The sequence below is a fragment of the Fusarium phalaenopsidis genome (assembly GCF_050370095.1).
Source record: "Fusarium phalaenopsidis strain FUZ10S chromosome Unknown contig_32300, whole genome shotgun sequence".
Classification (NCBI taxonomy): domain Eukaryota; kingdom Fungi; phylum Ascomycota; class Sordariomycetes; order Hypocreales; family Nectriaceae; genus Fusarium; species Fusarium phalaenopsidis.
The window spans coordinates 21,961-86,360 of NW_028145406.1; the positions used below are offsets into that span (position 1 = coordinate 21,961).

At 53.8% G+C, this 64,400-nt stretch overlaps 12 protein-coding genes across 12 annotated transcripts in view; 7 read left to right on the forward strand and 5 right to left on the reverse strand.

Annotated features, from left to right (window-relative positions):
* LRP88_07355 (uncharacterized protein) overlaps positions 1 to 2,733 on the forward strand; it is a gene marked incomplete at both ends in the record, with an annotated part of 5,721 nt that extends 2,988 nt beyond the window's left edge. The window contains 4 exons of the mRNA XM_083243885.1: positions 1 to 436; positions 1,355 to 1,730; positions 1,832 to 2,562; positions 2,705 to 2,733. The exon at positions 1 to 436 is cut by the window's left edge and continues 302 nt beyond it. Coding sequence (XP_083100320.1) covers positions 1 to 436; positions 1,355 to 1,730; positions 1,832 to 2,562; positions 2,705 to 2,733 — 1,572 coding nt within the window. The remainder of the gene's footprint in view (positions 437 to 1,354; positions 1,731 to 1,831; positions 2,563 to 2,704) is intronic.
* A 2,933-nt stretch (positions 2,734 to 5,666) lies between these two features.
* Positions 5,667 to 6,690, forward strand: LRP88_07356 (uncharacterized protein; the record flags this gene model as incomplete). Its single annotated transcript, XM_083243886.1, has 3 exons — positions 5,667 to 6,088; positions 6,206 to 6,283; positions 6,342 to 6,690. 3 exons carry the CDS (start codon positions 5,667 to 5,669, stop codon positions 6,688 to 6,690), a joined length of 849 nt encoding a protein of 282 aa, XP_083100321.1.
* A 263-nt stretch (positions 6,691 to 6,953) lies between these two features.
* Positions 6,954 to 7,571, forward strand: LRP88_07357 (uncharacterized protein; the record flags this gene model as incomplete). The annotated part of the gene is made up of 1 exon (XM_083243887.1): positions 6,954 to 7,571. One exon carries the CDS (start codon positions 6,954 to 6,956, stop codon positions 7,569 to 7,571), a length of 618 nt encoding a protein of 205 aa, XP_083100322.1.
* Positions 7,572 to 10,515: 2,944 nt separating this feature from the next.
* On the reverse strand, positions 10,516 to 11,352 carry LRP88_07358 (uncharacterized protein; the record flags this gene model as incomplete). The annotated part of the gene is made up of 2 exons (XM_083243888.1): positions 10,516 to 11,046; positions 11,200 to 11,352. 2 exons carry the CDS (start codon positions 11,350 to 11,352, stop codon positions 10,516 to 10,518), a joined length of 684 nt encoding a protein of 227 aa, XP_083100323.1.
* A 250-nt stretch (positions 11,353 to 11,602) lies between these two features.
* LRP88_07359 (uncharacterized protein) lies at positions 11,603 to 12,373 on the forward strand (the record flags this gene model as incomplete). The annotated part of the gene is made up of 1 exon (XM_083243889.1): positions 11,603 to 12,373. One exon carries the CDS (start codon positions 11,603 to 11,605, stop codon positions 12,371 to 12,373), a length of 771 nt encoding a protein of 256 aa, XP_083100324.1.
* A 5,089-nt stretch (positions 12,374 to 17,462) lies between these two features.
* Positions 17,463 to 18,467, reverse strand: LRP88_07360 (uncharacterized protein; the record flags this gene model as incomplete). Its single annotated transcript, XM_083243890.1, has 1 exon — positions 17,463 to 18,467. One exon carries the CDS (start codon positions 18,465 to 18,467, stop codon positions 17,463 to 17,465), a length of 1,005 nt encoding a protein of 334 aa, XP_083100325.1.
* Positions 18,468 to 24,147: 5,680 nt separating this feature from the next.
* Positions 24,148 to 25,976, forward strand: LRP88_07361 (uncharacterized protein; the record flags this gene model as incomplete). The annotated part of the gene is made up of 2 exons (XM_083243891.1): positions 24,148 to 25,235; positions 25,292 to 25,976. 2 exons carry the CDS (start codon positions 24,148 to 24,150, stop codon positions 25,974 to 25,976), a joined length of 1,773 nt encoding a protein of 590 aa, XP_083100326.1.
* Positions 25,977 to 31,723: 5,747 nt separating this feature from the next.
* Positions 31,724 to 32,245, reverse strand: LRP88_07362 (RlpA-like double-psi beta-barrel domain-containing protein; the record flags this gene model as incomplete). The annotated part of the gene is made up of 1 exon (XM_083243892.1): positions 31,724 to 32,245. One exon carries the CDS (start codon positions 32,243 to 32,245, stop codon positions 31,724 to 31,726), a length of 522 nt encoding a protein of 173 aa, XP_083100327.1.
* Positions 32,246 to 39,136: 6,891 nt separating this feature from the next.
* On the forward strand, positions 39,137 to 39,823 carry LRP88_07363 (bZIP transcription factor; the record flags this gene model as incomplete). Its single annotated transcript, XM_083243893.1, has 1 exon — positions 39,137 to 39,823. The coding sequence occupies one exon, from the start codon at positions 39,137 to 39,139 to the stop codon at positions 39,821 to 39,823; it is 687 nt and encodes a 228-aa protein (XP_083100328.1).
* Positions 39,824 to 44,102: 4,279 nt separating this feature from the next.
* On the reverse strand, positions 44,103 to 46,435 carry LRP88_07364 (uncharacterized protein; the record flags this gene model as incomplete). Its single annotated transcript, XM_083243894.1, has 4 exons — positions 44,103 to 44,123; positions 44,534 to 45,072; positions 45,303 to 46,259; positions 46,315 to 46,435. 4 exons carry the CDS (start codon positions 46,433 to 46,435, stop codon positions 44,103 to 44,105), a joined length of 1,638 nt encoding a protein of 545 aa, XP_083100329.1.
* Positions 46,436 to 49,762: 3,327 nt separating this feature from the next.
* Positions 49,763 to 51,225, forward strand: LRP88_07365 (uncharacterized protein; the record flags this gene model as incomplete). Its single annotated transcript, XM_083243895.1, has 3 exons — positions 49,763 to 49,792; positions 49,924 to 50,447; positions 50,559 to 51,225. The coding sequence occupies 3 exons, from the start codon at positions 49,763 to 49,765 to the stop codon at positions 51,223 to 51,225; spliced, it is 1,221 nt and encodes a 406-aa protein (XP_083100330.1).
* Positions 51,226 to 60,236: 9,011 nt separating this feature from the next.
* LRP88_07366 (uncharacterized protein) lies at positions 60,237 to 61,012 on the reverse strand (the record flags this gene model as incomplete). The annotated part of the gene is made up of 2 exons (XM_083243896.1): positions 60,237 to 60,607; positions 60,658 to 61,012. The coding sequence occupies 2 exons, from the start codon at positions 61,010 to 61,012 to the stop codon at positions 60,237 to 60,239; spliced, it is 726 nt and encodes a 241-aa protein (XP_083100331.1).
* Positions 61,013 to 64,400: the final 3,388 nt, after the last annotated feature.

Below are 64,400 nucleotides of genomic sequence, written 5' to 3' on the forward strand. Positions count from 1 at the left end.
AATAGCAAAGGTGCTTTGAACATCATGCCACGCCTAGTGGTTGTGGTGGAGGAAACCACGGGATCCGGTGCTCCGGGCAGCGGTCACAAAACCACCATCGACCCGACCAAGCTCAAAGAACTGCTCCAGGAGCAGACTCTGCGCAAGGCGGGGGTTCCCGTCGATGAGGCGTTCTGTGCTCTTCATGTAAGATTACTCTCCGCCGACACTTGCGTTCTGCGAGGCCGTCAATACATGAAACTTTTGAATTTTCTTCTTGATCAAGGCTCGTCTGCGCGACGAGATAAGAGGCGGCAGCGAACCGACTTCGACGCCCGTAATCTGGTGGACTTGTTCGGCCAGGCGTATCGCTGTTTGCTCGCAAACAGTACTTTTGACCCTTTAGCTGCATCGCGGAGACGCGAGCCCATCCCCCCACAGTCCGATGAGCGAATCGGTATGTTCTTGTCGGCGTTGGGGGCTGACAAGGCGCTGCCCTTTCTGGCGTCCGCTATGCACCTGCATGCATATCCGGAAGGCTCACACAGTAAGGGGGCCTGCAATCTCTGAGCATGCGGGAATCGCACAAGACGATGAGCCCCGGCCACCGCCTTGGCCTAGCCTTCTACAAGTCCCAGGCCCGAGCCATCATCTCTGCGGTTCAGGTGTATCATTGCTCCAACCTAGGGTACCCAGGCTAACTCTTGAATACCTGCAGGGTTTTCGTTTCTCCAACTATTCAACGTCCTGTACAGGTCGATATGGAGGCGCGCGGCTCAGGCAGCCGGGCTCGGTGCCCGCTCCCAGGGGTTTCTAGAGCATCAATTGGTGCCTGCGGAATCGAGTCTACCGGATGGTCCAGTGCAGCTTGCCCGCCGGCATCTACGTTTGACTAAACAGCTTCACACCGACTTGAAAAATCTCAAGAATAATGCATACTGCCCCCTCTGCATTCTCCGCAGGCCTGAATACCCGCTCCCATGTGGCCATATGTACTGCGAGCCAGATCTCCGCCTCATCGGCCAACCGGTTGCTAAAGACACTATCGCCGTAACACAGTGCGTTCTCTGCCGTCAGACAATGACGGCGGTCGTGTTTCGGTTTCGAAACAAGTCAAGAGGTATCAGAGTGCTTGCCCTTGATGGGGGCGGGGTCAGGGGCATCATGCTGTTGGAATGCCTGAGGGTGCTTGAATCAATGGTCCAGTTTTACCTCCCAGGCATGCCCATAATCGAACTCTTTGACGTTTGTGCGGGTACGAGTTCAGGTAAAGCATGCTGGCTTGCTAGATCCCGGTGCGCACGCGGCAGTAGTCAAGTCGAGCGATGCACACGCGGTTGGCTCACTGTAGGGGCTTAGCTAACTCTGGCTCAAGGAGGCATCTGCGTCTTGACGCTGGCCCATAAGGGCACCCCCGTTAGAGAAGCCATCCGGTCGTTCGAGAGGCTCAGCCGGCGCGTTTTCGCCAAGCAATCGATTTGGAGGCGAGCACTCAACGTGCTGTTTCATGGGTCCCTGTACTGCAACAAGGCGATCAACGAAGCGCTCACGCTCCACTACGGTGATGGCACCCTGTCAGATTACTCGCCCGCTACGGCTCGCGGCGCCAAGCTGGTTATAACTGCGAAGGGCACGCCGTGCAAGGACTATGTTTTAAGTAATTTCAACGGCGTCGGTGACGACCATGCGCGTGATGATTACGAGCATGCTTTGCCAGCGCCCCGATCGCGGGGCGTAGCAACTTGGGAGGCGTACGTCTTAGAAGGACATTTCATCCCCTCGTTTTATCGCACCCGTGAACCTTCTTCCTGCAATATTCTTCCCCTGGCTAATCTTGTCGCCATTTTTCTAGTGCCCGAGCTACGAGCGCCGCTCCCGGATTCTTCACGCCTCACACTATTGACGGTGTGGGCACATTCCAGGACGGTGGTCTATGGCAGAACAACCCACTAGCTGTGGCCCTATCGGAAGCTCGTGCCATCTGGCAGTCAATGACCTGGCCAGATGTCTGCCTGTCCATCGGCACCGGCTCTCAAAGAAATCCCAAAACTCAGTCCCCAGGGCTCGACATGTCGCGCCAGGCCTCCACCAGCCCCGCGGCGGATTGCTCCAGGGAGGAACAAGCCGCTCAACCTGGCTGGCGCTGGAAAGTCAGCCTTGTTGCCGTTTTCCTCAGAGTGATCTACGCGTTGATGGACACCCCGACCATGGATGGTGATAAGTGTCACCATTACGTCTCCCGCGGAGCCCCCGCCAGTGACTCGACCAACGCACGGATAGTTAGACTCAACGCTGACCTTGGCGTAGCAGCTCCGAGGCTTGATGATCTCTCCTGCATGGATGATCTAAGGCAGGAGGCGATAAGGCAGTACCAACATAACCCACAACTTCAACAAACCGCAGACCTGCTCATCTCAAGCCTGTTTTATCTGGAGATCATTGACCGGCCAGCACGTCACGGCGATCATGTGACCTTTCAGGGTCGGATTCTGTGCGATATCGCGCCGGGGGAGCAACTACAGCGACTCATCCAGGTCCTGCAAGAGTACGAGTCCAAGTTTGAGGTCAACAGTCGCGCCATAAGTATACATGAGGTGAAGACGCAGAGGCTGATGCACAGCGGCTTTGAATTACCCGTGAATGGAACTGTGGCCGGGCTCGGGGTAAAGTTCGAAGTCTGTTTGGTCCAGAATCGAGATGGAGTAAAGACCAGGCAGCGAATCAGCCGGTCGCCTTTCAGCCTTGAAGACGTGATGGAGTTCCAAGGCTGGGACTGCCCATTGGTGCGGAGGCCCACGAAAGGCGGGAAAAGAAAACGAGGTCACAATATCTGCCGGACAGGCCGCGCCAAGCGCGCCAAGCGCGCGAGGGCGTAGGAGATTATTACGGGCAACTACAAGGCCTGCCTCGTAGCTCAGCCGTGTATAAAAAGTATTTTCGTCTCTAGTCTTGTAATAATCCATCCAGCCAAGCACAACATTTACAACTCCAGAGGTGCACTAATGGATAGGCATACCTTTGGCTCTGACAGGCACGCCCTTTACGGCCTGGCGGGAGAGCCAAAGATCTCTAGCCCTCTCCTCTCCCAAAAGGCATGCGCACCCTTGTCAGGCTGGTTATCGGCCAGTCATCGGCACTCCGCAGGCAGGCGAGGGACGAGGAATCAACCTATATGCATCTCCTCTCCAAGCCGGTTTCTTGGGCTCGCATATCCACCGTGAATGCCCTCACCTGCTTGTGTTGATAGACATTGTGTTGAGACACTGCAGTCTTTAGAAGATGGAAAATTCTCTCTTGTTTGTCGTACGGAGGTTAGAGCAGTTAAATAACCAATGAGAGGTTTAACCTTTCATGGTGCTGCAGCCAGGTATGAGTCTTCTACTGCAGGCAGCAGAAGGTTATAAAAAAAAATAAAAAAATAAAAAAATAAAAAGGCCACTGTGTTAGGATTGCGATATGATGCTATGATGTGTTGACGATGTGTTCTTTGTTATAGTTGAAGCCCGGCCCTTGATGGGTTAACTGAGCTAGAAGATCGTAAGCCGTCGACGGGCTTTGTCCGACGCCCTGGTTCGACTGGCCATCGCCGTCGGCCCAGAATCCAATGAGAGCGATGGCAGTGACGGCACAAACGTTGGCTTCAATCTCTTCCGGAGGATATCATATGACTCCTGCGGCACTGTCGCAATTTTGAACCGAAGCCTTCACTTGACGCTAATCACAATATCATCAGCTATTTACGGAACCCTCCCCCGAGGTGACTCTAGAGATAGTTCTGTTTCTAAAACTCACCCCGTTTTAGACCACGTCCGTATTGACGCCCTCTGAATATAGATAGGTGGAAGGAATCTTTAAAGCACTCTCTGTCATACAACCACCCACCTCTGCCCCCCGCCCCTTGCCGTATATTTAATGTCCCCTTCCTGGTCGCCACGACCGTCGTCTTTGGTGGCAGGAACTGCGAGCGAGACATGAAGATCCCACTCTCAATCATTCTCGCCATTCTCCCCTCGGTATGCGTCGCACAATCGGTCGATGCCGACAGCTGTCCACCCGCACTCTACATTCAGGCTGGTGGCCAGGATGAGTTCCCCAGCCCTAACGCGAATACCACCTGCACCAAGGCCCACCTTCTCTTTCTGGAGTCGGGGGCCTATGAGACAATCCCAATCCAGCATGGAGACGTCATGTGCACCAACTACCCGTTAATCCACATTTCAATTCCGCCTGATACGCCGACGGGGACGGGCAAGATAACCTGGCTGTGTGAAGATGACGAGCCCAATCCTTGTCAGCTCATATTCATTGAGCCTGCATCAGCTTCCAAGTCTGCCACCGCAACAGCACTCGCCTTCAGCCAGGAATGTCCCCAAGGACAAACCGGGGCGGCTTCGCAGAGTGGCACGTGGATCTCGTCCCACTCCACGTCCCCGGTCGAGGAAGTGGAAAGTCAACCGACGGCTGGCACTAAGGGAAGCTCTCGGCCTCCAGCCGCGTCCACCGATGGAGCGGCTACGAGCCCAGCTGGGCCGTATACAGACGAAACTTCACAAGGTCCTCCTGACCCATCGATGACGGCTACTCTGGGTAGCGATCCGTCGTCTCCTACGAGTAGCCCGACCGAGCCCCAAGCAACCCATGATTCAGCCGGTGCTGCCCCGCCGACATCCGCCACTGCTGGTGTCATTTCGCCATCTTCTGCAGCGGAGCATAACCAGCCAGCGTCTGCTAACGCGTGTACGTGTCCGCCTAGTTAGGTATGACTCTTGATGACAGTAGCATGGGATCCAATAGAGAGAGATAGGATGTTGTTATATATCATAGCTAATAATAGAAAGACGCTCGTTTCACTCTAGCAGTTATGATAGCCTGTGACAAACTGGACAGTTTATGCAGATTAACTCTTATATATGCGATATTTAGCCATCAGGCTTCCTACAAGGCCACTCCAGTACCTCTGCTGCTCTCCTAGCGGCTTCCCTGTTACAGTTAGAGATGATGCACCCCTCTTGGCCACATCTTAGCGTAGCCACACTCATCACAAGGGACCTCGGGCGGGACAGGTCGCCGAGGCCCAGAACAATCAAGCATCATCCTGACCACCACAAACCCACTCTCTTACCTCGGACATGTATTCCTCGCAGCCTGCTTCGCACTGCTATGCTGCCTAGCTATCTATATATCGCGCTAGATCTCCTACACCTTTGTTGGATACCCATCTCGCGCTGCTTTGTGCTGCCGTCCCTCGACCATCGACTCACACCCCTTGACAGTGACGAGTCGATGCATCGAAGTCGTCTCGCCGCGCCATAATCCACCATCTTATACACCTCTGACCATATAACATGAGTCGCGTCTGTCCCTGATGCCGATCTACGTCTCTCTCTGTTTCACCGTGCCCTGCATTGATCGACGACCCCACGATGGCTTTCCGTACCAGCGAGAAAGGAGCCATCCTTTTGGCAATCCAGGTGGTCTGTTTGATATTTGTCTGGGTTGCTGCAGCTCTCCGACTCTGGGTGAAGATGGTCATCATCAAGAAGCCGACTTGGGACGATATATGGATGTATCTCTCTGTGGTAAGTCACACATGATCAGCCAGCTTGCTCCTCTGGTCGACCTGCGTCGTACTCAAGCGATGGGGTGAGATAAGGAATGGCTAATCGCTAAAGCTTCTCTATACGGCCATGGCCATTCTCGTCTTGCGCGGCATCGTTCGCGGCGGTGTCGGACAGGACGCCGACGGCCTCAACTTGCGCAAGATTGCCGTCGGATTCCAGGCATGGTACTTTGGGGAGCTGATCTACGGTCTATTAACAGTCTTTGTTAGACTTTCTGTTGCCCTCTTTTTGTTTCAACTTTGCACCAATCCAATCCACAAATGGGTCCTCACTGGTTGCCTATCCGCCGTCATGATCACATCGCTAGTCTATCTTGCTGCGGCCTTTTTTCAATGTCTTCCCATCGCCTATTACTGGGAAAGGTTCAGCGGGACGGAGAGGAAGGGCCACTGCTCGACGTCTCGCCTGGTGCCGAACGCAGCCATCATCCTCAGCATCGTCGGTGCCCTCAGCGACTGGCTCATCGCACTGATCCCCGTAGCTATTCTGTGGGGGACGTGGATTGCACGCCCGTCCAAAATAGTGGCCGGGGTCTTAATGAGCCTCGGCGTCTTGTGCGTGAACCGGACTCTACGCCCTGCGAGACACAGCTGACAGCACGGCAGTGCAGGCGTCGCGATGATCGCTCGAATACCCTACATCAAGAGTGCCGCGCTCACGGCAGACTTTTTGCACGCTAGTGTGTAAGCAACAACGTGCCCTATTGCCGCCGGGCATACTCGCTGACGTTCTTCATGATAGTGACCTGGCCGTTTGGACAGTCATCGAGCCCTGTCTTGGGATAGTTGGCGGGTCGGCCGCGACATTTGGTCCCATCTTTCGGCTCCGTGCCGCCAGACTCGCTACGCGGCCATCCAGGTCGCCTCCCCACACAGACTTTTGGACAGGGACAACCGTGACGGTCAATGGAGGCAGGGGTAATTCTACCGATACTGCTCCCCCTCCACACGGTGTTAGAGTCGTCCGCAAAGTCGCCTGTACTCGCGATAGGGGGGCTCAGGAAGGAGAGCTGGACTACAACAGGTTCCTCAAGGCTGTCAACTCGCAGCCGGCCCACGACGATGTGGAGAGGCCGCGGCGTGTCCTGTGATGTGTTAGGGGCATAGCATACCAAGGGGCTACTTGGGGCCGGATATAGAGGAACAGTGGTCGCGCCTGGTAATGGCGTGCTAAGAATACATACGAACCTGGAAAGAAAATGGGAGAAGGATGGACGGCGAGCGGGGCCACTCTTAGAGTTATTCTGCGATGTGGCGTCTAAGCTGGCGATATAGTTAAAGGTCTGCCTGCGCCTCGACCTGAAGCCCTCTCCCCGCCACCCTCGGTTCTGTTGGACCTCGTTCGTCCTCGCCCATGATTCCGCGCGCTGCTGTTGTTCACCTCGCCTATCTCGTCGAATGCCTCGGCCCCTACCTGTCTTGCACCTATCACGTGCCCCCCGTGGAAGGACTCATACCAGAGATCGTCCGGTATCTGGCAATCAATTATATTGACGCCCTATTTGCCGCAATCTATCTTCAGAGGCTCTTGTCTGCACTGCAGCAGACCCCTACTTCCCTGTGGGGATGCACAAAGCATCTCGTCTTCCTAGCGGCACTGCGAATGGCAGACAAGTTCGTCAACGATGGCGCCTATGCCAGGGCGATGCCATTCAACATGGTCGTGGGAACCTTCCACCTCCTGCCTGCGCATCTTCATCAATGCGAGCTGGCTTTTCTCATGACGATGCGGTGGAGCTTGAATGTGTCTATGGATCAGCTACGAGCGCTCGATGCCCGCTTTCAGGTTACCCCGAAGCCATGGGTTCAAGTGTGGTGCCAGGCCCAAGCTGGCTTTCATCCCCCGATATTGCAACGAGAAGATGCGGGCTTGGGAGAAGACCGTGTCGACAAGCTCACGATCTCGAGTCAGTGTAAGGAGCAAAGCATGGCCGGGAGAGACCGCATGGGCAACCTCATAGGCAACTCATGAGTTGTGCCAGGAGGTGAAAGTTTGCTTCCTCGGCTGGGTGGCAAGGGGTGATCTGTTGTTGTTTATAGTCTAGCCTCTCAAGGCCCACGCCATTATGTTGCGGCCATCAATACAACTCGCTATTTGCTCTCTTCAATCTCTCTTTGCCTTCTTTTGGGTCTGATTCCCCTGTCATGGTATCTCCTCTCGACGCGGAAACTGCCGAGGCCCACGCTCTGCCACCGCTGACAGTTTCTCATCAGGGCCACCGTATTGCCGACCCCTCTCTTGCATAATGGGCATGTCCTTGATCTGCGAATCCACTGCCGGAGGCAGCTGGCCCCAAATACGTGCGTACAACGAGGCAGCAGCACGGGCTCTTCTTGCACCTGACCTGTGCTGTCAAACCCTAGAACGCCGTAACAGATGCTGCACTCTGGATCGGGTGTCAGGATCCATCGGTCGACCACTTAAATGACTTAAACTCGCCCACCTGTGGGGAGATCTCCCATTTCTGGAATTCCGTTCATCGAGTGCAAGAGGGGTTTCAGATGAGCGAGATCACGGACAAGCAGTAGGCCGCGTTCATGCGCTATGTACTGGTGTGATATGAGAGCAGAATGGCCGTGTGGTAGCCTCACCCCCCTACGGCGAGATTGGGTGGCGGCTTTCAAATCGCTAGAACGTCTAACACCTATATGGCCGCATTGACTCATACGCACGTCGGGTGTAGTGCATATGTCGATCCTTCTCCACGTCAAGCCGTCCTCGGTTTGAGCCTCTATGCGTGTGGTGCGAGGGGCTACCACGCATAACGGGCAATGATAATATCACGTACTTTGCTAGTACAGTATGGGCTACAGTGGAGGGCAGCGTACCCCCCTTGTCTCACCGCATGTAGATGGGTGAGCGTGCCCTCGAGGCGGCAGCTCAGTAGGCTACAAGTGAGCATCAGTCTTCAGCAATCAAGTGGATTTGACCAGGAGCTTCGCTTTCCCGGTCTAGTAGGAAGGGAACACGGCCACGATCCACGCAATTTAAAACCATGATCAGAACACGCTCCCAGCGAGATCATTAAGCGCCCGTGGCATCTCAGCCGCCGATAGGGTCCGGCCATGACACCTCAGAGTTCACGTGGCTTGGCCCGGAGAAATAAAGCAAGTCTATGATTCCAAAACGGCGAACATCAGATTCTCACACACAGTAAGTTCAACCCGAGTATAAGGGCAACTTGGCCAGCTAACGCTCCAGATGCTGCACTTTTATGAACGCTGCATCCGTCCTGTCCCAGAGGATCCCTCTAAGATTCCTGAAGGGGGATAGTAGGACGGTGGCTGCCATAGTGACATTGCCCGCCCGAGCAGAGATGGTTTAAGTAGAAGGCGATGAACCTAAGGCATTGTGGTCATGTGCCACCTGGACTGACAATGGCACACTGGAGCGCTGCCGTGCTTGGTATCTATTTCCTATATAAGACACATCCTTGTGTGTTCAAAGGAAATTAAAATTCAGGACCATAGATCCCTCCCCCCAGGAGCCATACTATATTTACCTAGTGCTATATTTATAAGCGAGGTACTCCATTCTGATAGCATTCACCTTTCACCACCAGCATATAAAGTCGTCTATCCTTGTTGGATAAAGCTCGCAAGCAGTCCGGCTTACCTCGCACAATGGACCGACAGGTTTCGATTTACGTCGCCGTCTTGATTCTGCTTTCATGCTTTCTCTATCTCGTTAAAATTATTTTCCAGGAGCTTCTAGCATTGGCTCGCTTGCTTATCCTAGTCGCCTCATTTTCGGTTGCTGCGCGCCACTCGCCCCGCGCCAGAGAATTAGCTCAGGCAGTCAAGAGATGGCGCATGCAAGCACTGCGGAATGGCCCGTCGCTTGAAGATCTTTCGCTAGCGATCCGTGAGTTATTCTTCTCGACGGTCGAGATTATGGCCCGGCTCGCCTCTGTCAAGTCAAACATCAGAAGTTTACAGCAGCTGAGCCCGGCAGGGAAAGACGACAGCATCGGTGGCAAGGCGATGCTCAATTCAGAGTCTAGATGCTGAAGTCTATACAGCCACATACATCTGTCCTGTGTGCATGATAGACTACTGGACTTAGATGGGTCGGAGTGCCAAACTCGCGTACGCTGCGCTAGACCACCTTGGCCTTGGCCTCTATGGTCTCCTCCTCCGTCAAGAAAACAGTCCATCAACCCTGGATCACCAAATTTGCCTCATCGATGCCTGAGATAAATGCAGCCCTGCAGGCGTCACCACCGCATCTCCACCCCGTAATCAGGGATCCATCATTGATGCCCAATGCTCTGTAACATCCAGATCCTTGGAGGAGTCACGGCTTGATCGACTGTTGCATCGAGAGCAGAGCTCGCTGCCATTCAGTGGTCTTTGGCCGCCCGCCCCGGAAAGCCTGCCAAGCTGATCGACCAATCGAGAGTTGACCATTTCCAAGTGATCTATCCGAAGTTGAAGCTCGCGAGTTTTTCGTTTTAGGCCAGACTTGAGGATATAGGCGCGGTGATGCGTCATGGCGAATTGAATGAGAAACCGGCGTAGTATGGGGGGGAGATTGAAACCACGATCAGGGATTGAGCTTCTTTAAATAATCCAAACCATTCAAGAAACTGCTGCAAGACGAGCCCAGTTTCACAAGATTAAGTAGTAACCAGGGTAGTAACCTACCGCTCCTGTATCATCTCTTAAAATTGGTGTGATGATTTCTTATGACTTTATGCTACTTGCTTCGATACATTATTCATGCGTTCAAAACGCGGCTATATGGCCATCTTAAACGAGTGCTCTTTATAAGCCTGACCTATCAGCTATTCCACATCTATGTAAAGTGTCTATTATTCTTGTTTCCTCGACAGCCCTCCTCTGCGCTTTGGGCAGGCCATGTGCTATATCACATGCTCATCCCGGCCTGTAACAGCCTTTGCCCGCCTCAATGCTTACTCGGTGGCTCGTGTTTCGGCTGCGCGTGTTTCGGCTGCGCGTAACCTGTAGATCGGAAACGACTTGAAACGAAGTTTGATGGCCTCGGGGTCGTCGGGATAGAAGGCGTGAAAAGCAGAGCCCAGAAAGAGCGATATCATAATAAGTGAGGCAAAGAAGAATGTACCGTACGATATCGAGGTCTCCGGTCCAACGCTCGCAAAGTCATTGACCGTGGTCCGCGTGGCGACTATCAGGGTGACAATCACCAGAGCTTCCACAGTCGACACAGCCCAGAGGATCCAGCCAGCAAGAGCATAGGATGACGCCCACCAAACGTGCCACCAAAGGCTTGTTGTGGTGAGCAAGGCCACGAACAACCATTTCGAGACCTGTGCCCTCGTGGCAATCCGCCCAAAGTCCACTGGCTGGGCCCCCGACAGCGTGTAATTGGCTAACGGAGTCCGGGTCGTTGAGTTCTGATCGATGTAAGTGCCGGTGCCGTCGGTGTGGATACACAGGATTGACGGTCCGTCAAGACGTAGCAGCTGGTTGGCAGTTAGGTTGTTAGTGGCTGGGTATGACGGTGCCTTGATGGTTGTGATCTAGCCGTGTCCCGCGGCAATGGGTTAGCTTGCGGCGCCGAGTCGGGCTCTGGCAGCGTCGCCAATTCTCATGTGCTGGGGCCAAGGTCAACTTACATTCAGAAACGAACAGTGCTGGGCATCTAGCTGGCCCGGTGGGATGAGCAGGATGCCAAGGACAAGTCCGATCAGCCATGTCAAGATGCTGCCTTGCGACCGGAGCCAATAGGTTCGAAGGGCACTGGGCGCCCTCTGGTCTTGAAACTCCATCGTTCAGTCCACCGAGAGGCGGTCGTCTGGGCAGCGCTGAGGGTATTCAGTGAGATGAGCCCCGACACAGATAAGCAGCGATAGGAATAGGTGGGCATGCTAATATACAGCTGGCGTCTCACCCATGACGCCGAAATAGTCTCCTCAGTAAAGGGCCAAAATAGCCCCGCCTCTGTTGTCCTATGTATGTATGCGGCGTATTTATCCCACGAAACCGCACCTCTGCATCTGTCCCTGCCCTCAGGGCACCATGGAGCTCCGGGCTTGGTATCATCAGGTTAAGCTCATCCTCGCAGCCATCATCCTCTGGATCCCCGCGGTATCCCTGGCGATGTATGCTGCCACCAACACGATACCGAAAACCGAGGGCATCAGCGAGATCGTGTTTAGGGTAGCCCAGCTGCAGGCTCGGTTCGACCCTTCCGACGTCAAGGATGGAGTCCGCAAAGCAGCCACGCAGGCAAAAGGCGTGGCCACGAAGGTCGTCTCCGAGGCCGCCTCCAAGGCGACGGCGGCCATGGGCCTCATAGACGCCCTTCCCAAGGGAATCACGGTGGGGAGCGACCAGGTGTGCTGGCAGTACAGAGAGAAGAAATGCCAAACCGTCTCTTCCGACATCGACTCTTGGTTTCCAAAACCAGCAAGAGAACTACTTTCTCAAACGTCAGATACGCCTGATATCCCTGGGTTCTGGACGCGGATCAACATTCAAACCTGCATCGCCGTGTCGGCCGTGGGCCTGTGGCTCTATTTCGTCCTCTTGTGCGTGGCAGCGTTCCAGGTGAAAATACCAGCCTCTGCTGGCCTATACCGTTTCTTGTCGGAGTGCTTGGTAGCTTTGTTCGTATTCACCCCCCTGGCCCTTGCCGTGGCCGCCATAGCCTTCATCAGCGACGGCCTAAAGCGGCTCTCGTTCTTGGATGTAACCGACGGTGATTTATCTCAATGGCTCCTGATCTCTTTCGCTTTTGCCAGTATTTCAGCTCTAGCCTATGCTTGGCATAGGAAGCGAGCACGCTGATGACAAGCGTGCGAGTTGTTGAGATGACGCGGGGAGGGAGAGGGACCGTGTAGCGATGGGGGCACACAGCCGGGTTCAGATCGCATGCGTTGAGCCTCGAGTAGGCTCACCGAGCCGCATCATCAGAGCATAGGCGGTATGTGATGAGCGGCAGCAGAGGGAGACGACAAATCCTCCCAATGCCTTTGCGTTTCTTCGGCTATCAGGCGGGGTGGTTTCGGACAGATGGCAGAGGTCTCGAAGAATCCAAAAGGATCAGATCCGAGGGCTCTGGGCCGCGGCAAATGTAGCATATTCTACATAACACGAGCTGAAAGAAGGAAGACAGATGAATATTTTTTGTGAGCTACCAGTAAGATGCTATACTATCTATAAAGCTAGGCACGAGTGGAAGGAAAGCCACAGACATTAGGGAGTTCCAAGCTGTCCTCGTGCCATTCATTGTCTTTCCGCCGCCTGCGACACATAAGATAGAGCGATGATTCATCCAAGTATCAGATCCACCGGAACCTCCGTGTGGACGTAGACGTTGCTGGCGTGGTCTGCGCCGCCGGCGTAGGCGTATTGATCACTGTCGGGAGCAGCGTGGCAGCCAATGAGGGTAGAAACGGCGCCGTGGTGCCGGTGGGCTCATTTGCGGCCGTGAATCCATTCAGGTGGAGGAAGAAAGTCGAAGTTGACGAAACGCTCCACGTGGCTGGTTTTGAGGGGGAGGGTCGACAGGGCAGCGTGTATGTATGGCCTTCAAAGACGAGATCAGGATTCCCAAAGTTTTTGTTCTGCTGCTGGATGTCGAGGATGTCAACACCGATCGCCCCAGCAGCATCACGCGATCTCTCTCCCGAGGCAGGAACCCACATGCAGCGCTGATCGGTGGATTCAGCGGCTCCGACGCGAATCAAGAGCGGCGCAAAGACTGCAAAGAGATATAGAAGGATGCTGTCCATGGCTAAGATCATACACAGAGGAGTTAGGTAGCCGGGGACAGCTGAGGGCTTAAGTATGTAACAAATTGACCGAGATTGCCAATTCCAGGAATAGATTGTCGGTTATATCAAGGTCGTTGCGCTATCTGCGGACCGGCACCTGAGCTCAAGATAGTGGTAGAGCAGAGCAGCTGCGCTTCACAAGCCCATGACTCAGCCTTAGCAGCTTGGTCCGGGGTCTTCTTCCTGCTATACACGCAGGTTCGCCTGCGTCGGGACAATGGCAACGCCGCGTTAGGCATGAGAGGACGGGATGCCTCGCGTGTACTCAGCTGTTCGCCACGGTTTCGAGGAATTAGAGCCGTTATATACCTAACGAGCAGATCAGGGAAGGCATCAGCAGACGTGGTTACGCCAAAAGCGAGTGATCGTGTTCCGTCTAAAGCAGAAGAGAGCTGGGCGGGGTATTTAAAACCACGCCTGGCCTTGACGTGTGCGAGGGTATGGAAAATCTGCCCCTAGAGGTTCTATGGAATGTTCTTGCCTTTCTACCATCACAAGATATTGCCAGAGTTTCAGTCTGCAATAGGGCGTTGAACAGTAAGGCTACTCCTGTGTTATATCGAGAGCTGGGGATCAGATTCCGCCATGGGCTTGCATCAAGAAGGTCTCTGTCAGCCCTGAACGTGCTATGCCACCAGCCGAGGCTGGCTTCATATATCAGAGAGGTCGATGTCGTCAACCTGGACCATGGTCTATGGTCTCCGGGACACTCGGAGCTTCTTGCGGCTGTCCTTTCCGCCATCATCCGTCACCCAGAAAAGATTATTTCCTTCTCGACAACGGTCCAATGGCAGCCCTTTTGCAGAGTATTCCCCAACCTGAAGAGCCTAACATGTCTTGATATCCACGCGGAGGCCGAGGTCGAGTGGATCCGCTGGCATCTGCTCAGTTGCACTCGCCTCACACAGCTCCGTCTGAGCCTGCCTGCCTATGGAACCAGACTAGGCCACGGGATTCTACAGGGCGTAGATCTAAGCCCCATCACCAGGCTATCGCTCGATGGCATCTGTCTAGCCAGGCTGAGCCCTCCCCCCTGGAACCTTCATACACTCGACCTGAGGCTTTGCCCAGGAGCAGAGCCTTTCCTGGAGCAGATGATACTAGGAAATCAAATTCAAAGCCTGAAGGTCTTCCGCCTCGCAGGCCACCTGACGCACGGGTGTATCGATCGCTTGCTTCATCAGCTCTCGCGAAGTCGTTCGCTGGAGGAATTATCGCTGCGGGTTGGCAACGTCCTGCGGCCGATACCTGTACACAAGTATCTAGGGCAGCTACAACGTCTGCGGTCACTTATCGTTGACCTGAGACGCGACATCACGATCCCTGAAACATCTTTGAAGGTGGGAATCAACGAGATGCAGCGGCTGATCGAGGCATGTCCCAATTTGGAGTTCCTGGGGCTCACGGTAGATCTTCGTAACCCTCGGTGTCAGAGGTATCGAAGGCTCAAGTATTCGGTAAGCGAATCCGCATTTATCCCACCCCAGCTTCCCCTCTCGTGGCCCCGGACTCTGCACGTCCCTCGCGTCAAGGTTTATCGGCTGAACGTCAGAAGGAAAGTCACAAGCTGCATGCGAGTAGGCTTCAAGCCCTCCATTTAAGGGGGGACTGCGCACCAATGAGGCGAGCGATGATTGACGCGAAGCACCTATCGAAGCCGTTCCGAGCCGGTTCTGATTTCAAGGTGTATCTATGCCACGCACGAAAGCTTCGCAAAATCGCCTTCAACACCTCTGGCGTAGGTCGCTTCCTTAGAACATCGGAGGAAGAGCGGTCTCGACTATGTCTTGATCTTTGAGAGAAATCCGCTACCCTGCGCAGGAACAGCCCCCTTGAGCCTGGACGTCCTCCCGATGGACGATCGTACTGGTATTGCTCCTCTCCCTAAGAAGAGAGCAAGAGCTATACAGGGTGGTGGGCTGCCGGCTCGGCTGTGTCATGTTGAGATTCGCGAGAGCGGACAGGAACCCGATAATTAGAATGATCAACCCCGAGAGCTTCCACCAGTATCATGCCCATTGCTCCTTAGACTTTACTGAGGAGATCACCCATCCTCAGCGCCAAGCCACACAAAAGGCCCTGGGGTTTGAACTACAAGCTCACAGTGACATCTCTTCCAAGAGCCAGACACCCTTGGGCAGAAACTAGGGCAGGGGCCTGCCTGCCCTGCCCCTTGCCGTAATCACGACGACACACTCCACGTCAATGATATCGAGGATCAGATTTCTGTTACGCCGGCCACCTTCGTCTCATCAAACTGGCTTGGCCCCCAGACGCTAAACATTTCTTTCTTGTCGAGCCTCACCTCCTAGCAGGTGATCAGATCGGGCTATTTCCGGAGCAGTTGAGATGACTCGTGTGCATGATGAAACGGCGATACCGCAAAGCAAATGCTCTCTCCAGCACGGAGTGGACCCAGGGTACTTCTCCTGCAACCACTGACCCCCTCTAGCTCTAACAAGCGACCTGTGTAACGTGGGCAAAGCTGTCGAATACGAGACATGTTGACAGGCGGGGCGACGCGGTCGGTGACAATCTCATTCTCATCCATCGGCGGCTCGCACCTACTCTATGGATATACAGGCAGGTACCGGCACCCACCCTGCGGTCTCGCGTAGATTATGTCAGGGAGACGCAATTCACTCTGCGCTTCCGATCACGGGTGTACGGAGTAGACTGCTGCAGATCGTAACAGAGTGGAACACCTGTTTGAACTCAATCTTCTCAGTCGTTGAGATGTCTCGTCACGGATCTCGACCTTTCCGAGAGCGGTCTTAGTGCGTGCAAGCTTTTGACATCCAGAACCTCCTTACAACGCGCCGAGAGCATAGCGAAAGGTTAACTGGCCCGGCATCGAACCTCACCTTACCCACGGAATGGGGTCGCGATTACACTGCACGGTCGCTGTGACCCGGTATGGTAGAGTTAGAAAACCCTCAAACAGGGGAACTTCTTGTAACCTCGTGGTCACTATGAGAGATAAATGAGGCATAATCTCCAGCTGCGGTTGATAAAATAGTGAGGACAGCTACAGATACTCACCTCTCCGTTACGTCCCCCATCTGTTCCCACTCGTTCAACAGAGACCAAGCTCCTATGGATTTCTCTACTGCCGGGCCATATTACCCCAGCCCGTGGTACTCGGACAATCGCCTGGACGAATGGGGCTTGGGCGCGGTGACGACAAACCTGCACTGCCCGTTCTGCGGTGCTTGGACGATGCCACGGGTACCATGGGGCTCCTCGAGCCACCCGTTAGATGGTCTCTGGCCGCAGGGGCTTTCCTCGCCCCTGGTTCCGTTGTCCGCGGGTTCATCTCCTTCTCTGCCCAGCAGCCTCGTGGAGCTCCTTGCCCCCCCGGCAGATCTTTTCCAGACAACCCCGGGCGGCGGCGCAGGCTCTGCCAATACCATCGTCCCCTTCGGCTCTTCGTTTCAATCTCCGGGCGACCCCCCCACAGCTTCGGTTTTGGGGTCCTTGACAGAGGACCTGTTTTTCCCTCCTCAAGCCGGCAACAGCACTCGGCCATCCACCTCCGCTTGCCCCGTCACGAGAGAGGGCCGGTCAACGTCGACTGGCCGGCGAACTCCAACGCCGGCAGCATCTCCGGGGTCGAGTTCCACCAGAAGCGACTCGCAGCAATTGGTAGATGAGGAGTCTGTCTTGAATTCTTTGTCGGAAGAGAATTTGTTTGTCGTCGTTCGCAAGAAGAGGAAGGAATCGTGGAAAGATATAGTTAGGGAGTATGAAAAACGATGGGGCCCAACCACGCCATCCACCCTAGGCATGAGGCTGAGCAGACTAAAGAACAAGAATCCCGACATCCGTAGGATGTTTCCTGAAAGAAAGAGGAGAAAGCGAAGCCAGACGGGAGGCAGCAGGAGAAAGAATGATTAGCGGCCACAAGACAGACGCTAGACTCACGAGGGGCGCGGATGCGATGGGGCCGATTTGCGCCTCTGTCTGACCACGCGTGGCGTAGCTTCACGACGCGACGAGACTACGCAAGGGGATCATTGATGGCTGCAGCAGCCGACGGAATATAGTATTACTCGAGAACAGAATCCACCAGCTCATGCGAGGCTGCGGCAGCCTCGCCCTCAGCCAAGCGAAGCATACACTTCGCCATAGGGACTCAAGGAAGTATCCGATGACATGAGGCTCCCAACCGACACCATGAAGTAGAAGTAAGCAGAAAGATAGTCGAGGTTTTCCAGCTTTGGCAACGCGTCACGCAGAAAAGCCTCGATCTCCTCCGAGGATCCGGGCACGGCAAACTCTGTCAACCACACGGGCCGCCAGCCACAGGCTTCATGAGCCTTGCTGAGATGCTGCAAAAGGTCAGCCGTCCAAAAGGCTCCACCGTTGTTGGCTCCAGAGTACCAGTGTACTGGGCAGAAATCAACCGCGCAGTCCTGTTCTTGCTGCGCGCAAGCGTCGAAAAATGCCGAGAGCCAGTCGAGCCCCTGGCCATATTCCCGACTATTCGTCACGCTAGGAGCCCCGATCATGACCTTGCCACGGTAAGGGTTTAGGTGCTGGATGTGGCTCAGGGCAGCCTCTTCGGGCGACATGTTGGCTTGGTCGGCCCTGTCAGGCTCGTTAAAGCTGAGGATGGCGCTGGAGCCCCTGGCGATAGCCCTGGCCATGTTGGCCTCCCAGGCTCCTGTATGCTCTGCAGAGCCGCTCCAAAGCATAGGAACAAAGCTCAGGTCTAGGGATAGCTCGCCCGCTCCCGAGGCCCAGTTGTACGCCCTGGAGCACCTGGGACAGCGGGTACGGAAGGTATTCGTCAAGCCAACATCGTTGTAGGCGAGACCTCGCTTGCTGAGGGGTTCCCGCCCTGCATGGCTGTTGCTATTCACGCCTGCGGCTGTGAGGGTGATGATGTCAGGGTCTTGAACATCGGTGGCTCCTCCGGGGCCAGAGAAGGAAGATACGTCGGCGGTACCGAAGAGCAAGGTCGAATCAAGAGCGGCAATGGACTCTACACGGGGCCCAGTGGAGGAGCCGTCCGCGGGGACCAACGTCGGCTGGCTGGGCACACATGATCCAGGGTTGTTTGGCTCGGCGCTGGCGGCGCCAGATGCGTATCGGCGCAGCATTAACAGAGCTACTACAGAAAAGACCGTCATTTCGTACGAAGCCTTACAGGCTGTTGTAATGTTGCCGGATGCCGCCGGTAGTTGCTGAGTCTTCGCTTCCGGCGGCCACCCCCGTCTTTTATGCCAATTTTTCCTAGCATGGAGCTCTCAATAGCAGGTTGAGGCTCAACACTGGGTGAGATTATCCAACCTAGCATATAACACCTCGCACCCCCTGTCGATCCAATGCAGCCAGCTACATCTTGCCTGGGCTGCTACGAATGCAAGGGGAACGAAGGGACGTGTTATTTCATCACTTACTCAGGCTCTCCATTGCGGTGTTTCGATCTCTATCGTATTAACCAGTTATTAGTACTCAGGGGGCTATACATTGATGGCAGCGGTGACATGTTACAACTATCATCCTGCAGCAAGAAGCTGCCGCCCGATGGTATACAGCCCATGTCGAACAGATATGGGGAACAGGTTGGTGGCAAAGTGAAGGAGAGATCCTCCATTGGATCGGTGGCTTGAGTGCATTCCCCGACCGCGCCGAAGAATCCGGGACCACCCAATACACCAGAGCCCTCCATGCACTCTTTAATGGCGTCTGGCGCAAAACAGCTTGCGAAGAGGCTGGGGTCCCCCAGGGAGTTCGCAACCTGTATACAATCTTTGACAACGTCCATTGTGAATCCGTCAGGTGTGAATCGATCCAGCGAACTCTGGGCTTCGGCCTTTTCGGGCTGCGGAAACACCAAAGAGGTGGAAGAGCTGTCTGGTGGTGACGCCATGGTCGCCGTGTCAAGCGAAGGTGAGAAATCTTCTGGGCCGACTCGGTTCGCCGGTTGAATGCTCTCATAGCTTAGGTGCAGGTCCTCCTTATCGGTCGTGAAGGAATGCTTGGACCTTCGCTCGTCCTCGATGACAAGATGCACTTTGCTTCCGGTCAAGACGCCGAACTCCCATGCCTTCTTGAACAAGCCTGCCTTTCTTTTGCCAAATGTCGCCCTTCGAGCTCTCTGATCACGGATCCTCTTAATCTCTATCCGTCTCCTGCCCATGGATGGTAGAGGTGGAACCTGCGGCTGATACCTGCTGCCCAGCCGAGGCCGTACAGTTCCGCTTTAATAGGAACATGCCGGTGGCAGAGGCCGGAGGCTTGCTGGCCGCAGGGACCTAATTTGGGCTGCTGGAGCGGCTATAGGCACGCCGAAATTAGAGCAAAAGGCGCCCGAGTTATCAAGCGGTGTGGGCACATGTGATGTTTGTCCCGGTGTGAACGGATGGGATGACTCCTGAGCTTGTGCCACGACGCTCCTTCGACCTCGAGCCACGCCAAGGCAGAGTCTAGTATCTCATATCTTTCAACCCCCTTCTGCGATTCCTCGCCTTCGAGGCTACACTCATTAGGTCGACATCGACATGGCATGAATTTTACTCATCGAATTAATCAAAGGCCAATCACTGACAGGACGTGAACATCATGCATCACGTCTAATAGTCTATTTGTTCCACAGCTCCGCATTGCCTTGCCATGCCTTCACCACCATCATGATCTCAAAGAGGAGACAGCTAGTCCTGCGCGGCGCCTGGCGCCCTTGAACAGCCACACCTCGCCACGTCCTTCATCCTGCCCCCGAGTCTTCGCTCAATGAAGGTTTATTTCATAAAGTTCTTCCGCCTTAGTATCACTGTACCGAAATCTACCAGACCCACTGGTAACCACATTGACCAGCCAGTTCTCACGGCCGGAAGCACTGAGGCTTGGGTCCAACAGGAGGCGGCTCATCACACAGAGAAGATGGAGACCCTGGAAGCTCTTGTGCAACTTCATTGATTGCCGGGACATCGTGACTCTCCCCGACAAGGGGGGGCAGCCCTGCAGCGGATTGCTCATTGCGCAATGACCAATCACCCGCTCGAGCCGAAGGATAGACGTAGTAGATGTGGAAGATTTCGACAGGGCGTGGTGACCTGCAACGACGGCAGATACCTAGGATGGGTGGACGGCCAGGTCCGGCAGGATGGCGACGGTGAAACTCTCTTGAGCGCCTGCGTTGGCACATCACGCACCTGTGCTGATAGTCGTGCGGAGGCATGCTAGGCGGCCAAGTGCATTGATCGAGGGGCATCTGGGGACGACCCTCTGGTTCAGGGCCCGTCTTTTTAAGCACAGGTGTTCGAATCTTGCGACGCTGCAGCTGGATACACGCCATGGCCTCCACTACCGCCCCGGTCGAGCAATCGTCAAGGAACTGCCGGGATGTGCCTAGGTCTAGCGCTGAGGGGAATGGTGGCACTGGACTAAGCCACGGTGACAAGTTCGCCTCGCTCGTCTAGCGTTAGAAGAACACATGATGATGGTTGATGGCTGTGATAGCTATCTGTTTCTCGACCTCGGCTTCTCCACGCAATGCGAAGTGTATAACGAAAGGGACCACGGGGCAAATAGCAGGGCGCGAAATGCGGTCCTGGGCCATGGGGTAAACCTATGCCTGACGTCTGTTGTGGGTGCGTTGCGGCCCGCTTACTCTTGGCTCGCGACAGTTCTACTCGACGTCGCCTCGCGGTGGAAGGCTTGATAATCGCCGCCAGTTAGTAGGAGTCCCTGCCATCAATGTCTCGGCCATATGACACTGCAACCAAATCCTGTTCCTTGCTGATGCCAATGTCGTCTCGAACACAGGCTAGGTGCTTTCACCACCGAGATGGCCCCTGAAAACGCGAGGCTGCTCGTCACCATTGTCCCAGAGCCCGCTTCACTAACACGTCCAAGTCTTAACCGTCCCGCGCGCTGTTTTCCACGCGAGTCGGATGGCTGGCCTGAGCTTCCGTAGGGACTCTTTGGGCCGCCTTGTGCCCAATGGGGTGGGTTTTGGCGAGGAGGGCTTCGAGAGGCGAGGCCGATACGTTCCCCTCCCCGGCCACGAAGAGAGCTTGAAATGGACACACATGCTCGACGGTGCAGGGGCCAAGGAAAGCCCATTTATAGGAGCTCGTGCGGATTATCCGAGGAACGGAAGTGATTCTGGAGGATGAAAGACTTGGAAACCTGCGAAGTAGACTGTTCATAGGGCTCGCCTCTTGAAATATTAACTATACGGTGTTCTCTTCCCCTCTTGTCTCTTGTTACGGCGGCACACACGCACTCGCTTTAACTTCATATCATCATATGGCTGTTGCTGGAAAATATGACGTAGGACAGCGGGCTTCTCGTGCCACTCCGGAGGCTAAATTATGCGGGATTCGCGGCGGAAAAACGGGTAAACGTAGAGATGCAGCTGTGGACGAGGGAAATTATGATCTTAAACACACCCAGTACGAACTGGGGCATTACGAACGGCCAATGATATGTTTACCGTTTACTTCCTAGCCACCAACGTTATTGGCTGGCCAATCAAACAATTGCAAGAAATTTTGAAAATGACGTATATTGTAGAGCAGAAACTAAGTAAAGGACCGTCATCTACTGCCGGGCGACGGCACACGATAGTAGCACCCATATGTCTGAGTGAATCGCCCCCTCTCACAACTCATGACCCACCCACCACAATGCCAGACAAAGGAGGTTGGATATTTTCCCAACTAGCCCGGCGATAATCCTTATTCACCTTGCCCCCCCCTTGTGTCATGTTGAAGCCATCGACACTCTGGTCTGCCGCTTGTGGCCGGGTCGTGGTTCTCCTCTGGCGGCGCCTTCTGTTGTGAACCGAGTAAGGGCCGTGGCTCAGGCAACAGAGGGTTCCCAGGATACTGCATGCAGGACAGCCAGTAACTGAAGGAACAGTCCATGTTTGTCGGCAAGGACCCTGAAGGAAGGGCGTGTATCCTGAGCAATGTACCTTGAGGGATGCCATGGCATAACAATGACTCCACGATGGGAGAGAGAACCCGCAACTCTGGTTCCCAGTCTGCAAAGCGATGCTTGATATAGTCGACAAAGTCGCTAGTCCGTTCGGGTCTAATCCTCGCGAGGCTACACGACCGCCAGTCAGATAACGTTGGGGACTCAAAGTCGTCTGGCGGATAGAGAGGAGGAACGCTTACTCATCTTCACTCAACAGTATGCCGGGAATCAGCATGGCTACCCAACCGATCTCCGTGATCATGGCGAGCAACACTTGACCGATTCGAAGCCATCGTTTGGCCTTTTTCCTCTCCGAGTCCTTTATGAGGAACGCATAGTCGGGCTTGAGCCCGAATAGTTCGCGGGTGATCTTGTCTAGGATTCGGTCCGTTTGCCGGCGACTTATTTGATGAGTTGCATGTTCCTGAAGGGAATAATTCCATGACTCTTCGTAAGCTTGAAGTGGGGGCCTACTTTCACTGGCGACAAGCTTTCTGTGGTTATCTGCCAGCAGGATCAGGCGACAACGACTTCGGAGCATGTGCGCATCGGCTAGGCTCTTGATATCTTGGCTGGCGCTCTCTTCATCCTGCAGCTCGCATCCCAGTTGTGTCATGGGAGAACTCTCGGTATTGATAGCATGTCTGGCTCGTTGCATCCCTGCAATTGACAGTGCCCAGCCCCATACCCGTTCGAATATAGCTGCTCGATCGGGCTCTAGTTTTTTTCGAGTCTTTGCGTCGGGAAATTGCCTGACTTTCGGACACTTGCCATCAGAATCTGATGGTTCCGGCTCCTTGCCCGCCTCATCGTCGGACTCTTCCGAGATTGACCGGCTTGGACCATGTTCTGAAGCCGATGGGCCAGCTCCCAACGAGGGGGAACTGCCGCCATCAACTCTCTCAGGCCCGGGCTCTCGGCTGGCTAGATGGTCAGGACTCATACCCGTAGGTAGAGGCGTTGAGCTTCTAGTCAGCACCTGGAAGAGGGTTAGCCGTCGTGCAGCGATAAAGATGCTGTCATTTGGGGGGAGAACAGGAAATGCAAAGCAAAAGACAGCATTACCTCGGGCGAATTGCACGGGTCATGTAGGTATACCAAATGGAAATCTCGGTGCCCCATAGCTCAGGTAACGGCTTGACCTGCCTGACCTCGCCAGCTGATCTGTGAATGCCGCCTGCGCGCGATCTGTTCTTTGCTTCTCAGCAGTGGTATAGCAGGACCATAAATACTCCAATGAACAGGTTTAGTATCTTCTACACATCCGCAACACATCTAGCCGTTTCGCCAGTAGTCATAATGAGGTAACACGGGGACGCTCACGAGCGGTGGATGAATGCGAATCAAGCTGTCACGCTGTTAGATCTACGATGTCACAGTCGAGAGTGCTTGCCAAGCCCGGGGCCTATCGCGAGTATCCGGAGCCCCATCACCAGGCGGTTCCTATTGGCAGGGGGGGTCTCGAGACATCCCTGCTTGTTGAGTCATGTCGCCATCATCCTCGCATTGGTGACCATTTGTTTATTCCGAGAAACGTCATACGTCGCGTGCCGCATGCCGGATCCTGCGATCTGCACCGTAGTCATGACCTCGTCTGCTTAGAAGGGAAGAGAATAAAAAGAAAGAAAGAAAGAAAGAAAGGAAAGGAAAGGAAAGGAAAGAAATCTCGGCGCGGAATGCCTCGTCTTCTGGCAGCCGGCTGCTCCTTACATCGTCTTGTCCTCCCCCTTCGTCTCCCAGCCGCTGTGTTGAGAAGAACAGTGGGAAAAGCCAATCTCATTTCTTTCTCTGGGAGACAGTGGCATGATCCTGCCCCATCTGCATTCTCTCTATTCCTCCAGAGCATACGAGATGGAGAAGGGCGGCTCGGGACTCAGCGGCGTCGCTGGTGACAGTGTTGCCTCACGCGAAGACCAATCTCATACAGCTTCTCAGACTATTAGAATCAGGGGTGTCTCAGCGGTGCCATTTCTGACTCCAAGACTGCCCGAAATAAGCGAGTCTTCACTCATACAGTCGGAAACCGCGTCCTCTCGGTTTGACGACGTCGGTGTACCCTTGAATCGCCAACCGGAACAGCTGCCGGTGGCCCAAGAGCAACTGTTGGTGAACGCCAAAGACATCTACGCCGGCTTGGTCGCGCTGGAGTCCAAGTGTATCATCACTCGCCATGATGCCGTGTTAGCACCCAGCGCTGGTTCCAAAGTTCAGGCCAAGCAATGGCAGGCCCTCATCTCTTTGCATGAAACCCTCCTTGGCGAGTACCTCGACTTCTTTCTCGCCATACACGACCCTTTAGTCGGCAGGGCAATGCGCCAATTGGTATCAAAGTATGCCATGCCGGCCAGAGTGTGGAGACACGGCATCCACTCTCTCCTCGAGCTGATGAGGCAACATCTATCGGACTCCCTCGAGTATCTCCTGGGCTATCTCAACTTCGCTTTCGGCATGGTAGCCCTGTTCTACGAGACCATTCCCGCACTGAAAGACACCTGGGCCGAGTGCCTCGGGGACCTCGCGCGGTATCGTATGGCCCTAAGAGTCCGGGAGGATGTATACTCAGGCATTTGGCGCGGCATCGCCAGGTACTGGTACCGTAGGGCCCTGAGCAAGTCTCCCAAGACCGGCAGACTCTACCACCATTTAGCCATCGTTAGTTCGCGAAACTCGGTCCAGCAGCTCTTTTACTTCATCAAGTCGCTGCGCGTGCCCAACCCGTTCCCAGGCGCCACGCAAGGCACAACCCGCCCGTTTGCCTTTCCCTCCGGCGCTGGACAGGCAGTTTCTAGGGCGGCATCTATCGAGGACTGCTTTGTCACGATTCAGGGCATCATCTGGTTCGGCGGTCCCAGGCAGAGGCTGCAAGACTACATGGAGTGTTTTCTTGCCTCCCTCAGCGACTACATAAACCTACGCCCTGACTGCTGGCTCGCCACTGGGTAAGCCCTGTCACCTTTCTACCTTGGACAGCATTGGCTGACCACATGCTCAACAGTCACTTCATCGGGGCAGCTCTAACATGTGCTCTCCTCCAGCCCAAGGCCAGAGAGGACCTCCAAGCCGGAGCCGGTTCATGTCCCGGCATTGCCCAGACTACAGTCAACTCTGCTGATAGCCCGTACACGATGCCAGAGGAAATGGTCAGCCAGTCTCTCAACTTCACGATGCGAGTCTTCCAGGCAGTTTTATACCAGTGCGCCAACTTCGACACCCTATCGTTTCTCCACACCATTCTGGCCTTCCTGGCTTACGCCGCGCAAAGTCCGGCCGCCATGTCCTACATTGGAGGCGCTACGCCTTGGCATCTGGTTGTTACCATGATGAACCATCTCATCATCTGCATCGAGGTTGTCGAGGGTGATTACGAGGTCACCCATCAATTCCCAGCCCACCCCCCGGCGCGGCCTTTACCAGAAGACTTCGTCATGCGAGGTCTCCCGTATGCAGAAGGCTATTTCCCGAGCGGCTGGTTTGAGAGTATGGCTGTAGATGAGGAAGAGAAGAGCCTGGAGCTTCCGTGGATGGTCATGATCAGGGCGAAGCGCATCCTATGGGTTGGATGCAAGATCGCCGTATCTGGCGACTGGATTCTTTGGAACGATATAACTCGACGCTTCTCGGTGTCTAGGAACTACCAGAAGGATTCGTCGGTTCCCAGAAGGTTCAGCAGCTATGAATAATCGGTCCTCTGCAACAGGGGCCAAGCAGTCCCAATTGCCCGCTGAGTTGGGCGAAACGTGTGCTCGGCCATCTTGGGCCACTGGGCAATTTCTTTGCACGTAGAAAAGGCCAGACGCGGCCACGCGCCAAGCCCTCATCATCATCTTCATTGCGGCCAACATGAAAAGGACCAGCTTTTGGGCTCTTTCCTCAGCCAAATCTTCATTACTATCAATCGATCAATTGCCCTTGCTATCTTGTATTGTATTTGCCTCGCCGAGAAGTATACAGGACCCTTCTTCTGAAAGTCACGCAAAAGATCAAGAGGCCCTTCCTTCTGGCTGTGGTTGGGTGTGTTCTGTTTCTCCAACAAACCACTAGCTGCCACTGTGCCATGGCCATCCTCCAAGCAATTGCCCCAGCCCTACGTCCTCCCCCATCGATTCCTCACGATACACAACGCCGCATACTGTTCCAACTCCGATGCCTCATACGCCCAAGGTGATCTGGTGTTATGCGGCAGCAAATTTATGCACCGTCTTGGTCCCTTGCTCTTGGGCAGTTGCTGGGATCACCAATGTTATAACAACCACGTCCCCGCAAGCGTCAAGTCGACAGTACTTGGTTTAGACGAGGAGGGAATGGCATATATCTTAAGGCATGTAAGGGATAGGCGACCTTGAAAAGTCAGCAGGAATCCACCGGGCCTTCTCTCGGGCTCCTACACCGTCGCGTTGTACGACAGCCATGTCAAGGATTCTAACCTTCATCAGAACGGTCCGTCTCGGCATCCTTCCCGAGAGATCGGCGCACCTGACCATAAAGTCACACAGGCATTGCCAGGATACAGCCATCCGACTCTGTATCAGCCAGTAGTTCAACACGATGAGCTTGATTCGAGATTTGAAGACATGCTGGAGCTGTGGTCTGTGATCGCGCCGCCCCCTCACACGCTCGACTACGCTCAACAAGAGAAGGAGGACGGATGGGCTGGCGCTCAAATGGTTGCGGTATGTGCCGACTAGGAGGGGGCAAGTCAGATCCCCGGGTAGCCTGTTGAGAGCTGTGAAACCTGATTCGCTGACATTCGGAAGAACAACACGCCGGGCAGGGCGGCATCTCCGACTCACGGCCCCCTTACCGATAGCGTGCCCGTTGAAACACGCAACTGGATGATACCTGCTGCAATCGGATTCGACTGTATCCTGAGCTGGTCACAGTCTTGTTTACGCAAGGTCTGTCTTTGCGGGTGGCAAGAGATATGAGAGAGTGTGCGAGGGTTGATACATCATAGCAATCAAGGGAGAGGTTCAAGCATAGAACAGCCGATGGTGATACCAAACTGGGTGCTACACACTAGATACGTGGACTGGAAGACTCTTGTGCTTGCCTCCCATCTTCCTCCACTGATCATTGAAAGGGATGGTCGGTTCCAAAGAGCGGCGGAGCCATTCGGTTGCATTATCCGCTTCCCTGGGCCCTCAATGGGCACTAGCCAAAACCCCCCGCATCCAGATCAAAGTTCCTCCCTAGCCAAGGGTCGCCCGTTGCTCGAAAAGACGGCTTGAGCGGCAAGCCGGTTCCGTAGAGCCCTCCGGCGAAGCTCTCTCCGAAGGTTCCTATATCTTGGCGTTTCCCTGCATTGAAGGGGATATCGGCAGTCCGCCCAGCAGCTGTGAGGGCCCAGCTGTGGCTCATGTCCTAAGACTCCCCCGATATTTATAATCTCTTCGCAAAGGCGACGCTTTCTCCTATGTCTTTCCGTCGCCGACGTAGCTTTCATCTCTCTGTTGAGGCAGAACCGGTGGCCGTCGTAGAGACATCTATTAGTCACCGCGATATCGAACTGTCGGCCGCACTCATGGCAAATCCATCTGCAAGTCCAGCGTGACATTTGGCCGAACGAAGAGGGTTTCCGGGGCATGGGGTCAATAGCTGCTATAGCTTGTAAGTGGGAGAGCCAGGCGGAAGAGGTAGAGATGAAATGATTGACGGCGGCACTGATTCAAGAGGCGCTAGATATGGTTCCACTGCGACGGCTCGCCCCTACTATAAATATAACATTATATTAGAACATCGCATGTTAGAGTCTATACACACCACTGCCGGTACCTCGGACGTCTCTGAGAAGGGTTATCGGGCATAGTGTACTATGCACATAATACGTGAAAATTGCTTTTCCCATTGATACAGTAGTAATATTGTAAACAGAGCGTAGGTATTAAGTTGACGGTTTGATAGTCTTATCTATTGAGGACCGGGGAGGCCCCATTTGTTCGACTCTACCTGACGACAGTTGAAACTCTACCTGAGCCCGCTGTGACTGCTCTCAATCATTCAAGTTGGCATTTCTCAACTATATAGCCTGCTATTGAATACATTCAGGACTTTCTACATTTCTCTACTTGGCCTGACCCGCCTCGTCCTGCTTCCGCCTCAATCCTCACGGACCAACCGTGCGTGGTCTTCGCTCCTATGCAGCTATTGCATGTAGCGCTTATGCTCCCTTGCAGTCCAAAGACAATAGTTATGTCGGAAAACCCACATTTTCTGGCCGCAGCTGGATCGTCGTATGCATAGCTATACGCGTCGGGACAAGCTTGTTTGAACCACGGGTTCCTCGACTTGCATCTCTTCGGATCCTCATATGGCCCCCTGCAGCAGTACCAGTCCTGACTATAAAGCGAGCAGTCAGATAGGCACCCATACGCCTGCTCGAGGCTCTCCGGGCTTTTCCCAGGCTCTGCCAAGATCGGGTTACTGGCGGGGCACAAACGTGCTAGATGTATGCTGCCCTCCAAGGTACGGGGGCACCTTTCAGGCCAGCCGAGGGCGGTTCTCATTGTCAGGGATCACAGACATGCCCATAGTAAAGCCGTCCACTGAGAGAATGATTAGTACTGGCTCTTGGGGCTGTCCGCATATTCTTGTTCCCTTGATCGTCCCACGCCGCTACCTACTCACCGAGACTCAGACTCAGGTTATACCCGATCTCCTCAGCCGTCGCCGTGACCTCGAGAAGTGTAACATTGGCCGCAGAGGAGCCCCAGCAGCTGGGTCTGGAGCAGCCACATCGGCCGGCCTTCATAAGATGTGTTGCCCGTGAATGCGGGCCAGATTGTCTGAGCACAGTTGTTTACTAGAGTGAAATGGGTTCCGCTCGCTTCCATGACAGTGCATGTTAGAGGACATGGATAGTTTCCGGCAGGTTGTTATACCTTATCTAATTCTAATAGGGATGCTTTACAATTAGAAACTAAACTCATGCAACCTTGATAAGAGCTTGGCTTCCTTTTTTTCGGGCGCACCAAGATACCTAAGCGCTTCTCCGGAGATAACACACCCCAGAAATAGTCCGCCTTTAAGCGTGTCGGGAGACATATGCGTCGACAGATGGAGGACGAACCGTCCCCCCCCAGTAATGCTCCACGCTTGGTCAATAGCCCAATCCTCCTTCCCCAGACCACAGATAGCTGTGCCAGACCTTCAAGCATGGAATTGCTAGGAAATCACCAGACAGGGGCGACCGCCCGGCCCTTGCAATGGCAGGCCGTGAAGGCTTACATATGCTACACAAACATTCTTGACCCCAAGAAATGTGACGACGTGACGGCTGCGGGCCTGTCCGAGGCTCCGTGATCCTCCGGCACGATTCCAACTCCGCCCCGCCCGGCCGCTCAGGGGCCATTCCCCTGCGACCCCTTCACCTATCGATTCTCCCGTAGCTTATCCACGCTCCCTCCGAGTGCCCTTCTCCAATGATGTCATGGGGAGAGGCGGAGCAGAGATGGAGCGGCGCACTGCTCATGGCGGCGTCAAACCCCAGTCTAAAACAGCGCAAGACATTTGTCATGACTAATGAGACCTGGGGAGGCATATCAGGCCTCGGTCGGGGTGCTAGCTCGAGGGTCTTTAGAGGTGTACATCAAGACTAGATGAATCGTGAGCACCCCTTCCGTACCGGTAGAGCTAGAATCATTATCTTGAGCTAGGTATGCACCCCATGGTCCACAACTTGACATGTGACACAGGTGGCGGTGACACCGGGTGGCGACGCTATTGGTGCGCGCAATTGTAACCTGGCCGTCTACATGCCACCCGTTTTTCCTACAGGACTACGGCTCTGACATATGCGGCTGAAAGTCAAACCCAAAAACAACGACAGCATGTGGGCGGGGTTGTTATAGAAACTCGTCCCTTGACATTCATCCCGGACCCTCTCTCATCCAATCTTTGCGACTGTCATCACGACGGCCAGGTCTTCCTGATCTGGGGCACTATATCTCAATGAATAACATGCTACGCTCCGTCCGGGGCGCCTGGTGAGGGATTATATTATGTGTGTGAAGGCCTAACTGCGAGGATTTCCAGTTCCCCGTGCTAAGAAATGCCGCCATCTTACATTTCCTTCATCAACTTCGCCCTCACCTGCGCACGGTTGGCGTCCCCACAGTGGCACGACGAAACCCTTCATCATTTCTTAGCTCGCGACCTACGACCAGGGCGGCGTGCTTCATCACTGCTCGATCCCGCCTCGCTCGATTGGCTGGCTGTTGAACTGTCACCGGTACTATATTCGCTGCTGGACCTGTCACCCTCGACACTGCCCCTGCCCTGCGAGTCGTCACTTTCATGGCCATCGCTATCCTCTGACTCGCTGTCACCTCTGTTCCCTGACACTTGGTTGATGACCTTGTTGGCCGAAGATAAAAAGGCTTCACAGCTCGTCTTCGCTTGCTTCAACTTCTTGACGCAGTCGTCCTGCCATCCTTGCTCAGTTTTACACTTCGGCTGGGTCCCCCCGAACTTCACTCTGCCCCGAATGTTGGGTTTTTTTTTGGGCACGTTAGGCGTGGCGCTGCGCGTCGTCTTTCTTCCAGGAGCGTTCTTCATTGATCAGTAATGTTTCAGCTGGGGAGATACGGATCCCTCGATCATTTATATACCGCAAACGTCCATGGGCACCGGAAATAGTATCAGATCTGGCGCCATCTTGAGCCTTCCCGATGAAGGCTCTACCAACACATGCCCTCTCTTTGGCTCGATGACGTCTCTAAAAGAGGCTGCCGGCTACCTCGACGCGCAGCCAGCTCCATATGCCTTGGTTAATGATGGCCAGGAATAGGACGTCCCATTGCCTGCTTTGGAACTTCGCCCCAATCTACGTTGGTCGTGAACCACAACTACCGTGATCAGGGAAGGGCATACCTTTGCCTGTCTGCCCGCAGCTTGCGACATCGCATGATGTGCCAATAGCATATAGTCCGGAATTAGCATGGCGAAGCATTGCGCACGCCGATCTTCGAACCTGTTCCGGTGCCTCATGTTGGTAGCGTAATAGGCGTTGTTTAATCCGCGCCATCGATCTCAAGTCTTCGAAGGGCACGAATACGGTGCGGAGGCGGCTTGCAGCCCATGGGATAAGTACCAGAAGCTCTAAGTAAGGAGATCGAAAGTCCCTATCCTCCATCATAGAGATCTAGCCACCATGCCTTGGCCCATCTGGCTCACTCATCCTTATCATATAGGATGGCAGGATACGCGCTGTTCTTGATGCTAGCTCTCCAGGCGCCAAGCCCTACTTGACACAACCTGCTCTTCAAACATATTATATTAGCGCTATATACCCTACCACGTCCCGAGCATCCGGTTCGATGCAATTCATCCTTGCTGTCAAATGGATTACTCGCAGCTGCTACCCATAAAGAAGCCAACGGGGTCCTTCCTGATATCCCAGCATCAGGACGGGCATAACGACTCAAAAAGACTAATCGTTAAAGTACCACTCCACAGGCGTGCGGCCTGGCACCAAACTACCCCACAATGACTTGAAAACCTTCTTGCTTACGTCGATGTCGTTGAAGGCACAGCCCTCACACTTATCTTTAACGACAGCAGTAGCGGTGGCCCCATTAGCTTTAAGGGTGATCGTTCTGCCGCAGTAAGGGTTGCCATTACCCTGCCGGCCCATAAGCCCGGCAGACAGAGCCACGATGCTCACCGATTCATCCTGGCCTGCGTGATCCTCCCCACAGGCCCCAAGGCCGACATCGTAGTACGTAAGTTCTCCATAGTGAACCTGCCCCACCGGTTCGCCGTCATTTCCGTAGCTTGGCTCGTCGGTCGATACGGGAAGAGGGTTTGTTGGCTGGTGGTAGGCGGTATAACTCGGATCTGGCTCAGCCGGAACTTCGCCATGGTCCTGACCACTGCTGCCCGGATTGCAGGGGCGAGCAACAGCCAGAGCAGCCGGGACGGAAGCGTAGATTAGCAGATCAACGTGCTTCATTCCTGACGGGCACCGACAAGCATAGCGGATGATGGTCCTTATAAGGGCGGTAGGGCTCTGGATGACCAAGGGCGGCCGCTCTATCTTTGGCTTGGCCCCGATGTAGTGTTCCGTCCATATTTGCGATCAAAGTGTGTCTTGGGTACCTCCTTGTGAGGGAACATGGTTTGCCGCTCACGATAACCAACACTCACCTTGCTTGGCCTTTTGTGCTATAGGTTTGATGGAAGGGCAAAGAATCCTGGGCAGTGACGGACTTGCCGTCACAGACAGCCCTTCCCCACGGTCACGGTATGCAGTGGGACCACTGATAGAGTCCTCGTCAAGTTTTTAAAGCTGTTCGCCCACATTGTTCTCCTACTCTTGAGCTTCTGCTATCAGGTGTAGGGATATTGCTAACTACTCTAAGTTACTGAGTTCGACGTGCCTTTATCCCAATTCCCCCAACTGTTGCAATGTACGGGTCATGCGTTCCCTTGAACCCGTGTAGACGTTGTTCCAGCCATTACTCGCTCCATGACGTGCCCCTGTCACTTCCGGCGGGCATGTCTCCGTGGGCTTTTCCTCCCATCCCGGGGGAGCCGACGCCTGCTTTTCTTTGCAGGCGGCTTGTCCAACGTATCATCCTTGTCCGACATATCATCCTTCTCCGACATATCATCCTTCTCCGACATATCATCCTTCTCCGACATATCATCCTTTACCTTATCTGCAAGGCCGGGAAGAACGTTCAGACAAAACTTTGCTTCATACATCGGCCCATAGTCCTTTACTAACGCCTTCTTCTCTTTCTCTGTCATCTTTTTCAGGCGTTGGAACATGAGGGACAACGCCTTCACACAGTCGTTCCAACTTGGCTTCAAAGGGTCCGGAGAAGGGTCCGGAGGTTTCATCATTGAGGAAGCAGAGTGGAGGGGAAATAGGCCTTTTATCTGCGCAGGCTTCTACTGAGGTCTTGGCTTGATGATACCCCGTCATATTTAACGGCTCTGCTCAAGTGATCATCTCCACATGAATCAGTCGAGGATATATTTACGGAGGTCTATTTCCATCGCTTCCTTTCAAGACAGACTTCCTGCAACTCTCTTATGCTGGAAGAATCTAAACAAAGAGGCACCTATAATCAACTCGGTCCCCAGAGTCCTCTGTTGAGCCACGATCACGAGTTAATAATAGACGAGCATCCCTTGCCCCTTCCTCATCCCCCATGGCCACAAAATATAGAATCTTTTCTCTCCTCTGGCCCTTTCTATGGGGGCGGCTTCTTTCCAAACACGGCGGCACCCTGCATGGCAGCACCTGGCGCCTCTGAAGGTTGAGAGCAGTCCCTGGGTGGGCAGAGGTAGCGATCGTGCATCTGGATGCCGATTTCGCGGGAGGCATGGGCATCTCCTTGCTTTGAGAGAATTGCTTAGGCCGGAGCGCGCAGCCCAGAGACAGGAGCAGCGCGCCCGTGAGCTTTTGCGTCGACAAATGCTTCCATTATCCCAAGGACGATGGGACGGTGAAGGCGTATTGGAACCTTGCGACTTGGGCAGCAACGGGACCATCCATCGTCGTATCCTCGTCCAGGCTCTTCGGCTCAAGCTGGACGTGGATCGCTTCGGCCGGCCGCTTCTGTTACACACAGGTGGTTTGATGAGGCTTCGGTGTCGTGCGGTGCTGCTCTGTCGAGGATGGGGCTATCTGGGAACGGGGCCAGCCCTGCTTTGCTGTGACGATGATGGAGGCTTCGAAGGTTCTCTTACCAGTCGAGAGCGCTTTGCAACGGCTTGGCAATACGATCATGCCGGCGTTGGGGCCAAAGGACATGCATGCACAGAGCCAAGGGCGTCTGAGCAACATTGACGATGTCGGGGGAAGAATGGGCAGCCAAGGACAGGGAAGCAGTGCGATGCGGAACGGAGCAGCCGAATGACCCTCTGTCTCCCAATGCTCCCCAGATGCCCCGCGCTCTGCGGGGCTGGACGCTGAACGACGAGGTCCGTGTGCATTCGTTCATCACCATCATCCAACCCCAGAGTTTGAAGCATTGTCGCCGCCCTCTAGGCCGCCCAACAGAGCCAACACCAAACGCCCCCTCCTCCCCATCTCAGACTCGTGATGAATGATGCATGTTGATGGCTCGACGGGGATCATCGACTCACCCGGTTCCGGTCATCCGGCAGATCCGACCACGTCGGTGCTCTTGGACACAAAGACCAACAGAGAGGAGATGGCATCTCTGCCCCTGGACCAACAACCATAATCCGCCTGCGAGTGAGCGCATGCGACGCCAGCCATGTGACGGTGGACAAGAGTCATTCACAGCTCAGTCCGGAGTCAAGGGGTTAAGGTGGCCGGCATAACGGGCTAGTACGAGGCAATTGTGGGCGAAACTCTTTGCTAATTTTGCGTGATGGTGTTGAGCCGGGGTCTGACCAACAACCAAACCAACATGATCGGAGCGATAATCTCTTGCTGAGGTCGGACATTACCGATCTTATCTCAATTCGCCTAAATGGAAATAGAAGCGCTCGTAGACTGGCCCCTCCAAACGTTCACTGGCCATGGGTATGTAGCCGAGGTCCCCCGCTGGATAGAATGCGATGCAGTTCGTTGCGAGGTGATGCTAACTAGACGAAGACCCAGGCTAAAGTCATGGATGCTTTCCCCATTGCACTATTGGGCAAACCCGATCCACCAACTCCGACATCGCTATTCCGGGTTTGCTTCGAGGATGTGGCTCAATCTCATGATCGAGCCTCTGCCTCCATCCGCCAAGGGGTTCTCTGCCGGGGCTTGTGGCACAGGACGTTGGCCGTGGAGTGACGATCCCTGCGTGACAGGGGGTGCGCCCCCCATGGCTGGCGCTGTCGACTGTTGGCCGGCGGGGGCGCTGTAGTTCATATCAACCCCCCCATAGCTCGACTGTGCCTGGTGTCCGAGGCTTGCAGACGGCCCAGGAACGCCTTGCGGGATGAGTCTCGGCTCGCCAGATGGGCCTAGAAGAGGAATAAACGCGGCTGGAGGACCGGAACCTATGGCGCGAAAGACACATTGGCGCTTGAAGTGCGCGCAATTGAGACACTTGCCATCGATGACATACAGATGGCCACTGCACCGTATCTGGATGATCGGTCAGAGAGAGAGACCTGCCCTCCTGGGGAGACGCTTCACATACCTTTCGATGTCGGCAGTACACGCAGGCGATCGGAACGCGCTGTCGGATGCCCCCATCAAGGCGGTAAGTTGCCGTCCCGGACACTTGAGAGCCCGCGTGTGATGATGCAGGGCCATTCTGCTGCGGGGAGTGGGAGAGCATTCCCCCATCCCAGCGTTGGATCGGCCACGTCCCGCTGCCGTGAAGGGCCGCAGGAATAACAGTAGAGAGGGGAGGGAGGCTAGTCTCACTGTCGTCTTGGCCAGCACCATTCTGCTTCAACGGCGGCCATTGCAGCTGTAGCGTGGGCGAGGGGGCCGACGGGGGCCCAGGAGGGTGCGAGGTTGTGACCGGCTGTTGCAGCTGTGACTCGTGCTGCTGCTCGCCGTCAACCACAGGCGCGATGGCCATGGCATCTCTTCTACCTTTCATGGTCGCACTTTGGTGCTCGCTCGCGTTCGGCGTCTTGCGTGCCTAATACTCACATGAGATGCTGAAGCGCAAGGCAGAACCGTCACTCACCTGGCTTGATGGAGCAGAGCTCGTCCCGCGAAAGGTGGGAGAACAGCGCAAAAGTAAGTGCTCAGTCGAAGCGTTATAGGTATACTGCTGATGCCCCCAATAGGGCAATCACCACGGTCGGGATCACGACGGGGCATCTCGCAGTTGATCCCTCGTCAAGCCCAGGACGCCAACCTCATGGCGCCTTGCGTTTGTTGGCTCTTACAAACCTTCCTCGCGGAGACTTGTAACCGTGCCGTCCTTCTGGAGGTCCGCTCCTTGGCCGAGGTCCATGACGCTCCTATTACGACCTCGAGACGGTTACGGCCGTGAGTGTGCGCTCCTTGTCATATTTGCTCAAGTGGCGTCGGGGGCACGACTTGGACGGCGACTTGGACGGCGAGCCTCCGGTCGACCATGCATCACATCTAACCAAGTGATTACCCCATGCCTCCTTGTCTCAAATGGCTCGATTGCCGGACACGTTTGGGTTCTCCTTGCCCCCCTCTCCCAAACTTCTGGGGGCGATGGCACTCGCTGGCACTGATCCATTCTCCCGAGACCCCCAATGAGTTACCGGTAACACGAATTCCGAGATAGGGCTCCTTGCCACCCGCTCCGGTTGTTGTCGTCGTGTTTGATCATCATGACGGCTCGCTCTGACAGGGGACACGCAGCATAACAGCTTGCACATTGCCAAGCCTTAGAGCGGAACTGATGCAATCCCCTGACAATACCCTTCAAGGCATTTCTCGAACCATGATATGCTTCGTCTTTAGTCCTATGAGCCTCGTCCTCAATGCCCCTTGGCTTCTCGGTCCGCGCCCGGTCCTCACTCTCCTCCTGGATCTTGGCCCAGGTCTCTCGCTACACTTCCATCTCCACAATAAACCTGTCTTCTTGAAGGCTTAGACTCGCGTGCATGGCCGAGGCGTTTGAGTGCTGTTCCTTCGGCTCGGTGGGCTCGTGGAGGTGGTTTCCGAGGTCTGAGTTGATCCCTTACATCCTTCGCACGTCACCGTATAAGCCTTGACGGCGAGCATTTACATCGGGTAGTTATAGACGTTATAAACCCGAGTCCATTTCAACCTTCTTCCTTATCACGCCTGCTCCGTGTTTATGAGCGCCTCTATAAACTTCTAAACCTTGGCTCGACCCTGATGAACAGCGTCTCCCACTTTGCCTAGTCCCATCTGCCAGGACTGGGATTGATGGGCAGTGATAAACCCCGCGCTCTTGCCACTTTTAGCCTCCGTCTATTTGGGATGGTTTGCTTCTGGAACCTACCCTTTAAGCTTCGGGCCCATGTTTGGCAAATGTCCCTTCCACACCACCTCGTATTAGAGCTCGGCATAACCCTATACCTAACTCGGTGGACCAGCCTTCCATCAATGGCATCTTCCATGTTGACCTTTGCGACTGGCAGTGACACCATGCTCCAGATCTACACCTGGTGAACAACGTCAGTCGTGTATCCGCTGAGTCGCGATCACCGGTTCTATCTCGATTTCCAGATACACCGTGGATATATCTCAGTGAAGGACCGAGACGCCTACCTCATCTGGCTCGGCCAGTTAGACGCAGCTTTTTGGACGACATCTTCGCCATCACATCCGATTGTCGTGCTCGCACAAGGCCACCCTGCCACCCAAGTGGATGCAGAGCTCTGAGGGGGCCGGGAGCCAGGTTGGTTGAGCAACTGGGAGGTTTCAGAAGCGTAACCAATGGCCAATCAGCCTCGCAGTGAGATAGACGTTATCGGCATGACGAACGCTGACGGGTCGAATCTTGGTTCGCTGACCGCCGAATTGATCTACTTGCTTCGAGAATGCGCCAATCTCAAGGCGCTCCACCTCGGTCCAGGCTGCGTCGGCCGCCTGCCGATTCCCAGACGGCCAAACAGCCAGACGGCGACGGGTTACACAGTTGATAAGAGGGCTTCTTGGCTTGCGAAATGATGTGGATGTACGCCTTGCCTAGACGTGCAGCCGGAACGCCTTCGCCGCAGCGCAAACGAGAGTAGGGATAGGCTGTTGTTGAGTGACCGTGCAGGGTTGGCATAACCACATGCCCACTCTCTCGCCATGTGCTTGGCCAAGTACGTGTGTCAGCTGGTATCTAGGCAAAGGTTCTTGGAAAACCTTAAACGGCGATGAATACAAGGGTTCAACTGGGCCAGTTCAGCCAGTCAAGGCAGTTCAGTTCAGGGCTTCATCCTTCTTGGGACGCACACACTTGAGGCCCACAGCGCCGACACCAGGGTTCCTTGCCGTCGATGAGTCGTGTGCGTGGCGCCAAAGCGCATGTCGCATATCGCGCGACGCGCCATTTCCTTCAAGGCAGATCAGCCAAGGTGATTGGGCGAGAGGCCCGACCATGGGATCTGCCACCGATGCTGGGCAGGCTATTAGGCGCGCGTGCAACACATGGCGGCAATCTCAGACAACAACTCAACGGCGAACCCCTCGACGGAGAGCCAAAAAACACCACCACTGTTATGTAGGGGCGATATGAGCCCATCGCGGGCCACGGAGTATCGGTCCGAATGGTGCAGGTGGTGTTCTCTACGAGGAAGAGGGGGAAAATGTCCCCGGAACCTCCGCGTCCTTGTTGGGGCCTGAACCAACAGCACAAGCAAGCAAGCTTGCCCCGTCGACACTATCCCTGCTCCCCAACAGACAAGGCAGGGATGGGAACGGGCGCGTTTCTTCTCCAGGCCACCGTGCAGACTCAAACAAAATGCGGTCGCTTTAGTGGTTTTCTAGCCCCCGCAGATCACACTTCCCGAGATGATTTGGGTGTCTCCCAGACAGGTAACGGCTCTTCACTTCGGGGATTGACAGACATCTGGGGCGAATGGGGGGGGGAGGGCGGCTCATGGGCGCCTAGGTTGGCCGGGGAGGGTTGCATCGCTCATCATACTTGATATATGTACTACTGTACTTTGCATAACTGGCTTGCGCTGCAATGCGGGGGCTATGCTAGATCTGCGTTGGCTTTTCGCTCCGGAAGATCGATCGTTGTGCCTCCACCCCTGTCCGCCTCCGGAAAGGTAGAGGATGCAGCCGACGATAGATAGATCCCTACAGGCCATCTCGATAATATGATTGCCTTCCCCTGAGTTTATTTGTACAACACGTCGCTCCAAGATTTGCAATTTCTCGCCAGTGTCGTCGTGTTGTTGTTCGTGCCAAGTGTCTAGCCCCCCCTGACCTACCTACCCTATACCACGTCCCACCTCCCTCTCGATGGACACCGTGAGCAACTACTACCAGATGCCGGGGGACGCCTACCCTCCTCCACCGCAAGAGTGGTGGCAGACGTATGGCTCATTCTATACGGGTGAAGTTCCGCCAGGCTTCCCAAGCATCCCGTCCTATCCGCCAGCAGATGAGTTTTCCGGCTTTCCGCTACACGAGGAACAGATGGGTTACGCCTTGTCGGATGAGAGCGTCTGCATGCCACCAGGGTTCAGCCCGACAATCCCATCGATCATCACGAGCCCACCCATCTCCAACACCTACCAAGCGATCCCTGCTCTACCGGACACTACCTCTGACAACGTTCCGGAGCATTCAGCGCCTCAACCTCGCCCTGCAGGCCCCAAGGCGTCACCAAGGCGCCGAACCGACCGCAACGAGCCTGGGCGCTCACAAAGCACGCCAAAGGTCCGTGAGAGGAACCGGCAGGCTGCTGCCAAATGTCGCCAACGCAAAAGGAACGAAGCCACGCGGATCTCATCCCATTGCGACGATCAGACAAGAAAAAACGAGGCCCTGCTGTTCGAGAGGACGTGTCTCCAAGGCCAAGTGTATGAGTTGAAGTGTCAGCTCTATGAGCATGCCCACTGCGATTGCCCTCTCATTCAGGGGTACATCGCGGCCGAGGCGAAGCGTGTTGTTGAACGAGCCCTTGATGGCCCTCAACCTGGTTAGGATGGGATAGGATAGTATCCCCCCAATTCAGCACATGCTTGGAGTATCTTTATTTGTAACTCGCATGTTAGCCCTGAATATAAGGCAGCGGACGGTGTGGTAGTGATATCGACGGCGATTGATGCCTCTTGTTTCTTGCCCCACTGGGTACCTAGATAAGGACGCTCAGAAGTGGCTGCCAGTTTTATCCTTCATTTGTGGGCGTAGCTTGGCACGCCATGATGCTGTGGCCGGCACGAAGACTCATTGCAGTCCACGGGGTAAGGTCAATGCCCAGAACCCCGGAGGCAACACTAGCTCAGGTATCACAGAGTATGGCCAATAAGTCGCGCGAAGCTATCTAACATAGGTAGGTACACATAACGGAGAAAGAACCTAGAAACCCAAGCAATGGTGCTACAGGGCCACAGCTAACCAAGAAAGTGATGGATGAAGATGACTGGGTCAGAGGTTGGCGCTTGCCACCTGCGAAGTTGGCAGATAGCCCCTGCGTTCTTGTTAGTAACTAGGTTGTTCTGGCTAATGGCCAAGAAGAGTAACTAAGCATGAATAAGGGATCTACAGTATACACGCCGAGCTTCTTTGCTATATAGGTAGCTTATGGCCATACGCCTAAACCAGCCTCCTGCTGCTTCGTCTGTCACCATGGACTGTCTGCATGAGCCTGGTGGCTCCCTGACTCCAAGTTCGCATGTAGATCAAAGAAGGGGTACGCCCATCGGGGAGCTGGCACTAGATAGTACGTCTTACAGCCCCGCAAGAACCGCCATGATTGACAGATGGGGCCACAAAGGTTGGTGTTTGAGGAGCTCCAAACGATGGGGTCTGGTTACTGGCCATGACCCGAAGTATTGCTGACATATGGCAGTCAAGGACTTCGGGCCGTGTTCCGACAGTGAGACCGCAGAACTTCAAAAGAGCCCTGCTGCTTCCGACGGCGGCAAACGATATGCCTCAAGCCTAGCCGGACAAAATTCCACTCACGGGCACCCCCCACTTGAACAGAACACGAATGGATTCATGGATCGGTCGGCTGAAAAAACATCAGGCTCTACAGAAGTAAGGTCGAACAGAGCCTGGGGCTTCCCCACGATTAAGAGTTGCCAATCCTTACTAAATCTCGTTCAGCACGTTCGAACCCCTCGAAAGCCTTGGACGGACCGGGACGAGGATGGTTTAATCGAACTCCCGACTATCGCAGAAGTTCGCAGGATGACAAAATATGACTGGGACAAGTTCATGGCCACACTCGATGAAAGCGAATCGAGACAGGTCCAAGGAGATCGGATCAGTCGGGGACAGGAAGAGGTCCATCAGGTTCAGAAGGGGCGGAGATACTTTTAAATCAGATTAGATTACAATCGCTGGCAACTGAGAGCAACGATCATCGAACGCCCGGGCGCGAAGCCCTCTCCAGGTTACCCTCACCCTTTTCGGTGCCAGCTTCGTCGCATCCCATCACTGTTGGCCTCTGGCTATCGCCTCCAATCACTACCCTCCTGTGTAGGATGAGGAGTCTTCTATTGACTATTGAATCCGAGCGTTTCGGTTCGTGCCACTCCGTCATGGGGCGGGAAAGGGCTGCGGCATCCGCCGGAGACCGGATGGGCTTCTGCTCCCCAAGTCCTCCAGTAGTCCACTCACAGCCTGCTCTTCAGGATTCACAACTTTCCAAGCGGAGATCCTTGTTTCAACACCGTTGTATCCAGAGACCTCTGCCAGGCCAAAGTTACCACAGTTGAGAGGGTTATTTTTGCTTTTACGGTTCGAGGTTTACCCCCCTCATGGGTCCGTACATGGCTCGGATCACCACATTTACTACAGAGCGTCCTGTATTTCGAGCTTGGCCTCTAATACAGGAAAAGCTCTTCCGGCTATGGCCCACTGACACTCGGTCTTTCGCCTTTTCTTACGACCTATAATGGAATGCTGCTATTATAGAAGCAAGACTCGCCCCAATGTAGGTTACCATGGGATAATCTTATCATCATCCTAACTCCAGGACTTCCCAGCACGCAAATAGAAGTGCTCAGGACTCATTGCCTTGGGCATCAACACATGCCACGCAGCATGATGTTTTAGAAGGGATATCCGTCAGGCTTACCATTGCCGCCCTCCTAGCCCGGGCCGAGCCCATGCATATAGAATCTCTGGGGCGGGCAGATGCTGATTGGACGTATTACCCAGTATTTCTTACAAGACATTACGTGACTGCCCTCCCCCCCTTTTGTTCGACCGGGACACATCACCTTCATGAAGCTACATGCTCCTTCCAACACGCCCACGTTCAACTACGTAAACTTCTGCACCAAACTCCCACGGCAACCTCCAGAGTCTCCCCTATCCCTTCCCGGGAATTCCCGTGGCACCGCCGCGAGGAACGCTTTTCTTGACGCCAAATGGTCATCTTTGAGGTCTCCGAGAGTGAGGTTAGTCAGGACCGACGTTACTACGCGGCGTTCATTCCCTCATTGAGCTATTGCCAGCAGCAGGCAGCGCTGGATCGAATATGTCGAGGGTCGACATCGCCTGGAGAGGCCTGGCGCCACGATGAGTCTATGATGTACATCGACCCGAGGGACACTTATTTGTCCCATGTCCCAGAACGCCCGACAGAGAAAGCCCAAGCTTTCCCCACCCGAGTTAGTTGACCGTTGCGCAACGATGTTGAGGCGAATCTTGTTGACTTGCTATAGGCGGCTACCGATATATCATGTGTTCGATCGACGGACCGGGTCGGCCGGCCATCGCCTACAGATCTTCCGGAAGGAAACACCGGCTCGGAACAGGGTAAGCCGAGTGGACTCGCTTCACAGGGAGTGCCAGCAGTGGAGATGGCATCGGAAGATAACCGCAAGGCATGTGTTACGGTTAGGGGCAACCGAGGCGCCAGGGGAGACATCAAAGCCCGTCAACACAAACACACCGGGTCTCCCAGGCGCCAAGGGCTTGCGTCAGGGAAGACTGGAAACCTCGGCTGCAGGAACAGGTTGCCGTTCCAAGGGACGTGGGTTTTTCGGCACCAAAATGCCGCCCTTGCAATGCTGGATATGATGCGTACACCTCCCGAGACGACGAGCATTAACCATCGGGTTTGAGTGTCATTTTATGGGCAGACTAGTGCTGGACGGTTGCGAAATACGTCGCCGCATCACCGATACCCGTAGTTGAGCTGTCCAAAGTGAATAAAGGCCGCCTTTTATCCCTCCAACGAGATTTTACGCAGAGGCTGCCGGGGGATCCAAATCAAGCCGAGCAGTGTGGCGCTCGGCCGCTATGTTAAAGCTCCAACCGAGTTTTGGATGAAGACGAAGGTTTCGATGGTATCCTAGAGGAGGGTGGCAAGGTATTTATCCCTCTCAGGGTGAGGAAAGTGCTGTGGCGGCTTGTTCTCCGTAGCAGTCTCTATAGGCAGTTGAGCTACCTCCTGTTTCCCATGGTGCGGCTTGGGAACATGTTAGGGTAACCACCATGGGTGCCCCAGCCTCTCGTGGCTTATGTGACGGGCAAAGGCCTGCGTGTAGTGTTGTTTCGCAGGTTTCGACTCAGCCGCGGCTTACTATCGCGGTTGCCTACTAGAGCTTGCGTCCTTCAGAATGCACGAGATCGAGCCGGGCCCGAAAGGATTGTCACTCTCGATGCAGACCAGCTTATTCTCGGCAATATCGACCACCTCTTCGACCTTCCAATGAAGGACTTCCTTGCCCCAAGTGCATATTGGCTAGAAGCTACCTATTTAAGCAGTACCCTCATGCTGATAAAGCCAGCCCCGAGGCAGTGGCGCCAAGTCCAGGATGCCTTGACCGACCCATCGCCCCAGCAATACGACATGGATATTATAAATATTCTATTTTAGGATAAGCTATTGCGACTTTTGGGCAAGTACGCTGCCCTAAATAGTTACTGGGAAGATTGGAACGTGCCCCCGTGGTTCGACTCGTCCTCCACGTCAGCATCCGAGGAGGATCTGAAAGACCTATACCACCAGGCCAAGATCGTCCACTTTACTGCAGTCGGGAAGCCTTGGAGCTACCAAGTCAAGGAGGTCCGTCAAATGAATCCCAAAGGCCACGAGGTGCTGTTCCAGCAATGGGAAAGGTGGAGAGGCCTCGCGCGTGAAGTGTGTCCAGCGGGCGTGGTCGATGAAGCATAGGGAGGTGACCTCGCGGGCACACTCTACTGCCCCTGCTCGGGCCAGTCCGCGCCGAGGGGAGAAGAGTCAGTTGACAACGGGGAACCCAAGGTTGGGAGCCGGTACTCCCGCAGATGATATTGTCGATCATGCCTTCACGCGCGCTTCCTGACCATGTTCAGTCAATGAACTCGAAAGACCATGGGTCTATTGCATTCTGCGAAGGATTCAGGATTTTTGCGTCTATGCCGTCGCTGTTAATCTCCGAAGCGTCTCCAAAATCTCTCCCTCCTCTAGGCCATCCCAGTCAACGTCCTCGCTGGGTTTGAACTGCTTCCCTTGATCTACAGCCTCAAGCCAGGCAATCGCCACAGCACATATGGACTCGAGATGGCCATTTCCCTGTAGCTCTTTGTGAAATCGTTGGAGACTCTCTCTGCTCTTCTCTTCTGCAAGGTCCAGGTATCTACCCGACGAGGGAGAAACGCCAGGAGTCCCGCGCCGTGCTTCAATCTTGCACAGACTTTGTTCCATTTATTTCCCGTCCTGTTCCGCTTCTTGCTGGCCTCCCTACTCACCCCGTTCATCCGGCAGACCTCGGCGACGATGTCGGGTGGCAGCTTGTCGTAGCCTCTTTCGTTCTTCAGGGCCTGGTAGCCTCGGGCGTACTGGAGTTGATCATACCTGGTCAAGATGCGCTCGAAAGTCGTCCTCTCTTGGCCATAGCTCAGCTGCCTACCCCTCAGCGCTATTGACCTGTAGGCCGGGTCACCGTCTTCCAGGTCGATCTCATCGAGAGGCTTGCGGGCTCGCTCTGCCTGTGGCTTTTTTGAGTGCTCCACAGCCTCGGTGAACCGCCGGATGGCTTCCCTGCCCAACACAGCCGACACAAGGCCACGGACATCATTGGCAGTAGCCTCGCCCTCCGCCGGCCGTTCGAGGGTGTCTCGATCCTTTAGTCCTTGAACCCCCTCGCTCCTGCGTGACGGCGGAACCGCATCGGCCAAGCCATTCCCAGTCGTCCTCCGCTTCTTCGTCCTGGCGGTATGCTGGTCCGCTTTCCTCTTCTCCCTCGGAGCTTCGGGCGGCTCCTGAGGCCTCTCATCGGAGTTGGTGTCTGGCTCGCCGTCACGGCGATTGACTCCCGGGGAAGCTGCGGCATAGTTTCATCCTCGGTGGCAGCGTTCTCCTGGCCAAAAATCTCCTCGTCTTGCCCTTCCTCAGGGGGCTCAGTGGGCGACATTTCTTGCTGTTCGATCCTGCTTTCGAGACTCGTTAACCCGCTCCGGAAATTCCCCAATTCTGCTTTGACTCTGGCCAAAAACGCCGCAAAGCCGATCCGGCTACTTGCACTGTGGTCATCTTGAACATGGGCCCCATCGTCCTTCTCCTGGTGGCCGACCAGGAGAAGGGAGTTTATGTGCGACGCCCCCTTTTGCGTATCAGATTGCTGGAGCAGGCTTGGGTCTCCAAGTAGCCCTTCGAGAGCAGCCAGCCCTGTCGTGAGACGCGCTAGGTCTTCCTTCATGCCCCTGATATTCTCCTCTGCCATAAGGTGGTACTGAATGGGTACCAATGGCAGCAGTTGCCGTGAAAACTCGTCACAGTCTCCGAGATACTCGAAGGTGATGAGAGATCGGAACGCTTCTCCAAGTGTTGGCGGCGTCCTACTCACCCATGCTACTAATCCGTCTGGGCTGTTCGCCCTGACTGCTCTACAAAGCCTGTCTACGAAGCTAAATAGTGAGGGGGTCGACAGTTGTGTCCCAACAATCAAGACGGCATCAACGGGATGTTCCAGGTCGTAGTTGAATGCAGCTGTGATTCTGGATTCAGAGAGAGAATCTTCTCCGTAAAGAAGAACACTCGTTCGCAGTTCTCCCACATTTCGCCGTCGCTTGCCCTCCGCAGCCCGCTTGCTCTGCTCTTCTTCACATGAGGGGCAAGAAGCTTGTATCCACCGTGGGAACGACTCCGGAGTAACCTGCATGGTATGCGAGGGTCTTATCTGGCAGACCAGTGTGTCTGCCCGGCCGTGGAGCCATACTGTCTTCCGCGAAAGGTGAGCGAGCCTGGACTGGCGGCAGTCGATGTTCTGGGCGTAATGCCGTCGGAGGCGGCCAGACTGAGCCAAGCCCTCGGCAAATGTGTCGAACATGGTGAACATGGCTCTTTGGCCCGATTCGAGCTTCTGCAAGAGATCGGTGTGTAGCCGATCGGCCGTCTCCTGTCTCAGGTAGGCAGAAGCATGATATACGATCTGGCTGGAGTTATTAGAGCGGGAAGAGCTCTGGTAGTCGGGAACTATTGAGTTTGGCTTAGAGGTGTTGATGATGGCGAAAGCGGAGGCGAGACTCACTGCCTGTATTGGTCGAGATGCCAGCACCGCTAATGATGATGATCCTTCTCTTGGTGCTTAGCTTGCTTTTCAAGAGCTCAAGATCCCCAGCAAGAGAAGGGCTCGCCGTAGAAATGCTCATGTTGGCGCTCGGGAGCCCTCGTGTCAAGGTGAGGCCCTCACGGCCGGCGAGGTCATTATAATCCAGGTGCTTCGCTGCCCGAGAATAGGGTGGATAAAAATAGATAGGAGGGGCCAGTGCCCACCGAGCCGTCTGGAATTGACACCTCAACGTCCCGGCCGCTCGTCAGGAAGTGGAAGGGCCAAATTAAGGTGCACACATGCCGAAGGCCCCCGGTCAGGCCATCAAGATGGGCCCCGAGGCATCAGTTGCCGTCGCCATCGCCAAAATCGCCAAAATCGCCAACCTGCGGGACGTTCGAAGCCCACTCGGTACAGCGATAAGTACATTCCAAAGTCTCCATCGAACATAAACACCGAACCCACCTTGCCTACTAACAGAGGAAGTGAGGGTATTGAGAAAGCCGTTGACTCAGTGGTACTAGTCTACATGACGCCGCGTCAGATGCGGAATAAGTAAGGCATAGATAGAGAGCGGAGGGATGGAGGTGATAGACATTCCTGATTCACCGGTAGCAAATAGTGCAATGCCTTATTGATTCCATTCCCAGCTCTTATGTATGTATGTATGTATGTATGTATGTATATTTTTCGTCCGGGGGGCCGTGAGGCCCCAGAAGTCTCATAAGGGAGCGCGGGACATGCTGAGCTACGGGAATCTACCTATGATTTAACCATACAGTGTCCCCTACCCAGCATGTCATCAGCACAAATGGCGCATTACATCGAGCCTGTTACCCGTCAGGGGGTGGTCCAGGCACGGCTAGTAGACAGAAGCCGCGGGGCAGCTCATGACTAGGACAGTCATGGCGAGGGGCCGTGGCTGCCGATAGCCACAGTCAGATGGAGAGTTTATAGATGGTTGCCGTTGAATGGTTTCTATGTGTAGGGTAACCAGCTGGGATGGATTGGCTGACTAACAAGGCGGCGCGGCCGGGGATCTCATTCATGTACGGCCCCGTACACATACGGCCGGGCCTTAGTCAGCAATAACCCACTGTAACTCCTTTCCTCTCAGCGCCATAAGGGCTCTCTTGACCACGTAAAATACAGCATTTTGCGCCCCTTCTATGGCCTTCTCTATGACATTTACTGCAAGTGGGCAATTTCTTCTCTAATGGCTCTTGTAGCTGCCGGCTAGGGGGCTCTTGCGGCTGGCTAGGGGGCTCTTGCGGCTCTTGCAGCTGCCGGCTAGGAGGCTCTCGGGGCTCTCGGGGCCCGTGGTTATGGTGGGAAAATCGGGCTTCAGTGCGTTGTTGGAGATACCATAGCTCGTACGAGTTTTCTTTGGCAAGGATTGAAAATTGGCAGCCTTGCCGCCAGCGATTGCAAGCATAGAGGATAGTAGGCCGTTCAGAGCCTCCCCAATGCGTACGTGAGCGTCGAATAATCCATTTATATCCGCCAATTGTTGCGTAAATTGCAAGATCAAGCTCAAGCTCTTCTCGTGAGGGATAATATTGAAAAGGCGGGAGGTCCTCCATGATGTTGTAGGTGCTAAGTTATAGGGCCCTTAGGGCGCTGAGAGGAAAGGAGTTACAGCGGGTTATTGCTGACTAAGGCCCGGCCGTATGTGTACGGGGCCGTACATGAATGAGATCCCACACCAGTAAGGTCTTAGTCAAGGGGTCATCCGACACTTGTCGCACAGGACGTACGCTAACAGGCTTGAGTCCGGTCTGAATTTCTATCTCGTCGCTGACAATATTGTCGCTGTCCGCCTCGTTACCACGAAAGTCAGTCAGTTTTGTGGGAAAGTCTGAGACCACATAGGTGAACCATTCCTTATTCGTTTCTACTATCGTAGCCCCCAATTCAGCCGCCCACTCGGCCTGCTTTCTACGAAGAAGTCGCGAGTCTCAGGGTCGGCAGTCTGGACGGCCCATCCAGACCTGACTTGGAATACTTGTCGAATCTTATCTGAAACGGCACCGAGTTTCTCTCGAATAAGGGTCCGGATCGCGTAGCTACTCTGAGCCCGGGCCGGAGCTTCGGGTTCTAGACGGATGAAGACACGGAGATCCTGTCGGGGTGGGGCGGCGGTCGTCGGTTGCCCCTGACGATGAGGAGGATGAATCTGTTGGCGCTGTTGCTGTTGTTGCTGACGATGTTGCCGAGGCGGGTGGGTCCGACGGTCGCCTGCAACAGGAGGCGAGGCGGCAGTGACGCTGCTGTACGTGGGCTTAGAGGTAGATCCGTTGCTGGAGAGCTCCCGCTTCCAGGAGTCAAGGAAGCTGACGGCAAATTATTGAGCGAAACGCTGTTGCGGTCCGGTGGTGAATTGCTGGGCGGCTTCTTCGAACTTGGCGCAAAAGGCCTGGAAGACCATCAACTTGGCGTTGTATTCTTCAACGCGCTCGCGCGCGAGATCATTGGCCGATTCTATGATAGAAACTGGTCGTTGTTCGAAGATCGATGAGGGGTGTTCGCGTGCAGTTCCTTCCGTAGCTGCAGCAGTGGTGGCGGCGATGAGTGGTGAAGACGGTGTCTGGGCCGTCCGCCCGGGTCTGGGTGAAACACCGACGGGGGCGTTGACGGCTGTTCTGCAAGAGGGCTGCACGGGCTCCTCGATTGAGATTGGCGGGAGTGTGGATCCCTAGATCGAAGGGGTCCGGGGCAGCGGGCGGGTTCGTCATCGACGAAGCCATCGCCGCAGCTTACAGCTGCGCAGAGCGCAGATTGGGATGTTTGTTGTGCCCTTGTTAAGGAATTAGGTGTAGACAGAGCCACTTTCTTAACACTTGTATGCCAAGAAAGTGTGATGATAAAGGAAGGTGTGGTTGGCTCGCCTGGGCCTTGGCCCACATGAGCCAACGGGTATGGGCGTGCTCTTTATAGCCTCTTTTATTGTTACTAACAAACGATAGTACTTACCTATAGATCTATAATTTCACCTCAGCAAACACAAACATATATCTTACGCCTCTAATTGCTCACATTAAAAACAAGAATGCCTCTGCTTGTTACACAAGTGGTTTAGGCATCAGCATAACACAACCACAGGTGAATATCGAGCCACAACTCTCGATAAGCCCCTCCCGGCCTTCACTTTGCATAGACAGTACACCTCGCGCATGAGTTGAAAAGAACATCCCCGCCCCCTTCGACCTTTCCCCGCCCTTGCACGAGGCCGCACATCTACAACTGAGTATAACGATCACGATAGAGCCCCCCGACATGTCAAGCATACCGCATCCGAGCTTAGCGGCCCGTCGCAAGCGAAAAGACCATAACAGCATCGCTCTACCCGGACCGAAGCGCTCAAAAAGGGAGGGTTAGCCGCCCGCCTGCGAGATCTCCTTCGGCCTCGAGCTCGAGTTTGCATGCCATGTGCCCGAAGACATCCGACCTCCCGATGGTGCTGCCGCTGCAGTACGACAAGCATACGAGAGCGAGCAGGAGGCTCTGCAGTGTGATCACATTTACGATACCCTGGCCAAGGCCGTCTGCGCCCTGGGACAATCAGCAACACGGCGCACGATGCGATAGTTTCACGACTACGCCGTCTGCAGTATTCCACGAGAGGCTCCCCCCAAGCACGAGGTGTACTCGCTGGGAGATCGAAACGAGGGAGATGACATCCATGTGCCCGGCCACATCTCAGATACACCCTTCCCAAGATACTACAGTTCGTGGGGATTCCGGTACGAGTCATCATGCGAGGCTTCGATTTCGGGAGGAGAGGGGCGCATGCGGCCTTGCGAGCTCAACAGCCCGGTGCTGGGAGAGCGTGAGTGGATGGCAGGCTACCCGACGGTTTCTCGCGTCTTGGATACGATTTGGCGGGTGGCTGATGGGCATGTCGGCTTGGGCGAGTCATACGGCACACACATCAACATCAGCTTTGGCAGCTGCCCCGGCGAGACCTCCGAGGACATCTTACGCACGCTGAAGAGGCTGCTGACCATCGCATGGGTTGTGGAGGAGCACATCTTCGGCGTCCTCTGCCCCGACCGCGAGGCTCACTGTGGCCCTTACCTCTCCTCGGTCCGCGACTGGCCAGAGCCAACGACGTCCGACTCCGAAGGCGCGAGCTCACCTGCTTGCCACGAGATGATGGAGGACTTGCCCCACCAGCTGGTCTCCGAGAGAGGCCGCGAGATGGAGCTGATTTAGGAATCCAGAAGTCTCGCCGACCTTGTCGATCGGGTATGCAAGGCGCCAAGGAATGGGCATGTGAGGAGGCGCGCCGTGCGCATCCACAGGGTCGAAGATGACACTCCCAAAAAACTCATCGCGCGAACGGCTCACGGCGACGTTCACCACACGGAAGAGGATGAAGAAGAAGGAGAGGTTGAGGATGATGACTGCGAAGGGGCCGGCGACGACGACGATGTCCCCCCTCCCCAGCTGCAAGGAGATGTCGGAGGGGAGAGCGCGTATGGTGGAGCAGAGGACGCGGCAGAGGATGGCCGAGGCAGTTCTAGGACTGGCACACCGGAGGAGGACATCGTGGTTACCGAGTTTCGATACGCCCCAGCGAGCTTCGCTCGACACTTCCTGTTCCCGATCACATCGGTTTGCCTATCGATGGCACGTCTTTCCCACCATGGTCAGCCGTCTGTACAATTCCGCGCCCTCCTAAGCGACATATACCAGCTCACCTCGGCCAATTCGCCCAGTGTAGAGACGGCGGCGGCACTGATCAAGACGCTTCAATCATATATCGAGCCGATGTACCAGCACACGCTATCATTTGATGAGGCATACTTTGAGAAGCGGATGCGGATGTATGAGGGGGGCGATGACCCGAACCTGGACGAGGACCAGACTTGGGCGATGATTGACTGAGGAGGAGGCTGTGAGCTAGTGTCTGGATGTAGCCTACTCGTTGTTGTTTCGCCGGATGTGGTCTGGATGTGAGCACTGATGTGGGAGTATTGGTTTGATGGAACGGCGAGGGTTTAGCATTGTCATTGGTCAACCTGTATCTAAGTCTTGGTAAGGTATCAGGACTTACATAATGGTAGATAATGCCAATAACATACGCCGAGCTTCTCTATCATGGTGCACTAATAGGCACACTCTGATGTGCCCCCTAAGTACACAGCTGCCATGTACAATACGAGCAGAAGTCTCTCAAACATAGATATCACCACATGATAGTATTGCGCCCACCACGCGCGTCAATACCGGCGCAAAATTACGTACCCCTTCTCTCGCGCCACTACTCGATCGAATAGAAACGACTCGTGTGTGGCATAGAGGCAGCGGACCGGCTCCCCTTCCACCCGGGCTGGGTACACATCGAGCTGCTGCTTCTGTGCGGCATGAACTAGGCAATCGAGATGGACGCACTAGATCCAAGATACTCGGTGGTGCTCGTCATGGCCTGGGTGACTAGCAGGGGGATCTAAAGTATGAGGCACGTGGTATGAAGAGTGAGCCAATGCCTCTTGCGAGGTCTGGCCGCGAATGATGGCATGATACACGTCGACGCCACCTACTTGCTTACTGATTTGGGCGCACCTCTCGAGCAGGTCAAACTCATCCGATGTGAGTTGATCGCCCTCAGCCCGGTCGAAGATCTCCTCGACTGGCAAGGCCTCAGACTCATCGCCTGGCACCTGGGGGAGTAGGTCTGCTGAGGTATCAACACTGGGCGAGGCGGAGCCAGTCATCGCCATCTCTGCGGGACCCGAGCAAGGATTGAGGTAGATTCCTGATAGCTGGTCTGCCTGAGCGTCAGTGGACGGCCCGGTGGTCTGGAAATCCGGATCGGGAAGTCCAAATACCGCTCGGTGTCTCGGGTGCCATGGCAGAGGGAGATAGCCCGACGAAAGGAGGCAGCGACTCTACCGTCACAGGGATGGGGTAGATATGTGTGTGAGGTGTTCGCCCTAGCCGAGAGAGGCAAAGGCGCCAAATAGAGGGCACTGTAGAGTGTCTGTGTCCGATCGAGGCTAGAAGATGCGAAGACGGTGTGGAAGGGGAGAGGAGTTTCTTTGTTCATTTAGTTCTTTGTCCCCATGAGGCCCCATTGGTGACACATGATCTTATGCAGTATGATGACGATTTTCCACAAAACGGTATAGCGAGGAGTGCAGAACGCGATTAAGGTTGACAGCTGAATGATAGGTATAGACCATCCGTGTGTAGATTGGGGAGGTGGGCGGTTTATGAATCTGGCGATAGGGAGTCTTATTGCTGCATGCATTGCTAGCTACCATGCAGTACCCACCTGCCGTACGTACCCACCTACCGTATAGCAAAAAAAAAAATTCCCCCATACAAAATGCTATTTTTCAACCATATGTTAAAAATTCACTAAAAATAAAACCTATAAAATGATTTTCGAATTTCATTTTAGAATCAAGTGTATTTTAATATTTTCGCGGTGTTTTGACTTCACGCCCTGCGCGTGTGCGTACCACAGCTAATTCTTCCTCCTCCGAATTTGAACTCTCAACTTCTTCTATCCCTCCCACCTCGATCACATCCTCAATAGCATCCGCCCCTTCAATTGCTTTGTTTGCCTCGGAAATAGCCTCACCAGCTGCTAGAGCCTCCGCCAATATCATGAATCTTTTGTTGGGATTCGGTATCGCCTTCCTCTTCTTGCCTCTGCTCAACCGCCCAACCTCCTGCTCCAGACTGGCTATTCTGGTGCTCAGAGAGGCGATCCTTGACTCTTGAGCTTCAAACCCTTTCGATATCACAGAATAGCGACTTCTTGTTGACGGACTATTGTTCTTCCCCAGATCTCGGATGTGGCGGCTGGTCTTTGGCGTATTATCAGAGTCGACTTGCCCGTCTCGGTCGCCGTCCGACCCGGGCGTCGTTTCCTTCTTGTCTGACTGAATCTCAGGATGTATGAGCGCTTTCCGCCGTGAAATCGGCCAGTTTCTGGTCACTCTCTAGCCTGAGAGTATATTTTTCTTCGTCATACCCACTTCCCTGGCTCTGGCATAGGCCTTGATGAAGTTGACCTTGTCCACCGGCGCAGAATCGGTCAGGCTGGTCAGTTTCTGCAGTTCCTTTCGATAGGCAGCTTTGGATACATTGAAGACGCCATTATCCAGCGGCTGTAGCCCATGAGAGCAGTGTGCAGGCAGGTAACAGCAATATACGTTGTTCAAAAAGCACGTAGCCATCCACTCATCCTGGATTTTCAGTCAGCGCCGTCAGCGGCATTTCGGATCTAGAACAGGTAGATACTCACAGATACATGGCTTCCATGGCCATCTAATATGATGAGCCTTGCATCAGACTCATCCGCCGGTTGCGTTTGAGGCAGATAGACCTCCTTGAGCCACTCGACTGCGATATGGTTGTCCGTCCAGCCATTGTCGGACGTGATATAATACCAGTCGGCGATCCCCCGGAGCTCGTCGATAAACCAGATCCAGTCATGATACCGCCCTCGTCAACATTAACCGTGTTCTCCGGCTTGATCCAGCCATATTCGCTCTCCCGGATATCAAAGTACCAATTGACGGCCATTGGAGTAAATGAATTGAACCTTGCAGCTTCCTGACGTTTCCCCACCATCGTCTTGATATCGTCATGGCGTTTAATGAACCTGACTAGCCAGTGTACACCGATAAGCCTTTCCCGCCCTTGCTGTCTCAAGAGGGCAGCGACGGTGGCGCGAACTTGACTGTGAGAAGGAGCATAGCCCAAGGCCTCTTGTCGAAGTATCCACGTAACCAATCTGGACTCTTCAGACTTGGATAGCAGCTGAGCAGGCTGGGTGACCTCGGATTTTGACGGTAGGCCTCTTAATCGGCTAGAGAGAGTGGTCGGAGGCACGCCGTTCTTCTGGGCGGCCTGGTTCTGGGAGAGGCCATTTTCTGTGACATCTAGTATAGCCTAGATAACATCGTCCTCCGTATAAGATGATTAAGGCATGTTTAAGGTGACCAAGGAAAGATAGGGAAGAGAAAATTTTGGATGAAGCTTCGAGGAGGCTGGTTGATAAGGGAAGCATTTTGATAATTCAGCATCGCCTCTCCATGGCCACCATGGCCACCTCACCCTGATCTCGCTGCCAAGCCCCCGCACTTGCCTAGCCGTCTACTACGGCCAAGTTCCAAGGGATAGCTACAGTGTCGTGAGGGAGATGCCTGGCTCCCAGGGTTGCGTTATGAAGCGCCACAAGAACAAGGAGTTTGTCGTTGCCCGGAAGACAGTGTGGGCAGACCCCGTAGATATCCGCCGTGTCTTCCACGAGGGCATCGCCTCCATCCAGTGCATTTTCGATAACATGTCTGAGAAGACGCTGATCCAGGAGCACCTAGAACTTAGCTTATATCAGCTTTGCCCACTGACGGAAGTCGAACTGGCAAGCTCCGTTTCACAGGTATGCAGGCTTCAGCACACCAGGGATCTCTCACGTCGTCCCCGCCGAGCCGATCTCTCCTCGGCACGATAGGACCGTATATCGAAAACCATGCTGACCGGGAAGGAATAGATCATCGGCGCCTTCCACTACCTCTCGAACTCACGCCCACCCTTTCCTATCGACGATATCCGTTTGTCTTTGACTGGCAAGGTAAAGATAGGTAAGCTTCAACTTTTGACCCCTCATTTCGTCTATACTGTCGCATTTCCCCATTCCAGTTTCCCTCTTATCTCATCCATCGCAAGCTTCCCAAACCTGATATCTTATAGTCATGGATTTCGATTTTGGGCCTCACTATCTGCCGTTCACTAGTTCTAGGTATTGGGAATCAGCTTTCGTTGAGCTGTTAGAGTCTTTAAGTTCAGAAAAGGTATCATATACGGCACATGAATTTATCCACTGCGCTCGGCTACATATACCGCCGCCAGATGTGAGTCAACCGCGTGCCACCCACAGGCATGTAACACAGACATCTGATCTCACCTATAGCGTCGGTTCTTGATTGAAAAATCCCGCGGGCCGCGAGGTCTGGTCTCCTCAGCGAGGCGAGTAATAAGAAATGCGCAACGAGAAGGGCCGTTTCTTTTCGATTGAGAAGTCCAAGTTTATTCTATGAGTGGATAATAGAAAAAACTCGAGATAAGCTTTTGCAAGAGACGGCCAACGGGGTTGGACGTATAGGTATCATTATGATATTACCTAGAAATACGCGTATCAAGAGAGATGACTTGGATCTTGCGAGTCATATTCGGAAGGCAAGTCCCTATAAGATAATTGGGGGAAGACACGTATAACGATAATTACGCAGTCGCACAGTGGCGCTACGAATCAATTGTAGTTGGTTTATAACTAAAAAGGTATACCACGGCCTTTCTGCAGCTCTTTTCTGTTGACCTCGAATATCAAATTATATGAGATGAAGTTCAGCTTAGTAGTATCTACCGCTTTGCTAACGAGGTGTCTGACGGCTAGATGAATGAGTTGGAGCTCGGCGTCATTTTCGGCCTCAGCCTCCTTCGGCTTCATAGCATGCTTCACCGAAACAACAGCCCTTGAGAACTTCTTCTCGATGAGGTCTTTGAGTTGACTGGTGCTCGTAGTCAGCGCAGCTGGCTTTGTCCACGATTCCCGGCGTGGGCCTCATGGTTCGCACCGCGAGTTCAAAGAATCATCACAAGCACATAGAACGCATCCCCTCGCAGTCCTTCTCACTTAGACTAACAACTATTTTCTGACAAATTCAATTGAGAAATCTAACTCTCCCACAACCCCAGAAGCTCACCAGTTTAGAATCATTCTGAACAACAACCAGCCTTCTCCCCCAGAGTCTTTGATTTTTTTCTGGCTTTAAAAGGCGATGGATTGCCCGTGTTCATGCCCACAGTGTGCCTCGGCCGGAGAGTGACGCGCGCATCAGGCCAAGTTGGTCCCGAGCGCATCCCCTGGCCCAGCAGGCAACTCGCACTCAATCAGGCTCTCCACCCCATTTCCCCCGTGCCAGATTTTGACTATCTTCAATCCTGCCATCCCCTCGATGAGCTCACGCCAGTCGTTCTCGGTGCGTTCCATCGAGCTCACATGGGTCATCATGACGATGTCCAGACTAGTGGTCTCCCAATGTGCTCCTTTGGAGGGCACCACGTTCTCGTTAATCAGCAGCCTGCTATATCCCCGCTTCATTGCTTTCGAGACGCGCGATAAGATGCCCCTACACACATCGTCCGGCCAGTCGTGCAGGCAGGAGTGCATGTAATATGCACGAGCCCCTTGATTTCGGTTTCCCGTAGTTAGCACTCTCCTCTGGCCGTCAGCAGCGCAATCTTCTTCTGGCCACTCACCTCTAACTGGTTGTTCCGTATGGAAGTCATACTCCATGATAGTTATGCCTGTCATTGCAGCGGTAATGCCCTGGATGACGGCAGGCAGATCCTGTAAGATAAGCCTCCCCGGTGTTTTGGGATGATGTCTCTGGAACTCTAGCAGGTCGTGACCCCGGTTGCCGCCGATGTCGACGAGGAAAGCGGCATCTGGGGATACATCAGCACCGCAAACGAGCCTTTCGTCGACAGGGTAGAAGCATGGGTGCATCCATGGCATGCGACCCTGCCGATAGCATGCCATGTGATCGTTGAAGTGCCCATCACATCCTCGAGATTGCAACCACTCAAAAATGTTCAAATTAGTATCATAGGCCATCATCAGGGACGTATCCTCTGCGTCTTTGGGATTTTGGAACCCTCGCTTCCGCGTGAACTCGTGGAATCTAATCGAGGCTGCGCTCATGCAAGAGATCCTTGCGAGGATGTCCGAGTTAGCATCCGACAGGCGGGGCATCAAGTGATAGAGGGCACCTGAGAAGACACTCACATAGCAAGGTAACCATTCCCGAGTATATCAAACCCCATGGCTCTGGTAAAGTTGGTGATTTTATATTCACACTCGCCCGTCTCTATGAGATATCCCGTAGAAGCTAGATGTCTCATCAGACGGTCTGGTCGATGAGTTAGCCGGACCCAGCTTAATAATCACAGCGCGGGCCGAGGTCTGACTTAGGAGCAGCGGATCAAGATCAAGGTCTGCGGCTAGGCGATGGACAACTTGAGGCTCATCCCCGTTTTTCGCCATGAGTTTCCACAATCCTGTCTCGACACCAAAGATAAGGCTAGCATAGATACCGGGCTCGACAGGTCAGTCGTACTACTCAGGAGTGGACGGAGATAAGATAAACTATACCTGGGCCCAGCAGTGCTTTGCCATCGTAGCTCGCCATTCTAGCCGGTTCTCTCAGTCCTCTATGCTTTCCCAGACTTAATAATAGCAAATGAATAGAGAATGCTAATAAGGACCAAATGCCCGCCGGATAGCAAAGGAGGGAGAAGGGGGGTTGGTAGTGCCTGGGGCCAAGTACTGGCGGCTGGGGTGCAATACTTATCTTCTGTTCAAGCGAGTCGAGACTGTAGCAACGGAGTCAGATACACAACACATAGATCAGAGGCCGCCAATAGAAAGATTCTGCGCACAGGCCATCCCATCAGTGTGGAGTAGCTGTGAAGATCAATCCCACTTGTCGTCGTTAAGAAGCACTTGTGTCAGAGGCTCAAATATCACATCTTTACAGGTATTCCTTATCAGCCCCTTTTTCATCCACATCTCCATTGGCTCAAGGCATCCCTGAGATCGAGAGATGGTCTGTGCGCAAAATCTCTCTATTGAACGAGAGGCGGCCTCTGCAACCGGCCGGCACTGTATTATGGCTAAATATTCCTTGCACTGTGCTAAAGGGGCGGCCTAAATGAGATCCAGAGACCTCACTGCTAAATAAAGGCCAGTATCATCCGTGTCTGACTGGCTAGGAGGACCACAGGGGGCCCTCTCCGCCGATTGAGATACAGTGCCGACTGGTTGCAGAGGCCGCCTCTTGTTCAATAGAAAGATTCCGCGCACAGACCGTCGTCCCTCGATCATCGGGATATCCTGAGTCAAGAGAGATAGGAGTGGAAAAGAAACCAATAAGGAGAACCTGTGAATATATGAGATTTGAGGCTCTGACGCAAGTGTTTCTTAACCATAACAAGTACCGGTAGGACTGAGGCATCTGGAAGATGAGTACAGGAGAGCCAGGACTCACTCACTCTAGATCTTGTAATATTCCGACAAGGTACCGCAGTTTTCAATGACCCCCGCCCAATCACTCTCTTCTCTTCTCCGACTCTTCATTATTGCCCTTGTCAAGGCGTGATTCGACCGGCTGACCTTGAGCGCCCCCGCCTTTCACCTCTACTGGGGATTGTTAGAGAGCCAAAGCTCTTACATCGGGTTGAACCGTGATAAGTCACTCAAAATTGTAAAAAAGAAAAAAAAAAAGAAAAAAAAAGAAAAAAAAAAGGCGCCTGCTTGTTGGATAATCGTCGCCAATATGAGCATTCAACTTTCCCTGGATCCTGCCATGCCTCATTCGAAAACCGGAGGAAACCCCCGCAGAGACGTTGCAGCTACCAACTCCACCTGTATTAGATTCTGGAAGCCTCAGAGTCAAGACTCAGGGTAAGTCACTTGTGATACATACACGGAGAATTCCCTCAGCCAACCAAGACCATATGAATCTACTCGGAGCCCCAAGGCGTCACGACCTCCAGCGTCGCCCTAAGTGAAATGCACTTGAATAAATAAATCAGATATTCCACAGTCATATTCTAAATCGAGCAAAGAGAAAATTCCGCATTAAAAATGTCATTTGATATAGTTATTTAGTGCGTGACATGAGGCGTGACCCGAGCCCCTCCACAGTACATGGCCAATGGCTGGCCATGCAAGTCAAACGGAGTCAGTTCGGCTCGACTGTGCTCGACCCCAGTAGGGCCCAAGTATATAGAACACGCTCACTGCATTTTATTATATGCCAGCTACCTCACCTATCAATACAGCTTAGTTACACTCAATACCGTAAGCATATAACTAGACGTGACCTACACCCTTCGCTCAGTCGTACGCGACTTGATCCTCTGCTAATATAAACCCAGCACGACTGGTTTATCTCTTGGAAAATCCACGATCGTCACAAGGTTGCGGTTCGACCGGAAAGGCTGCCGAAGAGCTTACCCGGAACCCATTGAGTGACAGAATCCGGCCAGTGGCCTGGCCAATCAGAGCCATTGCCCACAGTTTCCATTGGTGCGCTCCCTTTAGATATTACTCCAAGTTAGGGATAAAGTAGCAGTCACGGTGCTGATATAGATCCGGGAACTCAGCCTGGGACTCCTGATCAACCCGAACGGTCGCTCAACTGCACAATATAGGTTAGTATGCATAGATCCCCGATAATCCATGTAATAAGTGAGTTGGATAGATAAGCGAGTGGGACTAAAATCGCTACCCTCAACATTAGACTATTATTAGATCGCGTACGGCACATTCGATCAGAACGATACGAAGCAATACGACGTGGAGCCAAAAGGTGATGGTGCTATTCCTTGATCCTCCTCCTAGCCCTCTCTTTTCTCAAGAGTGGGTTAGGTTTATGCAAATTCGGGGCAGATGCCGCCACACAAGGAGTCGATCCATTCAATCAACAGCACATCAAAATGGATTGACACAGTACATGAGAAAATCTCGAGATTGATTGGGTTGAATTGATGTTGATCATCATCTTTGCGCGTTAATATGTTGATACCGACGGGCCCAAATCCACTCGAGACGGACGGGGTAGGTAAGTACTTAAAATACTAGAGAGGGAACGCTTGACTTCTCGATTCAATTACATCAGCTCAATTCAAGTCGTGGCCTCGGCAATTCGGTTCACTTAGAAACCGTCTCAAACTGGAACAGGCAGCAACACTGACGGCGGGTGAATATCCCGGATCTTTTCCACCATCTAATGCATTGATGCCTAGCTTGGCGGACAACGCTCTGCAGCCCGATGCGGATGATTTTATCATGAGCCTTTAGAGACATGCTGCCATTACTTTACTGACGAGTTGCCTCTAGGGGCGAGAGGAGGAGTCTGATATCCGTTAAACCCCACTGTAGCACTGTGGCCTGGTGTGGCAGGGTTCTTAGCTAGACGGGCGATGTCGGCCTGCTCAGCCATGAACTCAGCCAGATTCCGAGATACTCGGCATAAGCTGGGCGCCGAATACTCGCGGACGAGGGTGGCCGAGGGCTGGCTAAGGTGGTGCGACAGCGCCAGCAGAGTCGTATTTCCGGTGGGACTCCATTCTCCATCGCTGACTTTGGGTCGGGCGGGGATGGGTCGGACTACGGCGAGAGACGATCGAGCCATTATGGAAGGCTTCGTCGAGACGAACTGGCGATAGTAGAGGCCGCCATGTGCTTAGTCTTCTGGTCGTCTCCCTAATCCCTAAGCCTAAGCCGAGCAAAACAGTCAACAGTAGGGTGGCCGATGAGCCAGTCCAGAGTGTTGAGCACATGCATCTCCATCTGAGTGAACTTTCCAGCATCGTAGAGCCCGTAACACATGTTGTTAAGCTCGTGAATCATGGGGATACGGTCCTTCTTGCCACCATACTTGGCAGCGATGAGAAGAGCGGCGCATCCGACCAGCTGATAGTGTTGCTTGTAGACCACTCGCTTAGGGCAGCGCCGGTCGAGTAGGTTGATAGTCAGGAACAGGGTCTCGGGGAGGAGGGTGAATGAGGCGCGCGCCTCGATGAGGAAGTCGAGGAGGTATGGCCTCATGAACCACTGAATTTCGGGCTGTATGCCGATGAGGGACATCCCAGCCGCCTGTTAACGGGTTGGTATCCGCAGGTGAGGCTTGTCCCCTGTTCTGAACAGGTCATAGTGCGAGTAAATATTCAAGGGGGAGGCTTGTGGCTAGGCGATAGAGTTTACTTTCCGGTCAGGCATGACCAGATCGGGCCGTGCCGCTTTGTTCTGACCTGAGGGTGGCAGGTGATGCTAAATATAGCTGACCAGAATCTTGTGCGTCATCTCCGGCAATATCTCGAAGTGACCTAAGCTCTTCTTCCCTACCTCTCTCTCCTAGTCTACAGCTGCTAGACCTTGCGTTTGATACGGCTAGTTGTCTTCTCGACGTGGTATTTGATGAAAATATCGGGAAGATGACAGAGAGTTGTAGTGTGATTTTAATGTGGCTCTTCCAGGTATCATCGCTCTGGATGCTCAATGCCGTCAAGAAGCTGATAAGAGTACCGTCATCACCGACGCACACGAGACTATCTCTATCACGATCATTGAAGCCATCCCGGCAGCCGAGGCGGCGATACCGCCTTTCATACTCATGTCTGGTGTACAAATCCCGTCCAAGTGGGTTGACAACGATCTTGACGGCGAGGCTGTTATCACGACCTGTCCAAAAGGATTTGTCAATGATATTATCACTTTGGAATGGTTTGAACACTTCGTCAGACATACGAAATCGGCTCGAGAGTGGCAGAAAAGGGTTATCCTACTAGATGGTTGCAAACCTCACTTTGCGAAGGATCCTTTCGCACATGGCGAGTCTCGATCTTCAGACTCAGTTAGCCCATCAAGGGCCGGTCTTCAACTACACTGTTTAACATATCATAGCACCATGACCCAATGCCAGCACAGTGCCCCATACTCCTTGAAATGATAACTACCAATCAGCGTGGGTCCACTGGAGGACGTTGACGTGCCGACAGAAGGCCCTCGGAGCCTGCGTTCATATAAGAAGGGAGGGAACCTAGGGTCTTGCTTCATAGCACCATTACGGTTTTTACGATTTTAGTTGGTATTTACGAAATAATTATTATTCTTTTCGTTCGATCAAATTATATAGTTATCTACTATTTATTCCTCATATAACTATCTCTCTCTGAAAAACAAATCTGCTGTGGTCCTTGAGAATATTAGTTATCTGTGTTCTGGACTCTAAGGCTCCGCATCTACTGCAAACTAGTGCCAACAGAGAAGTCCAATTATTTTACCTCAACGGCAGTAGAGCTCTTAGTCCACCAGAGCATATGTGATGCAGCATAGCACCAGGCCCGATTTCTATTACCACCAGGGCTGGCACGGCGACCTGTCTATCAGACAGTCTTGGTTACGCAATTGGAAGTTAATCGATCTGACTCTGTTAGAGACTTGCCCGTATCTACATAGATGCATTTGAAACATTTTCTTGAAGAGATGGATAACTTAGCTATCCTGTGGTACAGTATCTTTGTGTATCCGTGCGTTTCTCTTGAGAAAATAGCCTTGGCAGTGCACTTGGCTACCTGAGCGGCTCGGTCTATCCACTGCATTGCCATGTATCACTTTTGGCAACGGATACATAGCATAATATTATAGAAGAAGGCCGTTCTGCTGACTTATATCACGGGTCGTTATAACTAAAACGAGTAGGCGACGAGTGGGCCAGCAATCAAAGGGGGCTCACAATGATATGTTTGGACTACTTAATTTGCCGATACTGACACATACAGTGCCGACCGGCTCAGAATATCTGTGTGAGCGAGGAACGGTCTGTGCGTAGCATCTTCCTATTGAACGACAGGCGGCCTCTGCAGCCGGCTGGCCCGGAGTAGAGGAAGGAGTCATCAGGTCGCGGTGATAAATATATCACCTCCTGAAGCGGATGCAATCAATGGCTTACGAGGTGTGTAGGACCTACATAATCCAACCAAGGCTAAATTCGGACTGCGGCCATGAACTAGAAACCGCCGTGGGGTATATAACTGTAGCAAGTCTCTCAAAATCAAACATCCACCCACAGTCTCAATTCTAAGACTTTTCAATATGGCCCCTGTTACAAGAAGCGCTTCCGCATCTAAAAACCGCAATCACGACAATCTCTGGGATGATACCTTGCCTCCGTCATTCCGAGAGAAGTTCTTAGAACTAACTAAACATTCCAGTAATGCGTTTTGGATCACGACTGAGGAGGCCCTCAAGGTCGAGCCGGTCAAAGGTAGAGTCGGTTGGTTCTCTGGCTCTGGCGACCTGGAAATTGATCCGGCAGAGCATAGGTATGAACTTGATGGCCATTTTATGCTTTGGCTAAAGGAAAGCTGCAAGAATAACATACCTCTGCTCGTGCCTTGCAATGAGACTCAGCCGCATATTGTACGCTGGTGGCAGAAGTTTTGGGATAAGAATATGAAGGCTAAGATAATATACTTACAAGATGGGGCCACAAAAATTCACGATATTGGGTTTAACAAGACCTCTGATGGGGATTTCTTAAACTACCAAGCGAAGCTCAATCTATCCCAGACTAGTCCAACGACTATTGGCTTTCGCAGGGAACTGCAAAGAGATATTTGGATTGCCGCTATGGGTCGTGAGGATACAGAAAACTATCGGGCGCTCAAATATCATTTTGCGGTCGATGGGAACTGTTTTATGATTGGAACTGAGTCGGCATTCAAGCGCCTGACCGACTTAATGCGGAAAACGAAAACGTCTTTCTCGGGCGGTTCTCTGGTGATCGACAACTAACACTTACTGATGAAAGGTTACAGAGCGATAAAATTCAGCAGGGCCTTTTAAAAGTGCCGCCTAAGCGCCGCGGAGTCAATATGTCTATCTATATTGCTGTAGGAGAGACTCAGCCCTATCATCTGCCACGGGGACAGCAGTTTTGGGATCGAGATATGAAGGCAAAGATCGTTTATTTCAGAGACGAGACAAAGAAAATTCACAATATTCAGTTCAAGCGCATTGACGATTTCAGTAACCTCGAAAACCCCTTAGCTCATTATCGCGCAGAGCTGGATCCCGTTAACTTTAGTCCACGCTGGACTGACGTAAATGTTTGGTTTCAGGGTAATCTAGAGAGATGATAATGGTCGCAAAGTAGAGCCAGGCCAGAATTGTGTTGTCTATGTTATTTTTCTCGTTCTCAATTGCCCCAAAGGCTGCCCATGGAGGCAGATCAAGGTCCAGGTTTCGGCGACTTTTTGCCGGCCATGACTCATCCCGTGTACATGGCCTTATCCAACAATCATAAGGCGGGTAATTAGTGCGGCGGGCAGGATGCCCTTCGAGGCCCTCTCTTCATCAGAGAGGGGGCATCACAACCTGTAACTGCGCCTTTGCTGTAACCGCCTTGCACACCGTGATTGCCTCATTTCTTCATGAATTAAAGTCCGAATAGCCTCAAATAGAAGACAGATTT